The sequence below is a fragment of the Chelon labrosus genome, assembly GCF_963514085.1.
Source record: "Chelon labrosus genome assembly, chromosome: 16".
In the NCBI taxonomy this organism is placed as follows: domain Eukaryota; kingdom Metazoa; phylum Chordata; class Actinopteri; order Mugiliformes; family Mugilidae; genus Chelon; species Chelon labrosus.
Genome location: NC_140349.1, coordinates 154,053 through 225,968, shown reverse-complemented (window position 1 = coordinate 225,968; position 71,916 = coordinate 154,053). Strand labels below are relative to the sequence as shown.

Genomic DNA, 71,916 nt, shown 5'->3' with positions numbered 1-71,916 from the left:
TCTGTGTCGTAGTCCTCGGCCAGGACAGGGACTTCGCTCTCTGCTTCCAGAACTGAAGCCGGATCCAGGTCCTCTCCGGCGGCTTCGGTTTTAATGTGAGCAGCCGAAAACCCGGTGTCCGTCTCATCAGAACGGCCGGTCTGAACCAGAACCTGGTGATCCGGAGCGTCTTTTATCCAGGAGGAGTCCTGCAGAGGGTCTGACAGGAGGCAGTCCTTTAACATGCAGTCTGCGTTATGTCTGGCACAACGCCACCAGCACTTCATGTTTAATGGTGTTCAGCTGATTAATACTTTAACGTTAAGTCATCTTAAAATCTGCATTCATTCATTTAACGTTAGTAAATGTTTATGGGATGTTTCTGTTCAATCTAATGCAGAGGTTCACCAGGTAATGTGTCTTTAGTTGTCCTCAGTTTTCACAATAACACACACACACTCACACTCACACACACACACACACACACTCACACACACACACACACACACTCACACACACACACACACACACACATATTAGGGATGCACCGGCCCAGAAGTGCATTTTCAGTTTTCGGCTGAAAAACTTTTATCACTGAAACAGGATGTTGTGACGACACAAGCAGCAACCGCAGCCAGCACGGGCACGTCTGTGTGGACGTATTCCAGTATAGACAGTATTATAGAAGTATTATATAAATATTATAGAAGTATAATAGAAGTATTATATAAGTATTATAGAAGTATTATAGAAGTATTATAGAAATATTATATAAATATTATAGAAGTATCATAGAAGTATTATATAAGTATTATAGAAGTATTATAGAAGTATTATAGAAATATTATATAAATATTATAGAAGTATCATAGAAGTATTATAGAAGAATTTTAGAAATATTATATAAAGTATTATAGAAGTATTATACAGTTTAATAGAAAGACCCACTGACAGTGATGTGCATTGCAGAGGTGCAGTGCACCATTTTTTCTTAATAAAGATAAACAGATAAGCTCAGTAACATCTCAGTGGATAGAAGCTGATTTCCAGCTGAAAAAGCTTCTGCTCCATTATTATTTAATGAGTGGAGTCAAATCAAACATTTTATTTTATATTGTGCGTTGTTGGAATGTGCTAAATAAATATTTTCCTAATTTTGTAATTGAAATATTAATATTAATTTATGAAACTGCTATGCATTGATTTTAGTGAGGTTAGTTAACAGTCATGTCCATGAATGGAACTAATAATTATCATAATAATTTCGGCCTTGGCTTCTAAATTTTTGGTCTCAGCCAAGAATGTTCATTAGGGTGCATCCCTAATATATATATGTGTGTGTGTGTGTGTGTGTGTGTGTGTGTGTTGAGACATTTGTTTTGTTATTAACATTACATAAATAAAATTGAATTGAATTGAAATTGAACTAAACTAAAATAATGTAAAATAAAAAGAAAACAATTCTGCATATTATTTTTGTCTTGTAACATTTGTTCCGACCTGCCTCCCGGTTCCACTTCTCCTCCCCGGACCCGGACCCGGACCCGGACCCGGACCTCAGACGGTCCATCTGCCGCCGCTGCCGGTCGATCTGCTCCTGGTACCGGGCCACGGTTCTCCCGAACGCGCCCAGGATGTCTTCCACCGCCGCCGTCAGCCGCTCGTTGACGAACGTCCTCAGGGTCTGGATCTCCTCCAGCGGGCTGCCGTCCGGGTCCACACCGCCGAGGACCTCCGCCGCCCGGGTATGAAAGAACGGAGAGGTCGGCGACGGGGACATCAGCGGCTCAGCGGACATTTCTGGATTTAACGGAATCTTCTGTCACGTTAAACCGGTGACAGTCAAAGAAGAACCGGGAGTTTAAAGTAGTGAAACGACCCTGGAGCAAAATGTAATGACGGACACTGAAAAGTAAACAAAGCTGCTGCGGTCCGTCAGGAAAAGGCTTCCGGAGGAACCTCTGTGTGGACGTCAAAGGTTCCGGGAGAGCGACGAGTGGAGGAAGCAAAGACCGGAAATAATAACAAGTAATTAATTATAACAAATATAACAATTATATTCTGTTAAAATAAAACTCTGAACATCTGAGTCAGTGGCCACTTCATTAGGTACACTAGTCAGACCTCAGAAAAGCTGCAGAGCCAGTTTGCAGCCAACGACTCCAGCTCTGTCAACTACAACCCCCCCACTCTGTGAACGACTCACCCCCCCCCCCCCAGGCTGCTGGACCAGACGCTGTGTCTCCGTCCACCTTGAAGCCAGAACCCCCCCCCCCCCCCCCAGGCTGCTGGACCAGACGCTGTGTCTCCGTCCACCTTGAAGCCAGAACCCCCCCCCCCCCCCCAGGCTGCTGGACCAGACGCTGTGTCTCCGTCCACCTTGAAGCACTGTGCTGATCACGGATATATTTAACATCTCACTGAAGTCATGTCACGTGCCAGCTTGCTTCAAGGCCTCCACCATCATCCCAGTCCCCAGAAAGCCAAGGACCACTGGTCTCCATGACGACCGCCCTGTTGCCCTGACATCGGTTGTGATGAAGTCTTTTGAGCGCCTTGTGCTTTCTCACCTTAAGGATTTAACAGACCCATTCCTGGACCCCCTGCAGTTCGCCTACAGGTCAAACAGATCTGTGGATGACGCCGTCAACCTGTCCCTCCACCTCATCCTCCAGCACCTGGACTCCCCCAGACCATACGCCAGGGTCCTGTTTGTGGATTTCAGAGTCGTCCCGTCTCTACTACAGGACAAACTCTCCCAGCTGACCGTGCCTGACTCCATCTGCAGGTGGATCACAGACTTCCTGTCTGACAGGAGGCAGCATGTGAGGAAAACACATCTCAGACTCCCGTACCATCAGCACGGGTTCCCCTCAAGGCTGTGTCCTTTCTCCTCTGCTCTTCTCCCTGTACACCAACAGCTGCACCTCCAGTCACGAGTCTGTCAAGCTCCTGAAGTTTGTGGATGACACCACCCTCATCAGGCTCATCTCAGGTGGAGATGAGAGCGCCTACAGTTTTTAGATTGACAGCTTGGTGACTTGGTGCAGCCGCCACAACCTGGAGCTGAACGCCTCCAAGACAGTGGAGATGATCATGGACTACAGGAAGAACACAGCCCCACTCCTCCCCATCATCTTGTCTGACTCTACAGTCAACACTGTGGACTCCTTCCGTTTCCTGGGCACCATCATGTCCCAGGACCTCAAATGGGAGCTGAACATCAGCGCCCTAATTAAAAAAGCTCAGCAGAGGATGTACTTCCTGCAGCAGCTGAAGAAATTCAACCTGCCAAAGACAATGATGGTTGACTTGTCCACTGCCATCATTGAGTCCATCACCACTTGGTCTGCTGCAGCCTCTGCTGAGGACAAGACAAGAGAGACTCTCTGCAGAGAAGGTGACTGGCTGCAGTCTGACGTCTCTAGACCAGCTGGACTCTTCCAGGACTCTGAAGCAGCTGATTGTGTCTGATCCCTCTCACCCTGGACACGGACTATTTAACAGACTCTCCTCTGGCAGACGGCTGCGATCCATCAAGTCCAGAACCACTCACATGGTGAACAGTTTTTTCCCATCCACAGTGCGTCTGCTGAACAATGCCAAGTATTTTTATATATCTGAGAGCAAGTTCTATAGTTCCTATATTTTATTTTATTTTATTATATTTTATTTTATTTTATTTTATTTTATGCGTAACAACACCAAAGCAAATTCCTTGTATGTACAAACATGCTGGGGAATAAAGTATTTTCTGATTCAGTAAACAGTGAAGGAGAAAACAGGAGGAACCAGTGTTGTTCATCTTAATGTCACTGACACCAACGAAGAAGAACAACCAGACACGTTTATGTCGGACCCCAGTGTTGTTCATCTTAATGTCACTGACACCAACGAAGAAGAACAACCAGACACGTTTATGTCAGACCCCAGTGTTGTTCATCTTAATGTCACTGACACCAACGAAGAAGAACAACCAGACACGTTTATGTCGGACCCCAGGAAGAATAATGGGGAACCAAATAAACAATAACAAGAACGTCTTTAGAACCAATTAGAAACCAACAAGAAGAACCACAGACACACACACCTCATCCTCATCTTCCTCCTCAGGTCTCTCCTCATCCTCATCTTCCTCCTCAGGTCTCTCCTCATCCTCATCTTCCTCCTCAGGTCTCTCCTCATCCTCATCCTCATCTTCCTCCTCAGGTCTCTCCTCACCCTCATCTTCCTCCTCAGGTCTCTCCTCATCCTCATCCTCATCTTCCTCCTCAGGTCTCTCCTCACCCTCATCTTCCTCCTCAGGTCTCTCCTCATCCTCATCTTCCTCCTCAGGTCTCTCCTCACCCTCATCTTCCTCCTCAGGTCTCTCCTCACCCTCATCTTCCTCCTCAGGTCTCTCCTCATCCTCATCTTCCTCCTCAGGTCTCTCCTCATCCTCATCTTCCTCCTCAGGTCTCTCCTCATCCTCATCCTCATCTTCCTCCTCAGGTCTCTCCTCACCCTCATCTTCCTCCTCAGGTCTCTCCTCACCCTCATCTTCCTCCTCAGGTCTCTCCTCATCCTCATCCTCATCCTCATCTTCCTCCTCAGGTCTCTCCTCATCCTCATCTTCCTCCTCAGGTCTCTCCTCATCCTCATCTTCCTCCTCAGGTCTCTCCTCACCCTCATCTCCCTCCTCATCCTCATCCTCATCTTCCTCCTCAGGTCTCTCCTCATCCTCATCTTCCTCCTCAGGTCTCTCCTCATCCTCATCTTCCTCCTCAGGTCTCTCCTCACCCTCATCTTCCTCCTCAGGTCTCTCCTCACCCTCATCTTCCTCCTCAGGTCTCTCCTCATCCTCATCCTCATCTTCCTCCTCAGGTCTCTCCTCACCCTCATCTTCCTCCTCAGGTCTCTCCTCACCCTCATCTTCCTCCTCAGGTCTCTCCTCATCCTCACCCTCATCTTCCTCCTCAGGTCTCTCCTCATCCTCATCTTCCTCCTCAGGTCTCTCCTCATCCTCATCCTCATCTTCCTCCTCAGGTCTCTCCTCACCCTCATCTTCCTCCTCAGGTCTCTCCTCATCCTCATCTTCCTCCTCAGGTCTCTCCCCACCCTCATCTTCCTCCTCAGGTCTCTCCTCATCCTCATCTTCCTCCTCAGGTCTCTCCTCATCCTCATCCTCATCTTCCTCCTCAGGTCTCTCCTCATCCTCATCTTCCTCCTCAGGTCTCTCCTCACTCTCATCTTCCTCCTCATCCTCACCCTCATCTTCCTCCTCAGGTCTCTCCCCACCCTCATCTTCCTCCTCAGGTCTCTCCTCATCCTCATCTTCCTCCTCAGGTCTCTCCTCATCCTCATCCTCATCTTCCTCCTCAGGTCTCTCCTCATCCTCATCCTCATCTTCCTCCTCAGGTCTCTCCTCATCCTCATCCTCATCTTCCTCCTCAGGTCTCTCCTCATCCTCATCTTCCTCCTCAGGTCTCTCCTCATCCTCCTCTTCCTCCTCAGGTCTCTCCTCATCCTCATCTTCCTCCTCAGGTCTCTCCTCATCCTCATCCTCATCTTCCTCCTCAGGTCTCTCCTCATCCTCATCCTCATCTTCCTCCTCAGGTCTCTCCTCACCCTCATCTTCCTCCTCAGGTCTCTCCCCACCCTCATCTTCCTCCTCAGGTCTCTCCTCATCCTCATCTTCCTCCTCAGGTCTCTCCTCATCCTCCTCTTCCTCCTCAGGTCTCTCCCCACCCTCATCTTTCTCCTCAGGTCTCTCCCCACCCTCATCTTCCTCCTCAGGTCTCTCCTCATCCTCATCCTCCTCTTCCTCCTCAGGTCTCTCCTCATCCTCCTCTTCCTCCTAACTAACATCACTGTGAGATGATCTTTCATTAGATCGTGTTTAACTTATCATTTATAACTAACGCTGACTCTGTTGCCTGGTAACAGTGTGAGCGCTGACACGCGTCCACCAGCAGGGGGCGCCCTGGGCCCATAAACCAGGATCTGAACGAGTCCCAGCATCAGACATGAGCTGAGCGGTGTCAGTTAAACTCCAGGAAATGATTCATCCTCATACAAACGCTGCTCTGGGACCTGGGTGTGTGTTTCTATAGGCTTCTGTGTGTGTGTGTTAGTCACGGAGGGGGCGGGCCTGGGGCCGGGCCTGGGCCGGGGGGTGTTCACCTTGTCTGGGTGTGTCCCTGTATAAGCAGCAGGTACTGGCGCTTTTCTATTTCTGCTGGGAAGACTTGAAGCGTCCGGGATGGATCTGATCTCCGTGAAGTCGTTGGTGTTTGTTCTCTGTTTGACGGGTGAGAAGTAGCGACAGCAGATTAATAATCTGAAGCTTTAAGCCTGCAGCCTCCTACCTGCCTGCAGCCTCCTACCTGCCTCATTCTGACTCATTCTGTCTTGTCTCCTCAGGATGGTGCTCGGCTCAGGACATCCTGCCGGACGGTCCCGTGGACGCAGTCGTGGGGACAAACGTGACCCTGAAGACTCTGCTGGAGGGCCTGAAGGATGATACGATCATCGTGTGGAACTACAGCGACGGGAAGGAAGGGAGTACTAACGTGATCACCCTGAAACCCCCGGCGGTGACGGTAGGCAGTGATTACACCGGAAGAGCTTCAGTGGCCAAGAGCACCGGAGACCTGACCCTGGGACCCCTGAAGGTGCAGGACGGAGGAGATTACAGCATCACTGTTATTACAGATCGGACTCAGACTGCTGAGATCAAGCTCCGGGTCCTGGGTGAGTCATGTGTCCTGGTCACACCTCTGTTTGTAACTAGATCATTTTAGATAACATCGGACAGGTTCAGTTTTTAGTTTTCATTCTAATCACGGTTTAAATTGTGTGTGAATCGTATTTTATCTCTGGATCAGAAGCTCCTAGAGATCCAGAAACCAACTCAGATCAGGTTCTCTCAGCAGTGCCTTGTGATATGACAGTGGAGCAGTAAATCCTGGCTCCTGTCACATCTCTGCATCATCTATCGTGCTGGTTCTTTTTAGGATTTAATACTTTGATTCAAATGACTTTATAAATGACTTTATAAACTACATGAATGAAACTACATCTGATGTTTTCCAGAAGTTATAACATTAGAACAGTTTATAAAGTCATTCCAGTCAGTCTGCTTCCTGACTCAACATCATTTAGATTAGAACCACTTCACTGGTGTACCTAATGAAGTGGCCAGTGAGTGTATAAGTCTGCAGATGTCTCCAGATCAAGCTGAATATATTCAGTCTGACTGGTGTCCTCTACATCTGTATTTATCAGGGCGGCTGTCGGGGAACTATTCACTCTCATTCATACTCAGCACCAGCAACAGTAGAAACCACACACCCAGCAAACAGCGTAGGACGCTTGGCTGCAGTAGATCATTAACGTCCCCTCAGGGCCGTCGGCTTTACACATGAAAAGTTACTGTTGTGTGAGGTGAGTGGAGTCAGAACTGGTTGCCACTCCTTCATATTGTTCCCACAGCGTCGGCTCAGAGCTGCAGCTCCAGGATTATCCAGAACGAGTCCAGCAGGTCGAGCGCTCGCTGCTTTCAAATGTGGATTTCAGATTACGATTGAAATGACGGTTGGTCACTGGCCTCTCATTGGAAAGAGGATTTGATCAGCAAAGCTCCTGGAAACATCCACCCACACGCGCCCTCATCCACCCAAATCCAAATCTGAAACTAACCCTTGTTTGACTGAACCAGATTATTACTGGAAACACAACATTCTCTGATTATCAGGCTGCAGCGTTATGGGAGCTGTGTATGTAGAGAAACTGATGAGCCACCACCACCACTAACACCACCACTAACACCACCACCAACACCACCACCAACACCACCACCAACACCACCAACCATTAGGGAGTTTATGGCAGCGCTGGATGACCAGAACAACAACAACAACAAACACTGAACGCTGGTTTAACAGAAGAGAATCAGACGATAGTGAATATTAAAAGACCAGGACATGACTTTTAAATGAAGGAGATTTGTTGATGAAGCTGGAACATCTTTACAAACATCCATTTAATAACCTTAAACCTTAAACAGATCGTTGTGATTAATGGTAGCTTAGTGTTGACTAGATCACTGGCAGCCTCGGTCACCACTAGAGCAACATCAGCTATACTGTATATACATATATATACATATGTATATATATACATATATATATATATATATGTATAGGCCTATATATATGTATATATTATTATTTTTTTTTTTAGTCTGAAAATAAATTCAGAAACTGGATGTAGAAACAAGGACCAGTCTTTAGAAACAAGGACCAGTCTTCATCTTGTCCCTTCAGAGGAAGACTGACTTCCTGGTGCTTTGTCTGGGGCCCCGGGGCCACTACATTTCTAGTGTCATCTGATGGGTTGTTATAGAGGTCACAGGTCAAACTATCTGTTCCTCATGCTGACTCCATGGTTCTCTGTGCAGAGCCGGTGTCTGACGTCGTCATCAAGCCGGACCCCCTGGAAGTCGTTGAACACAACACCACCGTCATCCTCACATGCACCGCTAAGGGCTCCGTCAGCAAGTTCACCTGGACCAACGGCACGGCAGACATCGTGGACGACGGCAAACGAGTGACAAAGAAAGACGTCAGTTTATTTTAGATTTAGAATTTTACATTTTTAGAAAGGTTTCTGTCATTATTCTCATTGGTTCTCTTTTCTTCTCTCAGGAGGTGACGTCCAGCACGCTGACCATCAGGAACGTCCTCCGGTGGGATCTAATGGGTCCCATCTACTGCTCAGCCATTAATGCACTGGAGACGAAGAAGAGCGGCCCCTTCAACCTCACCGTCTTCTGTGAGTAACCCCTCCCTAACTAAACACCAGCTGGGAACAGAAACACAATGCTAGCTTCAAGCTGCTGCAGGAGATCAGGAGTAGCTAATGTGCAATGAACCAGTCCTCCTGCAGAGACTGAAGCCTGAAGACATCTACACAGACCTGAGGACACGACTGACTCAGCTCAGGTCCAACAAAGTCCAACTGTCAGTCAACTTTAGCAACGTTAGCACAAACACTGACATTAGCTGAAACAAACAAATGTTAGCTGCTACGTTAGCCTTAACAAGCTCATGTTAGCTGATATGTTAGCCTAACATCATAAAGATAACGAATTTAACTCCACGGTTCTCAGATGACGTGTATGACTACTGTTACTCTTCCATTCATCACAACATTAAGCCCCACCCACATGATCTGATTGGTCCGACAGATCTTTGCTGGAGCAGAATCAGTTCTTAACGGACAGACTCCAACGCTAATCATTTTTAAATAAATCAGAAAACATCAAACATGTTTATACCAGTATAAAGACGTATATGAGTATACGTCCCCCTGGTGTCTGGCTGCAGTATAAGTCATAAGCTCCACCCCCTCCATGTTAGTGGGCGGGACTTGGGCCAAACTAAAACACTAGAATACACATAGAATACACGTCTACAATGTGTTTCAAGGATGTTTTCAGTCATTTTAGGTAGTTAATATAATGTTGATGAATGTTCAAGAGTCACATGTTTGGATAAGTTTTGTTTTAGTTATTTGACGCTATAGAAACAGGATGTGACATCATGGCGACCACCAGCTGCCATGACATCTGCTCCGTAAAGCGTCCTGTGGGAGAATGAGAGTTGTAAAAATTTTCCAGAGTATAATCCATCGTCTCCTTGTAACAGGTGGAGGTAGAGCAGAGCGTAGTATTAATGAAACTAAAACATGAGTGAGTCTGGAGGAAGTGTGGGCGGGGCATCAATATCACGGCTCCACGTGGCTCCGCCCTCAGACCGTACTGATCAGACTCTGGATCCAAACTCACAAGATGGCGCCGCCCGTATCCCCGGGAACATAGAGTCAGTTTGACCAATGAGAGGAAGAGGAGACATGGTGTCCATATTTATATACAGACTATGGTTCAGACAGGAAGAAATAATGAACTTTAAATTATTTCAACAGCCTGTGAATAAACTAATGTAAGAGTTTCTGAATGATTCCAGGTCTGTTGGACGTGACTCCTGGTCCAGTGAAAATAAGTGGTGTGTCTCCGTAGCCTCGGCCTCGTTGTAGCCTCATGACCTTTCAGAGAGCGGTGTTTGCGAGGCGTATGCTCTCAAAGCTCAAACCACACTGTGTACACAGTGGTGTTGCTTCCACTCCTTCCTCATGACTAACCTGAAAGGCAGTGAAACCACACCGACCGCAGTTAACCCTGTTATTAATTAATCACAGCCTCCGCTCAGGAGGGCTTACTCAACGCTAACAAACCCCGCCGCCAACAGATTCATTCAAAAGTTGATTTTATTTTTAATCAGAAGGAAAGTGTGTGTACATGTGAATGATTCAGCTGTGGGACTGATGAAAGGGAACCTGGATGGATATAGTCAGAGCTTTATAGATTAAACAATAATTAAACATTTATTAAAAGAACAACACATTATTATTATTTTATTTGCTGCACAGAAACATTATTAATGCTTTAAAGTCAGAGCAGGTGAACAAATGTAAAGAAGGAAATAAAATCCAGTTTGATGCTTGTTAATAAAACTGTAGATGACATGTAGACATGACACCGAGCGTCTCCTCCACAGACGGACCAGAGGAAGTCACCATCAGTCCTGCTAAGCCTAACGCCTTCATTGAATCTGGATCCAACTTCAGCCTGACCTGTTTGGCCCTCTCCCACCCGAACGCCACCTTCAGCTGGTACTACAACCAGACCCTGCTGGACGTCTCTGGCCCGTTCCTCTCTCTGAAAGTCATAGAGGAGCAGGGATACGGGAAACAAGCAGCTGACTACACATGCAGGGCCAACAACGCCAAAACCAAACTCGTGGTCTCTTCTCCGGCCGTCTCCTTCACTGCGATGAGTGAGTAACGGGCTGAGCTCAAACCTGTTTCTCTGCTTCCTGGAGCTGACAGACTCTGACTTTAACCTGCAGGTCTAATGACACTCCTAGCATGCTCTAGTGTAGCATTTCATATCATACATCAGTTTAGATCGAATGCTTTTAAAACCAGAATCCAACATCAATACTACATGAACCTCCACCCAACAGCACCACACACACCTTTCAGTAGCAAGCTGTGTTAAAGGATGAAGGATTAAATCCACATCAGTGCATTAAGAAGTGTTTTTTAGACCCTGAATTTAAAACAATTCTAATTTAACAGCGACCAAACTGAAATCAGCTCCACTGAAGGACACCAGGGTGAACTTGTTCAACCATTTCACTGTTCAGAATAAAGACAGCAGCAGCTAAACAGACTGAAATCTTTCCTCTCGTCTGCCTCTGAGCTATGACGACGCTTAAATGGACTCTTACTAGTCAGAGCGAGGACCCACGGATCAGTGTTTACCTGGAAATGTTGTGCAACCTGTTCTGTCTCTAGTTCTTTTCCTCTTGTTTTGGAGGAAGTTGTGTGGGCCAGACTCCTGGAGGGTTGTGACCCTGTTCAGACCAGGCCTATGGGTTAGGGCTAGGTCTAGGGGTTAGGGCTAGGGCTAGGCCTAGGGGTTAGGGCTAGGTCTAGGGGTTAGGGCTAGGCCTATGGGTTAGGGCTAGGTCTAGGGGTTAGGGCTAGGTCTAGGGGTTAGGGCTAGGCCTAGGGGTTAGGGCTAGGTCTAGGGGTTAGGGCTAGGTCTAGGGGTTAGGGCTAGGCCTATGGGTTAGGGCTAGGTCTAGGGGTTAGGGCTAGTCCTAGGGGTTAGGGCTAGGTCTAGGGGTTAGGGCTAGGAGAGTGGTTGACATTAGTGTGCCAATGGAACGCCTTCACCGAGAGAGAAACCTGTTGGGTTGGACAGTGTTTGCATAAAAGAGGAAAGAGCTCAAACATTTTTGTCTCAAGGTGTTTGTCAGGTCACAACAGCAACATGAAGTCTTCAGTATGAAGTCACTGACATTACAGTGTGTATCTGTGGGTGTGTGGGGGAGGATGAACGGGGGAGGAGGGATGAACGTTGACACTGATTCAAAGCAGAGAGAATATTTTTGTGTAAGAGTCTGGGCTGGTCACCCAGCCGTACAATCAGCACGGGACTAGACCAACATCCGTCCTCTGTCCGTCTGGAGCTTCTCAGACCTCACCCTGTCATAGCTGTTAGAATTAAAACATTTACATTTAAACTAATCTCTGTCCCGTTCACACTCTCAGAGGCCGTCTCAGGCGCCAAAATCACCGGTCCGACTTCGATCCTCATCGCCGGCAACAGCTCGGCCAACCTCAGCTGCAGTGCGACGGCCGGCGTTGTGAAGACCACGAGCTGGCGGAAGGACGGGCAGCCTCTGAACGATGGACCCCGGGTGATGTTCTCCAGCGATAAGAGCTCCGTGCTGATCAGCCCACTGCAGAAGGAGGACAACGGAAAGTACACGTGTGATCTCAGCAACCCCATCAACACCAACACGGCCGTCTACACCATGGTGGTCAACTGTGAGTTTTTGCTTTGCTAAGAGACCAGGAGCATGTGCTGGTGTCTGCAGGGTTTATGGCTTACATTACGATGCATTTATGAGTGTTGACTGGGCTCTGATTCGTTTTTATGACATTCATAAAGATTCATTGCAGGACATTAAAGGACATATTTAAATGATGAAACGTCTTTTCTCTTTGTGTTCAGACGGTCCTGACTCAGTCACGGTGGAGGGTCCTAAGGCCGTAGAGGTCACCGACACCATTAAGATCAAGTGCATGGCTGCATCCGTCCCCCCCGCCAACGTCACTTGGAAGTTTAATGACACTGTGCTCAATGTCAAATCCACGGAGTATATCAACGAGAAACCTGAGTACAAAGACTCTGGAACGTACACGTGTGAGATGCGCAACTCCGTCACCGGCAAGATGGCCACCAAGTCCCACTTCCTGTCCGTCAAAGGTGAGCTCCATGTCTGCAGCCTGGACTGTGTAGCTGTGTAGCTGAGTCAACACATTACAACAGTGTTTGTCTTACGTCACCTGACAGGTTAGAAAAAACCAGACGGTTTGGTTTCTCTGTCATTTGTTGTGTCATCTTTTATTTGCCGTGTGATTAAAAGAAGACTTGTCCAGCATTTGTGTTCTTGTTAAACCTATTGAACTAACAGCCATGCTCTTAGAAATTAGGCTGATGCTAACGTGAACTCCAGCGTCTGTTGGGTTTCAGATCCAGTCGCCTTCTGCTGTAGTATAGCATAATGCTGAATGCTCAGACATGTTCAAATTATGATTGACTCAAAGATGAGACTGAATAGCTGATCTTAAAATGACCCATACATTTTAAAACCCCTGTGCTTGTAGCTAACACAGCTTCTGGCCTTTAGTTTCTGTCTTTCAGTTTTATTTCCATGACCAACCAGCTGCAGGTTTATTTATCTCCTCATACGCATCACGCTGGAATGCAGCTTTGTTCCTGTTGATGTCTGTTCCAGATAACCTCCTGCATGTGTACATGAAGTAATTCATCAGCAGCAGAGATCTCTTTCACAGATGTCACTCACCATATTGACATCCTGTCTGTGGTTCCTGCTACCAGCCCTCTGAACTCATGTACAGATGAATACATAATGATCGTTCTGTTCTTTTTAGCTGATGGAGCGCTGGATGAAGGTCTGTCAGACGGAGCCATCGCTGGAATCGTCATCGCCGTCCTCGTTGCAGTTGGAGCCGCCATCGGGTTGTTCTTCTACTGCCGAGGCAAAGTGCCGTAAGTACTCAGCTTTTTGTTACGGGAGGAGGAAGTGGAGACAAAGATGGCCGCCGGACGGCAGCTTGTGTTGTCTGTGTTTGTCTTCAGGGTCCATTAGCTCAACCTTAGGCCTCTTCATGCTGCACAGTAGTCTGGGTCGTTATGTTTAGATTCAGGTGTTGACTAGACGGTGACTAGACGTTGACTAGACGGTGACTAGACGCTGACTAGATGTTGACTAAACGTTGACGTTGACTTGCCGTTGACTAGACGTTGACTAGATGTTGACTAGATGTTGACTAGACGGTGACTAGACGTTGACTAGACATTGACTAGACGTTGACTAGACGTTGACTAGATGTTGACTAGACGTTGACTAGACGTTGACTTGACGTTGACTAGACACTGACTAGATGTTGACTAGACGTTGACTTGATGTTGACTAGACGCTGACTAGATGTTGACTAAACGTTGACGTTGACTTGCCGTTGACTTGACGTTGACTAGACGTTGACTAGATGTTGACGTTGACTAGATGTTGACGTTGACTTGACGTTGACTTGACATTGACTAGATGTTGACCAGACATTGACTAGATGTTGACTAGATATTGACGTTGACTTGCCGTTAACTTGACGTTGACTAGACGTTGACTAGACGTTGACGTTGACTTGACGTTGACTTGAGATTGATTAGACGTTGACTAGATGTTGACTAGATGTTGACTAGATGTTGACTAGACGTTGACTGGACACTGACTAGACGTTGACTAGACGTTGACTAGATGTTGACTAGACGTTGACTAGACACTGACTAGACGTTGACTAGACGTTGACTAGATGTTGACTAGACGTTGACTAGACACTGACTAGACGTTGACTGGACACTGACTAGATGTTGACTAGATGCTGGATCTTTATCTTAAAGCTCAGCTTCTGTCTCATTAAACCAAACTGAGTCTTGACCATCAGACATCCTGTCAGTGTCTCCTAGAGACCACCCCTGAGGACGGATGGACTCAGGAGTGTCCACATACTTTGAGTCAGTGATAGAAAGGACCGGTTTGAGTCTCTGGGTGTGTTTTTGTGCTGGACGTCTGCTGACACTGAGTTTCCAGTTCTCCACAAACATTGCTGTCTAGTTGTTATGTTGTTTGTAACATAGTCGTCATTCTTTCTCTTTCTTTGTGGTCTGAATATTTCTCCCCTCCACAACCTTCTAGTAAATTCTCCTCATTCCTCTCAGGTTGACTCACTCACTGCTGTTTGCATTATTACGCCACCATTTAAAAAACACCTCCAGATAGAACAAGAAAAAATAAATTATAACAAGAGGAAAAGACAAAACCTCCACTTCATCCGTTTGTCTTGTGAAATATTCTTTCACAAGACAAACGGATGTCTCTGTCCACCAGTAATCAGCCTTGGTTTGGAAGGAGTTGGTTTAAAAGACCAAATGTCCTCATGAGTGTTTCACACCTGAGTGACGCCTTCTTCCCAAAAAGTGTCAGCGATGTAATCCTTCACCACATCCTGTCACATTTCAACACTCTGATCGGGAAGTGTAGACGCTGACGGTCGGTTAACTGAAGCCAACAGCTTCAAAGCAGCTGTGGTCTGAGGACGTTTAACCCCAAACACCTGGTCAGAGTACTTTCTGCAGTTTTAAATAAATAAACTGGTGCACAGGTACAAACAGGATCAGCTCTGAGTAGAAGTTTAATTTCAGAGACAGTTGGTGAAAACATCCTGGAGGACCGTAGATCTGAGGAAACTCAGACCATCAACACCTGATCTCACCTTTTGGAACAAGATGGAAAGACTCTCACATGTTAACGTTGTTCTTGAGATCAGATCAGAACTGATGAGAATCTGAGGTCTATTAGAGCCCCCCCTCCCCCGTTTACTTGAACTAAGTTGACAGGTCATCAGGTGTGTGTGTGTGTGGGGGGGGGGATCAAATGATCTCTCAGGGCCTCTCAGGGCCCCACGGCCTTGAACTGATTGACTTACCTGTCCCGCTGACATTTTCCCTTCATCACCATCATTGTGGCTGTCAGCAGGTGTGGGGCTGATGACTGATGTCTTTGTTCTGAGTCCTCCATGTTTAGAGCTTCAGATTTCTGTTTTGGTTTCATCAGACCACAAGGCTGGTGATCAGGAGCCTGTTCACTCATTCACAGAGGTGGACGTATGAATACGTTTTTAACAGGTGATTATTCTAGTTAACACAGTCACCACCGACAGGAAGAAGTTTCAGGAAGTGTAGTAATGACAGCTGCTAACTGGTTCCTCCCATGTGAACACATCAGGATCAGCACCACAGTAACCTGTCCATCCAGAGTCAGACTGGGAAGAACCGGGTTACTGGTTAGGACTCAACGTCTCCCAGCGTTCACAGCTTTTCAGTTTACAAACGACTGCTCAAATGATCTCACTGCACAACAGAGTCACTTAACTGAAGGTCTGGAGCTGAAACCGCTCCTCAGGTTACAACAACACACCTGCCCAGGTACAGAGGGGCACCTTTAACTTGTTTATGAATGAAGGCCTGACTTTACTCTGTGTGGTGGTGCATCATGGGAGCGTCATGGGCGACGCAGACGAAGATCTGCTCGTCTGATAAGGACACAGACGTCCTATCAGGTCCTATCAGGTCCTATCAGGTCCTTCCAGATCCCATCAGGCCCTATCAGGTCCTATCAGGTCCTTCCAGATCCCATCAGGTCCTATCAGGTCCCATCAGGTCCTTTCAGATCCCATCAGGTCCTATCAAGTCCTATCAGGTCCTATCAAGTCCTTCCAGATCCCATCAGGTCCTATCAGGTCCCATCAGGTCCTTCCAGATCCAATCAGGTCCTATCAGGTCCCATCAAGTCCTTCCAGATCCCATCAGGTCCTATCAAGTCCTTCCAGATCCCATCAGGTCCTATCAGGTTTTTGACCGATGAGTGGAAACAGCTTCTTCTTCATTTTTTATATGAATCTAATAACCACTGGAAATTCAAATCAACTCTTGTTTTTTATTTTAGTCCCAAACCTTAAATGTCAGAAAGGTTTTACATTACCCACAATGGAGCTGAGCTGCAGACGGCCAGGTGTGAGGCTTGAGGAGCATTTATTCTGACAGATATCTTGGTGGTCACATCAGTGAAACTGAATGTGCTGCTGTGGCCCATCATCAGTGAGAACAGGAAGTGAAGCTACTGCACTGTAATCAAACAGGAAGTAGAGGACATGTTGGACGTCTTTGTGTCTTCAGTTCTGCTTCCTGCTCATGTTCAACCGTCTCTGACTGTACGTCGTCATCCAGGAGATAGTCAGAGTTTCTGTCCGACTGCATTCCCTCGTTCTAAGCTGTCAATCACAGACAGGAAGACTCCGCCCCCTCAGACAGTCCTCACCTGTCCTTCATGTTCAGGTGCTCTTTGTTTTAGTTCCTATTTACAGTTTTATATGAATAATACTGGTTTAAAAATTAATTATTATTAATTAGATGAAAAACAATCAAGCGCCGATTGTTTAGAGGTTTCTGATCACATCAAATGACCTTCATCTTCATCTTCATCTTCATCAGCTGTTCCTGTTATTTCTACTTGCTCTGAAGCTTTGAAGCTCAGAAATGATTCTCTAGTAACGTGACAGAACCAGCATGGAGAGACAAATGCAAAGTTATGCAAAGTGAAACTAAAGGAACCGGTTGAGGATTTATCCAGTTAGTTTCCTAACCTGCCTGGACCGTGTAATGTATATATACGTGTATATATTCTGTATTCTACTGAAAATCAAGTTAGTTTTTATGATCTGGAACTGATCAGATTTAAACAAAGATGTTTTTTGCCATGAATATTGTATATTTAAACATTAAAAACATTTTAAGAAGGAAACTGATGAACAGATTAAAGCGGCGTCCTAAAGTTTTCAGTGACTTCAGAGTTCCTTGGTGGATTTATTTAGTGAAGTTAGAGATGTTTGCTGGTTTGTAGCTGCAGACAGTTTGTTTAGTGTCTCCTCAGACTTCACTCCTCTCTGAACACAAACTCAGAGTGTGATCGGCTCCATCTGAGGAGAAAATGAGATAAAAACAAACCTTGTCCCTGTAATTTGCTTTTTGTCTCGACTCTGTGGTTATTGTCTGATGATGAGCATATGCAGATAAAAGCTTTATGTTGAATTAATGACAGGGCGTGGATGGTGACATACGTTCAGTATGTAGCAGGAACCTCAGCCTCATGCCTGAATCTATCTGAAGATTTTATTTATGAACTGCAGCAAATGTGGAGCAAAAGGTTTTTTCTCTGTTGAGATCTTGTGTCTATCAGAGCTCCTCGATGCCATCACTCCAAAATGACGCTACGCTCAGAAAAACAAGCTGCCAGCTGGGAAAACCCGTTCACGTCACGCCCCTCGGTCATAATTACTAGCTGGATGTGAGCGGCTCATCTCCCACCCAGCGTTATTAGCTCCAGAAATGCATTCTTTGGCCGTGGAGGCGTTTCAATCCAGTCAAGCAGAACAGAAACAAACTTCTATTAGACTGTAAAGGTGGGAGAACATATGACTGAGTCTGGTGTGGTCACGTCTCTTCTCACTGAGACGTCAAAGACAGAAGGACCTTTGACCTGGCGCTAAACAAAGTCTCTACATGCTCTGGTCTTGGTCTGAGCTCTGAGGCTGCTCCTCAATCATTTGTTTTCTCGTCTGCAGGGTGAGGCCTGTGTTACAGAGAATTGCAGGAATGTCACTGTCATGTCTGCACTCGTTTTCTCCCGCTCTCGTTTGTGTCGCTGCTCTTCAGCTTCGTTTCTCTAGGGCCGTTCCCTCGTAAACTATCTATCCTGGACGGGAGCAGTCTCATAATGTTGTGGAGACGTCCTCCACTGAAGACAGAGGACAGCTTCAGTTGGTTCTCTCAGAGAAGTTCTAACAACCCATCCATGTCTCTGACCCTCTTAGAGTGAAAGCTCGGCAAAACACAATCCAACACCAAGCAGCTAAATGTAGCACGTAGCAAAAAGACGATGAGGACTAAAGCCCCTGAAGGCGCTCCACACATTATTGTTCCACTCTACGACCAGCTCTGCTCCGTGTAAACGCTCTGATTGGTTCCTTGGTTGTGTTGATGTTGAGGGAAGCAGCTTCAGGATCTCACTCAATAAGAACCACCTAGTTCCATCGTTTACAGCAGATCATCCGTCAGTCGTCAGAATTCTTCTCTAGAGAATCTTTAAGGAATCAGTGAAGAGCTTCGGAGGCTGAAAGAGGAATGAGGTTTGACAGCTTCAGTAGTCCAATCATTCCTGCTGCGATATCCAGCGGCTGAACTTTCCTCCACTGACTTATTTTCCTCTTTCACACGTCTGAACTGGGCTCTTATCAGCAGACTAGAGTTTCAGTGATACGGTTCAGATTCTGGACAGAGAGGCTGCTCTGATGTTTGCTTCTCTGAGGTCAGAGCTGAGATTAGACTGAAAGAAGAACCAGCTCCTTCTTTACCTTTCTGAGGAAATTATTTTTAAGATTTTATTCTTTATTTAAGAATGACTTTGTGTTTGCTGGCAGACATTGGTAGCATTCCTGTGATGGTCGTCAGATTAGCTTCAGGTCAGGCTCCGAGTCCACGGTCGAGCAGCTTCAGATCATTAAAGATTACAGAGAGTCAGTCTGTTATTTCCATCTGGGTCACCACACTCTGGGTGTTTCTGTCTTTTGAAGCCAAGGAAGAAACATGAAGTTAATAAAGACACCAGGAGTTAATTTTAATTCTTATCAAACATACTCAACATGACTCTTACCTCCTCTCAGCTGAACTTACCACCTTTTCTTAAACCCTGTGTTTTCTAAATGAGCTTCAGCTCCTCTAACTCCATCTGTGTAAAGCTCCAAAGATTCAGAGGTTCATGTTCCTGGTTGTTTCCTGGTGGTTGGTGCAGTTGTTCAGGATATCACTAAACATTTACTGGAGGATTTAGAGGCGTCAGAGTTTAGACCAGATTTAAAGTCAGCAGTGTGTGTGGTGAAGACCTTTCATTCTGTTTATCACCATTTTAAAACATAAACCGTGTCACTGATGATGAGGATTGTGTGAAGGTCGACCTTCCTCCACAAGCGTCTGCAGGAACTCCAGCGTAATCACTGTTGTCTGTTGTTTCCTCAGGGTCACGGAGTCTCCGTACTAAAGACGCCTCGGCTCGCTGCTGGTGAGTTTATTACGTCACACTCATTTAAAAGGAGGAGGAAACGCTTGAGTAACAGCTGCTCCACACACTCATGACATAACTTAACATAATCAGAAAAAACACAATCACCGTTTGATGACGATGTCTACACACACACACACACACACACACACACACACACACACACACACATATCTATATAGATTACATTCAGTCTCTAAAGTCATTTCTGGGTCTGAAGGTCATCCAGGTCATGATGAAGGTCAGAAACAAAGACGACTGGACTTTAAGTTATTCTTTAGTTATTCTTTCAGACCAACGTACTGATCATTTACGTTTATCCTGAGTCTCTCTGTTGGGAACTGATTCTGCTCCAACAAAGATCTGCTGGGCCAATCAGATCATGTGGGTGGGGCTTAATGTGGTGATGTACAGAAGAGTAACGGTAGTCAAACACATCATCTGATCAGTTCATCTTTATGAGGCTACTTTAGCTTGTTTAGGCTAATATATCAGCTATTAAGCTAGTAAGTGGCTAGCTTGTTTAGGCTAACTAAGTGGCTAACGTTAGCTTGTTTAGGCTACCTGATGCAGACATGTTGTATCATAATGAAATGTGAAGACTTGATACGTCGGCACTTTTAACTGTTGAGTTTCTTTTTGTTGTTGTGCTCAGATGTTTCTTTATATAACGAAGAGAAGACGATGTTTCAGACGTTGACGTCACTCGCTCCAGTTTAGTCCAGTTTAGTTTATTTCTGCTGCAGTTTGTAGAAACAGGTCAGAGCTCTGTAGCTGAAGCTAACGCTGTGGAGCCATATTTCAGGATGAGACGTCTCTATCTGACAAGGATGCCATCATCTGACTGAATATGTTGTTAAATATTTTAGTTTTAAAATGACGTCCAGAGCTGAGAGCTTTATGCACCTGAATAATTAATGAGCAGTGGATTAGATCTCCTGGTTCAGATGTTAGAGATGAGATAATGATGCATCACGAGTTCATGTCCAACAACAAGGATAATTAAATCACTTTATAAAATAGAAGAAAACAAACCGATGAAGACGAAACTTTACTCTGACTGAAGGTGGATGTTTCAGATGAACTGATGGAGAAGAAAAGTCAAAGCTTCCTGATTAATGAGCTCTGCTTTCTTCTCCCTCCAGGCCCAACCATCCCACCATTTTGTTTCCCATGATCCTCCTGTGCAGCTGGGGAGGATGGTCCAGATGGGTCCAACCGGTCCTGTCCTCCCTGTCTGTGTCTCTGTCTGTCCTCTGTCTACTGAGGACGGGGGGAACGATGGACTCTATCAGGACCGTGAGCCCTTCATCTCGTTATTTACACTTTTTGGAGCTTTGTCTTTTTTTTTTTCACCTTCACGTCAAACTCGTCCCCTGTCCTCGGATCTTTTCCACCTTCTCCTCTGTCTGTCGTCGTCCTTCAGCTTTTTTTTTCGCTTCCTTTGGGAAAATTAAGAACAGAGAAAATGGACTGAAGCTGACAGAGAGATGGCTTCGATGAGAGACTCTCTGCCTGAGAGGACATGTTGATGTCCATGTTTCTGTGGTTTGATTTGTCCCTCTGTCTGTCCCAGGCGGGTGGAGTTTCCCTGATTGGAGACACGTTGGCTGCAGAGGAGGATCATAGTCCAGTTTTGAATGATTCTCTGCTCGTTTTTATCACTTTCATCCAAATACCTCAGTTTGTCTGGTGCTCGCTGAGATTACTGCTAAGCCTTAATTAGATTTATGTAACTGAAGGAGTTGAGGAATAATTTATAACCCAGACACACAAATAAACTAGTTAATGATGAGTTAACACAAATCCTTTTTACACACTTCATTTGTTTCTTGCAGCAGCAAGAGTGGAGAGCAGAGAGTAAATAATTTAACCCTGTAGAGGGCAGTAATACGCCCTGCAGCATCCAAACCCACAAAAAGAAGAAGAAGAAGAAAACAAACCAGTAGAAACTCGTCTTTTGAACAACAAGTTCCTCCTAGAAAATCTGACAGATGTTGAAAATAATAGAACCGTGATTAATCTGCGTTAACTATGGAGACTGGGATTAATCATGATTCTATATCTTAATCTATAGAGAGACGTAAAATAAATGAACCCATACATCAGTGATACTGGAGCAATTTAAATTATTATTTAAGAACTATAGGCAGGCGTCAGTTCCTCTTTAATTTTTCCTGATTGTGTTTGTTGAAAGCTCTCGTCAGCGTCTTCTGTGGAAAATGCGTGAGAGCAGACGGGATGAGGGAACGAGGCAAGACCGAGCATGTAGGGACGAGTGAGGTGAAGGTGAAGAAGAAAGAAACGCAAAATATAAAAATCAAAAGGCGGGAAGGAGATTGTGGGCGGCGGCCTTCTCTAAGTTTAGGAGGGAATGATTTAATAACACACCTGGCCTTCAGGTGGAAATCCACTTCCTGTTTCATTTGAAATTGAGCTTCAGTCGATCCTGCGTCGTCTCTGCAGCGTTTGATGATTTGAGCTGTTGATGATGATGATCTCAGACTTCACCGTGCACTGATCTCCAGTCAGAGAAAGTATTTATTTAGTTTAGTTGGAGACAAAAGAAGCTGAATCACTGGAGCTGAAGATCATAGCTGGTCTGCAGGTCACACATTCAGTCGCTCATTAACTTTGTGTTTTTTGTCAGATTTTAAAGATGCCTTATTTCCACCTGTTTGTGTCTGACACCAAGCAGAATGTATGTACACTAGAGACGCCTTAAACACAAACTGCCCTCGCTGTAAAGAACAGACGCACAGTAAACTGCTTTGTGACATTTATTTTTGTGTTTGGATTGTGTCTGTCTGGGGTTTATTTCTGCCTGAGATGCTTTGTGTTGCTGATGTTTACAAAGACAGTCTCTCCTCCTTAAAGCTCAATTTAAATGTCCCCTCAGTGAAAATCCTCTTTAACCTGCTTTGTAAAAGTCTTAAAGTTTGTTTTTATTTTTCATTTAAAAAAAGAAATGACCAATCAAAGTCTGTGTGTGTGTCTTTAAACCATCCAATCACAGAGGAGCACTTGCATGTGTGTGCATGTCTGACACACCTGACACTTCCACACCTGACACTCCCACACCTGACACTCCCACACCTTCCACCTCTACCTCTACAAAGAAGTAAAGGAGAAACCAGTGGTTATTAGATCCATATAAACGTAGAAGAAGAAGTAGTTTCCATCAGTGATTTCAGATCTTTTCTCTTGGTCTAAACGGAGCATGGAGATGACTCTGGAACAATATTCAGATGTAGTTTTAGACTTTCTGACTCAAGGTATCTGGTCATCTGGATTAATCTCTGAATCTGGAGAAGAACCAGGTTTATTTAGAACTGAACACAATGGTCCATGGACCAGAGAGACCTGGACCAGAGAGACCTGGACCAGTGGTCACCATGGAGACTACTTCCTGGACCAGAGCGACCAGGGGCCTTTTGTACGAAGGGTGCGTGCAGACAAAAACGTTCCGTATGTTCTCGTTCAGGGAAAAGTTCAGGTGTATCAGAGGTAAATGTCCGTGAACTTGTCCGTTCCTTCACCAACGTCATGTCTGGCGTACGCTGGCTTCTACAGATGTTGATCCTCTGGAGACACTTAGAGGTGATGCTGGGAAACTGTCATCAATGTGAAAACTATTAGTCCGACCGGTCGACCCTGAGCAGAGCCATGCCAGCCGTGTGGGGCGGAGTTATCCTCATGTCAGCCAGGTATATCAAATACCCACAATGCATCTGGACAGGTCAACATTAAAGAGCCGGTTTTCTGAATGTAATCAGAGCTATGGACTGGACACACATTGATATAAAAGAACCATCACATGATGAAACATGTTCATTCATCAATGATCAGATCAGATGTGATGCTTCATTAACCAACATGGTGGGACGTGGAGGACAGCTGTCAAAGAGGACATGTCTGTCTCCACTCCAGTGGAGGACAGCTGTCAAAGAGGACATGTTTGTCTCCACTCCAGTCAGCAGCGTCTCCAGGTCTCTTTCTGTGAAGTTCTTCTTTTTTCTCGTCTTACTCATTCTTATGTTTTCATTTTCTGATCGTGCAGAGAGGGGAATCTCAGGTGGAGGGTCAATTTAAATATAATTTGCATATTTAAAAGGGGGCGTGGTCAGGGAGCGGTCGGGTACGCTCCATTGGAATGTACAAATGAAAAATGCTTCTAGATCTGAGTGTGGGTCACGTTTTAGAAGGAAATCCACGCAAGTCTTTGTACATGAGGCCCCAGGACCAGTGGTCACCATGGAGACTACTCCTGGACCATAGAGACCTGGACCAGTGGTCGCCGGGGAAAGACTACTTCCTGCTTCAGTCAGTTCTTGCTTGGTCGTAACCCTACACTGTAAATAACATATGATTCCACTGACCAGTCAAAGTTTCTGTATGAGCGTTATGTGATGATCAGGTCAGTAGGAACCAGATCTTAAGTCACATTTTTCATCATCTCCAGATCGTTTCCTCTTTATCTTCCCGTGTCTCTTTTAGTTTTGGTTTTCCAGTTCCTTTAAAGTGGAGGAACTGTGACGGCTGGTGGTCTTTATCCAACCGTGAGGACACACACAGAGCAACACCAACCAACACACTGCACAGTTCCCCATGGATGTTATATCTGACTGATAAACTCAGAGTCTATCTCCTGTAAACAAGACAGACAATCAGCTGTTGTGGATCTAATCAGACCAGATTCTTTTCTCTCTGATCAGGTGCCAGGTCCTCCTCCGTGTCTGCATCCAGTTAAATCTCTCTCTTTGGATGACCATTTAATTTTTCTATTGTTTGACAAACCACACAAAGTGAGAGCAGAGAACATTAAACGTGATCTATGGTCTATCAGCTGCTGCTAGTGTTGTTTCCTGTGGGACATCAGCTGTTCGGCCCCAACACTTGATATCAGAGTTTCTACTTCCACCTTAAAAACCTTAAATAAATGCAGCCATGAAGTCTTCCACCAGTCACATGTTTAACATTCAAATATCAGTGAACAACAAAAGCCTGAGAGACAGGTTTGCTCAGCCAATCAGGTGCAAGGGGAGGGATTATGTCTTTAAAACCAGAATGAATTCAAACGGTTGACATGAATCTAAGCATTAAACCTGTACATCTACCTTCAGGCTCCAAACCTGGGGGGGTGATAAAGCCGAATGCTATGCACACACACACACACACACACACACACACACACACACACACACACACACACACACACACACACACAGAGTCTGCGTGTGTTTGTTGAAGCAGGCAGAGGTGACAGGACTGAACACGCCTGCAGCGTTTGCTCAGGAATGTGTTACAACAATGACTGATACGTGCGGGGGGGGGGGGGGGGAGGTTACAGGAAAACAAAACCAGAAGTCAGCAACAGCTTCTTCTATTACACAACAGCTCTATGATAAAGCAACTGAGTGAGTGGATGAAGTCACTGTTCAAACATAAACGGACACGGTGATTCTCACGTCTAAAACTGTTTCACAACTAACAAACAGTCGCCCTTTGTTTTCACGCTGGACGCTGCAGCCAGAGACAAACTGGCAGAACTGGACGGTGGACATCAGTATTCATAAAATACTACAGCTACTGTCCAGGTACACAGAGGACTTGTTTGTCTTCATCACCACGTCTCCATCATAACAGCCAAGCTAGCACCAACCTCATGAACGTTAGAACTGGAAATAATTGAAACATTTTATAAAGAATTAAAGTTCTGTATAATTATGGGCGTGGCCTCTGTGATTGACAGGTGAGCGATGCTAGCTGTTAGAGGTCACTAGCTGCTAGCTGTGGTCTCTCTGCTAGTCCTCCACTGAGCTAATGACAGCCTCTCAGACTGGTGCAGCCTCTCAGGTTTCCTGTCTGTCTCTGGCTCTGCTTCGATGGTTGGATGGTCAACGTTTAGCAGATTAAACTCCCTGTCACCTCTCCACATTGTGATGTTTTCCATCAACATGTGGGACGCTGGCAGCTTCTACCCTCCCTGGAAGACATCACCGTCTCTCATGGACCAGGAACATCATATCTATATATCTATATCTATCTATATAGATAGATATAGATATATAGATATAAATATATATAAAACTAAGGTGTTGACATTAAATGTGTCCGCAGGTGAACGTCTGTTAACGTGTCCTACCCTGTCTCTCCCACACTCTCAGTCTTTCTGCTGGATGCTACATGTTGCTGCAGAGCAGAGGACGAGTGAGTCGAATGAAAGGCATTTAATGAATGAATGAACGTTTACCATCATCCTGTCACACAGAGCTGATAGTAACATTAACTATAATACTCTGGATTAGACTGAGTTTTGACCTCAGGTGACCCCTCTCACCTGGCTCTAGGAGCCTTTAAAGCTTCTTTATCTGATGTTAGCGTTAGCGTTAGCGTTAATTTGTTGATCCAGGTTCAGAAGAAATATAAAGAGGGAAAAGTGTTGGGTATAAAAGATAAATAATAAAATAAAATAAGGTACTGGCATAGATACAAAAAGCACTGAATTACTCAGATGACTGTCAGATGTAGCACAGAGTGGTGAGTCCAGTCCAGCTTGGTGTTGAGGTGAACACACAGGTACTGTAAACTGTAAACTGACCGAAAACATTTTAAGGTGGTAGAAGTCAGAAACCAAACTTCACCTGCTGCCTTTATGATATATTATTATATAAATGCATTTAAAGTTAGATACTATGAGGGAACCAGCTGATTACACGATCCATTGAAGAACTCATCTCATTTGAATGAACTGTTTCAACTCAACATTTCAAGTTAAGATCATTTTAAGGTGTTAAATGTTTGAAAACGTTTTAGAAACTACTTCAACCAATAAGAAGTTTTCAGTTTAATGAACATTTAGTAAATGAAGAGTGGAGGTTTAGCGCCAACTAGTGGTGAAGACACCTCAGCACAGTAGAAAGAGAAAGACTGAAGAAGAACACAGTATGTGTCACATGTGGGACATGTCTACTGGATCAATACGTCCCTCAGCTGATCAATGACCAGGGATGAACTGTTACCATGGAGACCACATATATGGAGGAGAAGGAAAAGAAAGGAAGTAGTGTGTCCTCCTAGGTGTCCTCCTCCTCCATGTCCTCCTCCATGTCCTCCTAGATGTCCTCCTCCTCCATGTCCTCCTCCATGTCCTCCTAGGTGTCCTCCTCCTCCTCCATGTCCTCCTCCATGTCCTCCTCCTCCATGTCCTCCTAGATGTCCTCCTCCTCCATGTCCTCCTCCATGTCCTCCTAGATGTCCTCCTCCTCCATGTCCTCCTCCATGTCCTCCTAGGTGTCCTCCTCCTCCATGTCCTCCTAGATGTCCTCCTCCTAGATGTCCTCCTCCATGTCCTCCTAGATGTCCTCCTCCATGTCCTCCTCCATGTCCTCCTAGATGTCCTCCTCCTAGATGTCCTCCTCCTAGTCCTCCTCCATGTCCTCCTAGATGTCCTCCTCCATGTCCTCCTAGGTGTCCTCCTCCTACATGTCCTCCTCCATGTCCTCCTCCTCCATGTCCTCCTAGATGTCCTCCTCCTCCATGTCCTCCTCCATGTCCTCCTAGATGTCCTCCTCCATGTCCTCCTCCTCCATGTCCTCCTCCATGTCCTCCTAGGTGTCCTCCTCCTCCACGTCCTCCTAGATGTCCTCCTCCTAGATGTCCTCCTCCATGTCCTCCTAGATGTCCTCCTCCTAGATGTCCTCCTCCATGTCCTCCTAGATGTCCTCCTCCTCCATGTCCTCCTCCATGTCCTCCTAGATGTCCTCCTCCTCCATGTCCTCCTCCATGTCCTCCTAGATGTCCTCCTCCATGTCCTCCTAGGTGTCCTCCTCCTCCATGTCCTCCTCCATGTCCTCCTAGATGTCCTCCTCCTCCATGTCCTCCTCCATGTCCTCCTAGGTGTCCTCCTCCTCCATGTCCTCCTCCATGTCCTCCTCCTCCATGTCCTCCTAGATGTCCTCCTCCTCCATGTCCTCCTCCATGTCCTCCTAGATGTCCTCCTCCTCCATGTCCTCCTCCATGTCCTCCTAGGTGTCCTCCTCCTCCATGTCCTCCTCCATGTCCTCCTAGGTGTCCTCCTCCTCCACGTCCTCCTAGATGTCCTCCTCCTAGATGTCCTCCTCCATGTCCTCCTAGATGTCCTCCTCCTAGATGTCCTCCTCCATGTCCTCCTAGATGTTCTCCTCCTAGATGTCCTCCTCCATGTCCTCCTAGATGTCCTCCTCCATGTCCTCCTAGATGTCCTCCTCCTAGATGTCCTCCTCCATGTCCTCCTCCATGTCCTCCTAGATGTCCTCCTCCTAGATGTCCTCCTCCATGTCCTCCTAGATGTCCTCCTCCTCTATGTCCTCCTCCAGTCCTGAATGTGTAGAGTCTTAGAAGATGACCAAAATGTCTCTATGTCTCCATCGTCTCCGTCCACATGGATTCCAGCTTGGTTCATCTTGTTTTCCTGCCTCACCTGAAACTCCTCACCTGATGATGATTAGTTAAGGTTACCATGGTTACCACCAGAGCTCTAGAGTCCACGGAGAGGTACTCAGCAGAGCTCAGAGCGACTTCACATTTAATGGACAGAGTGCTATTGATCTTCCCGTCTTCCTTCCAGGAAGCTGAATCAGCACATCTGTCTGATGGCTTCCTGTGTCTGAGTGTTTGTTTGCTTCTAAACATCATCAGGATGGAATAAAAAAATCAATCACACTTTAATCAGAACGTAGGAATCAGCTGAATCTAAACCTCTACAGGCTCCAACGAACCAGACGCACAAACAAAACTAAAGGAGAAGAAGAAGAAGAGAAATGAATGTGTTCAACGTGCAGGAGGTCAGATCATCAACAAAGAGACAAAACAATTTGTCCAGGAGGACAAGGAGTGAAGAGGAGGATCAGAACCTGGAGCTGAGGGAGTCTGGACGTCTCCTGGAGGAATCTGATGAGTCAAACGTTTCTGTGTCAAGGCTGAATCTGAAGCTGATTAGATTCACTGTCAGGATTCCTTCACCCAGCTGAGAGCTTCACCTAGTCCGGCCTCCTCCCTGCTCCAGGAAACATTAAGACTTCTAGTTTAAATGCAGTGATGGGAATAATGCTGTTAAACTAAACGGCGTTACTAACGGCGTTATTTTTTTCAGTAATCTAATTAATTACTATTTCCTCTGTTACATTGCTGTTACAGTTAGTGACAGTTAAATGTGGTGCGTTACTTGCGCTGTCAGCCAACCACAAGAGCTGTGTGTGTGTGTGTGTGGGGGGGGGGTGATGATGATTGGCTAAGGTAAGGTTTCATGGTAAACCAATCAGAGGCAGAGCAGTGTTCAGTTGGGTGGATGTTGTTTCCAGCAGCATCACCCAGTGATCAGAGACAGACTGCAGCAGCATTCAGACACTACTTTAACCTGACTGAGGTAAAAGACAAGAACGAACACGTGACGTGAACATCACACTCAGAAAACATTCTAATTCTTAAACGTATTTGAAACACACACATATATATATATATATTCAAAGTAATGCGATAGTTACTTTCCCTGGTAACTAGTTACTTTTATAGTGGTGTAATTCAGTTACTAACTCAGTTACTTTTTGGGAGAAGTAACTAATAACTATAACTAATTACTTTTTTAAAGTAACGTGCCCATCACTGTTTAAAGGTGACATAGAATGATTGAACGGGGTATTTATCCTTGATCTGTGATGTGACATGCAGACAACAAAATTTTGGTTGGGTCTGTAATGCCTTAGAAGCTTCCTAAAAACCTCTCTCAGAAAGCTATATTAGGGTGGGGGATTTTAAACGCGTGGTTTTGCACCTATTTGGCGCCCCTTCGGGCTTAACTGGCAACCTCATTATGAAATGCAAGCACTTGACGCTGATTGGCTGCATTTGCTGCCACTCAAAAGAATGTAAACTTCGCTATAGAGAGCCGAAGTCCCGCCCCTCTACTTACCGAAGGGAGTTTTGGTCGGTTCTGTACGCGCCAGCATGCGGGACTTGTAGTTCGTTTAATTACGTATTTTCCATAGCGTTTTACTGAACTATCTTGCGACAAACTGTGACATTCTTGACATGTAAAATCATTTTTTATTCTGAAAAACAACATATGTATAATCCAAGGCACAAGTCGATCGGGACCAGAAAATAATTTATCTTTCGCCATAGACTGCCGTTCACAAACGAAGTAGCAGTCTGTGGTTGAATGTAGTTGGAATCCGATTATAAATGAACAGCAGCCACGCATCTCGTGCATTTCTTTCGGCGGGAATGTAATGGAAAGTTTGCACACCGATTGCACAGCCTGGAAGAGCACACCTCGGAACGCGACTCGCCATTTCGCCTTGAACTCCGCAAGCACTGCTGCAATGTACTTCCCGTTGGAGGCGAGAGGGCGGATGTATGCAAATTATTTTGAAGGGGAGGGAATTGAATGAGAGTGGGGGGGGCAGTGAGATGCATTTTACGTAATATGTATCCGTTGTTCAGATTGGGCCATTTTCTGGCTGACATTTCTAAAGGAGGAATTTCTATGAAACGGAGATGTTCAGAATGTCTAGCACTTTTCGTATGTTCGTGAATGCGGGCAGACTACCGTTATTCAACTAAGACAAGGTAAAAACGTTTCTTCATTCTCTGTCACCTTTAAATGTTAAACTCATTCTCTGGGTGAATATTATGGTATGTTTGATGAAAATCAAATCATCTTTAAGCTGAACAACGACTGAACTGATTGACTTCCAGCTCATAATGAAACCCAACTAGAAACCAGAGGACCTGTGACATTTAATCTAAATATTTCTATTTGTGTTTCTAGAAGAGTTATCCTACGTTTGACTTGATCATATTTAATTTCTTGAAAACAGACGTAGACTTAATTCCTGTATTTTCTTTGTCTCTGATCTTTGTTTAGCTGCTTTCAGATCAACTCGTGTCCACAGAGTTGAAGAGGAGACCAACTGTCCACACCTCAAGGCTTTTAGTCTGAGTTCTTGTCTGTCTCGTGAAGCGTCTTCAGGTTCTGTCCAAGTCCTGTTCAAATACCTGGATGTGTTCTGGCCCCGCCCCTTTCATGGAGGACATCCTCCAGAGTCTGAACCAGAGAACCAAACCAGTACAAACAAACTACCAACTATGAAAGTCCAGAGCTTGTGAACTTGGTGTTAATTAACGTCAACCGATTAGTTTAAATGATTAAATGGTTGGAGGACACTCCAGATGGGACATGGGGACAATAATAAAACATTATGAAGTGATGGAGGTGAGCAACCAGATTAGACGTCCTAATTTGCTTTTCATTTTATAACAATGTTCCCAGAGCCTCTTATTTACATTCCTACACTTAGTTAGCTGCTCGTTAGCATGCTAACTGTTAGCCTTGGTAGCTTTTGTGGCAGTTAGCACTTAAATGCCACAAGCTCATGAGTTCATTTGTTGGTGTGGTGTTACCTTGACACACCCACTAACACTGAACGCTATAGCTACCTGTGCTAACTTAGCTACCTGTGCTAACTTAGCTGCCTGTGCTAACTTAGCTGCCTGTGCTAATTTAGCTACCTGTGCTAACTTAGCTGCCTGTGCTAACTTAGCTGTTGGCAACATGTTCAGTTCAATTCAATTTTATTTATATAGCGTCAATAACAATACAAATCGTCTCAAGACGCTTTACCAAACCCGGCCTGAAACCTCCAGAGCAGCCCGAAGACGACTGATGACATTAAACACTTCTGTTTTTAGACTCTACCTGTGGACCAGCGTTAATGCTATGATGGGAAGCAGCTGCCGGCCTTTGTTAGATGAACAAGTCAGGAAACTAAACCTCTATCATGTCATCATCTTTCAAAGAAGGAAACGGAAGAAGAGGAGGAGGAGGAGGAATGTCTCCAAAGCTTTGAGTGGATGAATTAGATTCCTGTATTTTTTGTCCTATGATTTCACTTCCTCATTTCTGACTCTGTTTGATTCTCTTACATTTAATTTTTAATTTTTAATTTTTTTTTTTGGATTAAAATACTTAAATCGATGAATGATCAGTGTTGCTGATTGACATATTTCTGGTGAAGGTCCTGTCCTGTCCTGTCCTGTCCTGTCCAGTCCTGTCCTGTCCTGTCCTGTCCTGTCCAGTCCTGTCCTGTCCTGTCCTGTCCTGGTCCTCTTTCCTCCTGTCCAGTGATTCATATCACTTCTCTGGTCTCAGCTGATTCATTCGTTCACAGACGTCAGATGTGTCAATGTTCAGTAAATCTGATCACAGACGTCATCAGAAATAAAAATGGTTTAAATGTTCTGAGCAGAGGTAGAATCAACAGTGATTTTATTTTAGATATCAGAATGAAGTTATTAATGCAGCTCAGCTTCATGTGTTCACACACACGTTTTATATTCAGGCGCCTCCCTCTAACATCTGACACACAATTTAAAAAGAAAATATTTTATCAGGTTTTTCATTTGAGGAAATAAATGACGTCTACTGGATCAAAACGACTCTGAGCTGATCAATGACCAGAGATGAACGGTAACCATGGCGACCACATAACTACATGAGTCCAGAACATCAGTGAGGGACATCATATCTACTGGAAATAGAACAGGAGAAGAAGAAGTAGTAGCAGCAGTATCTCCTCCATGTCCTCCTCCATGTCCTCCTCTAGTCCTGAATGTCTATGGTCTTAGAAGACGACCAAGATGTCGTCTTCTAAGACCATTTGTTTCTGGTTGTTTTTCTATTTATTAGTAGATGATTAGTAGATGTCACCTCTCACCTCTACTCCTCTACTCCTCACCCATCAGGAGTTTTCATTCTGATTTCAGATCTGATGACTCTTCTTCATCCAGTAACTCAGTCTAACTATAGTAATGTACTGAAACCTCAGAGTTCCTCAGAGCTGATTCATCAGGGTTCCGATTTCTGTCAGTCCTGACGCTGATGATGATTTAACTGGAATCATGTCATTGACGAGGTTCATATCTCTCTTCCTTACGTCAGCCTTCACTCAGCGATTCCTCCAGTTGTATTTGAGGATTAGATAAATAACCTGCGTACAGTTTTATCAGCTCCTTGTTGTTCTTCATGAAGATTATTTACAGAAATAAAGATTAGTGGAGGGAAGCCTCTCCTCAGATTTGACCTCAGCTGTAAAATAAAACTCTGTTTTCTGTTCTGTCCCAACTATCAGAGCAGATATCAGTGACTATCAATGACTGACATAAAAACATGTCTGCTTCTTAAACATAACTCTTTAGTCTAGTTTAGTTTTTTTATCCAAAGGAAATGAGTCAAACTGAAACTAATAATAATAATAATAGAACATATTCTTGTGTCATTAAACTGATTTCAATATTTTTTTCTCTTCTTTTGACTGGGTGAACATCTCTTGGTCTGCTCTGCCCCCTGCTGGCTGCGCGGTGCTTCTACAACCCAGAATGATTCTGATTAAAACTAATAATTCAAATAAATCCGTCAGAATAATCCATTTAACTGATGTTGTTGAGATTCACTTCAGTTTCAACAACATTTCTGTCAATGACTCGTTGTTATTTAGTCTTTAGTTCAAGTTGAAGATTTAAAAACAAACAAAATGCAGTGTCTCTCTTTGGCCTATAGGTGGAGACAAATACACATGAATGATTCTTCACGTGGAAACGTTTGGTTGAACACAATGAAGTGTTCTTATTCATTCATTCATTCATTTACCTGTAGAATTAGAAAAAAAAATACAAAATGGAACCAGATCATGTAAAGATATAAATAATATAAATAATATTCAGTTCTCCTCATAAAATATTATGATTACTACTCAGCTGATAGGAACCCCACCGCCATCCAGAAGACCTGGACTCACCTGGACTCACCTGGACTCACCTGCACTCTCCTATGGAACTTCTTTCCAGGATCTTTGGGGCCTGACACTGAGGAATAAACCAAGACCAGCTGCACAGACCTCTGGGTTGACTGACTGTAGTTTTTAGTTTTTTATTTCAAACATGTGTCGATATACTGAACATCAGAGGGCGACACCCACCATCAATATCAAGAATAATAGTAATGAGAACAAATAACATCGACTGTGGTCTCTGCCGATGGGACCAGGACCGATGTGGTCTCTGCAGATGGGACCAGGACCGATGTGGTCTCTGCCGATGCGACCAGGACCAATGTGGTCTCTGCCGATGGGACCAGGACCGATGTGGTCTCTGCCGATGGGACCAGGACCGATGTGGTCTCTGCAGATGGGACCAGGACCGATGTGGTCTCTGCCGATGGGACCAGGACCGATGTGGTCTCTGCAGATGGGACCAGGACCGATGTGGCCTCTGCCGATGGGACCAGGACCGATGTGGTCTCTGCAGATGGGACCAGGACCAATGTGGTCTCTGCTGGTACAAATCCCAAAGAGGAGGAGAAGGAAAACAAAGCCAGACCCAAACCTGGACCCTTTTCTCTGAACAACAACCCTCAGAGACGGACTGGAAACCAAACTTTGGATGGGATTTGTTGGTGAATGGACGGACACAAATTAAGACTCCAGGTTTCAGATAAAGACAAAAGAAAACAAGAAAAAAGTAAAGAGAAGAAGAAACCCCAACAGGAAGTACAATAACATATGAATTCTTTTAGGTTTACAGATGAATGTGAGTCTGTGTCTGAGCTCCACTGACTTTTACTAGAACTGGTTTTACACTCACCTACACAAACAGAACTGTACTGAGGTAGTTCTTGGCCTTTTAGGAACTGCATGAAGATTATTTGATGGGTCAGGAGACCAGGAACTTCACCTGCTCCTCAACAAGAGGAACTGGTTCAGCCACAGAGAGTCGCAGCTCTGAACTTCCAAAAGGTCTGAAAACTTTTTGGCCCACTGAGGAAGTGTTTTTAAACCAGAATCAGCGAATGTTTAGTTTGTTTATTTGGAGAAAATCAGGATGAAGCCACAGAAACATTTTAGACTAATTTAAATCAGCTGATGGAAAAGCATCTGATGTTTGTAGTTTTAAATTTAAACAACTATTATAAATCTGGTGCTTTCATCGTCCCAGTTATAGATCCTGTTCGGTTCCTCGGGTCCAGACCTGGCCAGGTTCTAGGAACTTTGGGGGAGAACTGATTTTATCTTTAAATGACTTGTACTTTGAAAAGTAAAGAAGCGGATGCTTATGAACTCTTCTATGAGAAAGGAAAGCAGAAATAGTTTTAGTTTTTGTTAGCATAGCTTAGCAGTTAGCCTGACTCTTATTTTTGCATCTGATTACTGTCTTTAGTTTTTTTGAGAATTAAACTCAATGATCACAGTCACTGTGGTCGTACATTTCCAGACTGACTTATTTTAGGAAACACATAAAATCTGTTTAAAGAACCAAAGGTAAAAGAAACAAACAAACAAAAAAAGGTTTTAAAGTAGATTCACAGTGAAAGACATGTTCCTAGCTGTTTAGTTCAGATCTCTGACATCTTCTCACGCATTTTCCTTTTCTGCATGAACTACGAGGATGAGAACTACCTCAGCACAGCGCCACACTCTTTGTGGTCAGCAGGAGTTCAGATCTACTTCCTCCGTGGATCTGTAGCCAGGCATCTGTCGCCTGGTTCAATGATGAAACTGAGTCTGACGCCACTGAGTCTCATTCGACCACCTCAGCCGCTGTAATCTGTCCTCAGTCCTTCAGAGTGGTCTAATCTGCCCACCCCCGTGTAAAGGCTATTGGTATGATCCACGGAGCTAGAGGTGCTTCCTTTGAGTGAAAATGGTTTCTCCCATCCACCAGTTTGGACTGGTCCTAGTGAGAGGTTGGGGTTCCTTTGTGTCCATGACCTTTGACCCCTCTGCGTTCCTTCTGCTCAGTCGTGACCCCCTAGTAAGTCTGTGGGTGGGTGCGTGGGGGTCTTGGTGGGGGGCAGCGGCCTGGGCGGAGGCCCCGGTTTGTTTGTGGCCCTCCGGGGGCTCGCTGAGCCCCCGTCACTGTCGGCTCTGTCTGTCGGGATAGGAGGAGGCGGCGGTGGGAGGCGAGGCAGCGACATGGAGCCGTGGTGGTAGTGGAGGGGGTGGGGGTGGTGATGGTGGTGGTGGTGGCGGTGGTGGTGATGGTGACCCAGCGCCGCCCCTGAGGGAGGGACCCTGGAGCAGGAGGAGGCGGAGGAGGATGAGGAAGGGGGAGGCGGCGGGGGAGGTGTAAGCGTGGCTGGCCGTAGACTCTGGATCCGCCGACACTCCTGGCAGATCCGAACGTGGCTGCAGCTCTGCAGGAAGCTGCGTGGCGGGGGGGGCGGGGCCACCACGGCTGATGGAGGAGGAGGCGGGGGAGGAGGGCTGGTGGTGGCATTGGCACCTAACGGGTCCTCCAGGAGCCTTTGTGGCCCCGGGCCCAGATCAGGGCCTCCTCCCAGCCCTGCCAGACCCCCCAACAACGGCCCACCACCGCCGCCACCGCCGCTGTACAGTTTGCCGTTGCTAAGGCGCATCTCTCGGACCAGGCGGATGGGGCGGGGCCCGGCCAGTGCCAGGCGGGATGGGTGACGCAGAACTCCGCCCCCGGCGCTGCTCAGGGGGCGACGGCGGCGAGATCGGGAACTCTTCTTACAAGAGACGGCGTTTCTAAATTCGGTCAGCATCTCCTGACAAACGGAAACCTGAGACAGACGAGAAGACGCTCAGAGACATTTAACCTGTGATCAGTCTGATTTCATTTGTTCAAAGATTCTTCTCTTCTGATGGTACGGACATGAAAAACCTCTGAATCAAACATAAATGGAAATGTGTTTATCTCTGTGTGTTAATGTTGGAGTGTAACAGCAGAAATAAATAAATGACAGATAAGTGAAGATCAAATGAAAGTCAGACTGTTCAAAGGACGAAGGGATGAGACTGGAATAATAAATGTTTCAGTGTTTCAGTTGATTTCCTGCTTGAACAAAAACATTTCAGTCAACAGCTCAACGCCTTCGTTAGAATTTAAAACATACCAATGATAGAGAAGCAGGATCACTTCAGACATTTGTTTGTGCATCTTTAGGTGTCTCAAGATTACTTTAAAACCACAAACTGGAAAAACAGAACAGTTATTAGATTTAGATTTTTAAATAGAAGCCTTTCTTTTCTTGTGTGATCTAAACTTATTCTCAGTCTTCATGTGATTTGTTGTCCTTGACTGAAGCAGGAAGTAGTCTCCACGGTGACCACTGGTCCAGGTCTCTCTGGTCCAGGAAGTAGTCTCCACGGTGACCCCTGGTCCAGGTCTCTCTGGTCCAGGAAGTAGTCTCCACGGTGACCACTGGTCCAGGTCTCTCTGGTCCATGGATCATTGTGTTCAGCTCTAAATAAACCCGGTTCTTCTTCAGATTCAGAGACAAATCCAGATGACCAGATACCTTGAGTCAGAAAGTCCCTCATCATGACATTGTTCCAGAGTCATGTCCATGCTCCGTTTAGAACAAGAGAAAAGATTTGAAATCACTGACTGATGGAAACTACTTCTTCTTCTTCATGAATCTAATAACCTCTGGTTTCTTCTCTATCTGGTTTCTGGTTTCACACATTACAGGTCCAGAGGGACATTTACTGGTTACCAACATTTTAAATTTAAAATCAAATAAGATTTGATTTGTTTAGTTTTTATTTTTGTGTCTAAAACCAAAGCTGAAATGGACGGACCCAGCAGGATATCAAGCTCTGAGAGTGAACAACTAAAAAACAATCCTGAAAGAATGAATGAATGAATGAATGAATGAATGACATCATCACTGTTCATCATCACTCACAGCTGGATGACCTACTGAGGTGTGGTTGAGGCCGGGGGGGCAGGTGGAGAAGTAGGTGACAGGAGGAGGAGGAGGAGGAGGAGGATGAAGGTTTACCTCGTCCGTCTCCGCAGTGCGACGCGTCGACCAAACAAACTCCATGATGGCCACGAAGACGGCGATGATGAGGCCACAGATCAGGACCACGAAGATCCCACCGATGTTCTCCATGCCGAGGCCTGAAACACAACAAGGAGCAGAGAGGAGGAGGAGCATCAGCGTCACCTCCTCTTCTACCTTCTCAGATTGGATTATCAATCCATTTGACCTCACTTCCTGTTTTATTTTGAAAATGTCTCACACAAACTTCAGACTTGTGTACTTGTATCTTAGACTTGAGACGGTGGATAGTGAAGACCAGACTGGAGGACGTAGGACGTTCATTCTGGAAATCTGGAAACAGCAGCGTTGACTCAACCTTCACCTGACCTTCACCTGACCCTGACTCAACCTTCACCTTCACATTCCACATGTACGCTTTAGTCAGATATGTGTATCTATGACAGATGTATGTTTATCTTGCTGTTCTCTTCTCTCTTTGCTGTTCTCTTCTCTCTTTCTTCTGTCTGTACCCGGCTGGCCTTAGGCAGATGGGTTCCTCTATATGAGCTGGTTCTGGTTCTGGTTCTGGTTCTGCTCAAGGTTTCTTCCTGTTAAAAGGGAGTTTTTCCTGCTCTGGGGGTTTCAGGCTGGGTTTTTGTAAAGCGTCTTGAGACGATTTGTATTGTTATTGAATTAATAAATAAAATTGAATTGAATTGAATTGAATTCACTTGACCCTGACTCAACCTTCACCTGACCTTCACCTGACTCAACCTTCACCTGACCTTCACCTGACCCTGACTCAATGTTGCCCGTGCATTGACTGATTTAAGTTATGGAGTCTCTGTTGGTCTCAGCAGGACATGGAGGACGTGTCCAGATAATAAATAACAGACGGATCATTCTGCTGGGATAAAGGACAGCAAACAGCTGATCGATGCGCAGACTTTATGAAACCATGAAAACAAACTGAGTCGTTAAAGAGAAACAGGAGAGAAATAACAACCAGAGAGTGTGGGTCAAAAAATCAGTCATTAAATAAGGAAAAGAAGACGTGGAGTGTTGAAGATGATGAAGACCTCATCAGGGCAGGGACATAAAGGAAGAACTACTGGTTATTTTCAGTCTGTTTACAAAACACTTATATGTGAAACTGGTTGTTCATCACTCTGAAGCCTGAACTAATTAATAATTAACAGTAGTTGGTTTATATCACATTAGTTTTATATCTATATAAATCAATACTGGATGCATCAGGCAGTCATGGAAACTGAATGACGACATTTTCTTTTTATTTTATAAGTATGTCTGTGAAGGTTCTCAGTCATCCAGGTCATGGTATATCCAACAAAGGTTAAAAAAAAAAAGGCAACTGAACTCTAGAAGTCCAGTTGCCTTTTTTTAAAAATTTTTTTTTTGAACCTTTGTTGGATATTTTATTTTAGAACAAAACACAGAATAAGTAAAGTTCATCGTATGTGGAACATTTTAAATATTTCTGTTGGAGTGAAAAACTAACGTCGGTGTCTCTGAATTAAATATTTGATGATATGATATGTTATTGATGATATCAATAAAAACAAACTGAAAGTCCATGAAGGTGGCCATTTTGGAAAATGGCTGTCAGAAGGTAGTGACTGCAGAGCCTGACAAATCCACCAGGGGGCAGATGACAGGTTTTTAGGGGGAAGTATTGATCGGTTATTGAAGCAAATTTGCACTCTACAAATGCAGCTTTGAGAATTATTTATTTAGAAACGTCTAAAGCAGGGGTGCCCACACTTTTTCTAGCACTGTCTCTTTAAGAAAGACGGTAGTGTTGAGTTGTTGTTGAAGTTGTGCGTGGCTGTGGATGTGTGCTGCTGAACTGAGGGCATGTTGCAAATATAAAGTAAAAATAAATAAAGATGAACGTTTGTCTTGCTGTTTGTTTTGGAGTTGCAACAGAAACATTTCAGGATGTTTTAGTGAGTTAGGGTTATGAATAAAGACCCCCCCCCCACACACCTTTGGCTCGGTGGTCCTCCTCCTTGGGACACTGTCCTCCCTCCCACCAGCGTCTCTTCAGGATCTCCAGACGGTTGCTCTCCTGCATCTGTAAGATCCCCAGAGTGATCTCGTCTCTGAACGGAGAGCCTGAGGAGGAGGAAGAGGAAGAGGAGGAGGAGGAGGAGGAGGAAGAGGAGGAGGAAGAGGAGGAGGAAGAGGAGGAGGATTAAATTTAAAGTAGAATAAATTCCACTGACTTTGTCTCTGAGGATTTATTCAGTGATTAATGTGTCTCCTCCACATGATGTCTCCTTGAAGACATATGACTTGTGTGGAAAGTGTCCAGAAGACAGAGATACCCAGAGGTACCCCCCACTCCCCTCCACTCCCCCCCAGCTCACCCAGAGGCACCCCTCCACTCCCCCCCCCCCCCCGCCCCCACAGCTCACCCAGAGGCATGCCGATGCCGTATCCCTTGGTGTCCAGCAGCCCTCCTATCTGGGTCAGGTTACAGTTGAGGCTGCGGTAGTACTCGTTCATGGTGCTCTCCATCAGGAAGGCGTACTTGGAGTTGAGGACGCGGGCGATGCCTTCCTCTGTGCTCTTCACGAACACGCTGGGCTGCTTGGAGTTCATGTAGTTCCACATCCGCTGGTATGTCTGGTACCTTGAGTTCTGGAAAGAACCATCATTAGTCCAGACTGACGGCAGGTTACAGGATTTAAAATCAGTCTGTAAAAGTTCAAATTCGTCTCGTCTCGTCTTCTTCCGCTTATCCGGGTCCGGGTCGCGGGGGCAGCAGGTTCAGCAGGGAAGCCCAGACAGCCCTCTCCCCAGCCACTTCAGCCAGCTCCTCCGGAGGAACCCCCAGGCGTTCCCAGGCCAGACGAGAGATATAATCCCTCCATCGTGTCCTGGGTCGGCCTCGAGGTCTCCTACCGGTGGGACATGCCCGAAACACGTCTCCCGGGAGGCGTCCGGGAGGCATCCTTACCAGATTCCCTAACCACCTCAACTGACTCCTCTCGAATCGCTCTACTCTGAGCTCCTCCCGTATGTCCGAGCTCCTTACCCTATCTCTAAGGCTGAGCCTGGCCACCCTACGAAGGAAACTCATTTCGGCCGCTTGTATTCGCGATCTTGTTCGTTCGGTCCTTACCCAAAGTTGATGACCATAGGTGAGGACTGGGACGTAGATCAAAGTTCAAATTTACTTCTTTCTAATGAATAAAGTAATGAATAACTGGAAGCTTCGTTTACAGAGCATCTTAAAGGTTTTAACGTCTTTTCTTTATAAAAATATCTCAGAACATCAGTGATGTTGAGGTTAGCACTGATGTCTCTCAGCCACCAGAAGGTTCTGGGTTCTAATCCATGGCCTGACTGGGGCCTTTCTGTGTGGAATTTGCATGTTCTCTCCATGGTTCCTAAAATATTTAAGCAGCTCTATAAACACATTTATGTTTTACTTTTGGTCGTAGTTTCATTATTTAGTTTCACAAATATGTAGAGAACAAGTTCTTCAGGTTTATATTCAAATGATAATCTTAATTTAATATAATTCAGTTTAAAGACATTTCATCACCCGTGAAGCAGCCTCTGTTCTCAGCCGAGGGTCAGGGGATAAGTGTTAAAGGTCAGGGGTTAAGGGTCAGGGACGTGCCAAAGGAGACCTCACCATGAAGAAGGTCATGGTGGACCCCCCATGGATGGTGCCGTACTGGATGTTGGTCTGGTCAGCCAGGTCGTCCGGGGACTCGATGGGCGCCTCCATCCTCTGGACGGTGAGGAACGCCGCCAGGTTGGCCGTGTAGGACGAGATGATGATGAGGGTAAACGCCCACCTGAAGAAGAAGAGGAAGAAGAGCTTTGACTTTCATTGACCCTCAGCATTAGGCCATCTCTTCAGAGCTGAGATCCTTTATGATGGAGGCCACTGCAGGAGACGTCAGGACTTTTAGGTAATAACCGTCAACGTGAACGGTAGCAGGAGAGAGATGGATCTAATAAAATAACACCAGCTGCAGGTCTGAGCTTCATCAGGAAACGTCTCAACGAGGTGTTGATCAGTGAGTCTGGAGCCATCTCCTCGTCACATCTCAAACTGATCCAGCTCAAAGTCCAGTGACTTTAGATCAATGTCCTGAAACGTAAAACCACTTTAGCATCTGATCACCTTCAGCTAATGTTCCTGACACAGGTGATGGAGAGAGGCACTTCATCACATTTTAATCCTTCCCATCCATCCACCCCGACCTCCTCCCTCTGCTCAGTATATACCCACCCAGTTGTTTTAAGGTGGACAGTAGAAATGTAACAGTTGTTTTAAGGTGGACAGCAGATATGTGAGTGAAACATACGAACCAGACTCCACTGACACAGCGGGTGGACAAGGCCCGAGGCATGATCTCTGAGCCCTGCTGCATGAAGCCTCCCACCGGGAACCACAGACTGTTCCCCAGTGTGTACTGGTTCTCCAGGATGTCCCGCCGCTCCCGCAGGCATGGGTGAGGGTTGTACCACTCGTAAGGACTCAGCCTGAAACCAAACACACGGACATCTGTTTGTTTTATCTATCTAGCTATCCATCTATCCATCTATCTATCTATCTATCTATCTATCTATCCTTCCATGTGATGAAGCCTAACTTAGAGTCTCCATCCTGAGAGTCAGCCAGTGTCTCAGAGAGATGGAGGCAGGTGTGTTACCTGGCAGCGAGGAAGAGGATGCAGCTGACAGCCAGGTAAGCCAGCAGCATGAAGAGCCAGACGGCCGGAGAGAAGGGGTCCAGGAAGGAGAAGTAGCCTGGTTTACGACCCTGAAAATAATGACACAGTCAGATATGTAAACGTGTCTTTCTCTCATTCAGATGAAGCTGGACCATTGAGATACTGTCACTTCTGGATGAATTAACGCTGAGTGAGGTGGACTTTGGTTTCCTGCCTCTGTCCAGTAAATAAAATGTCTCTAATAAAACTAGAATGAAACCAGTTGTGTTTCTGGACAAACTTCACCTTCTTACAAGGAAACATGAAGTGGTGAAACCTCCAGGTCCAGTTTACATTTCTGTCAGCCCTGACTTCGACGTCTGTGGTGAAGGAATCTAGCTTGAAGTTAGTTGGTCTGGTCTCAACATGTTAGCACATACGTTTGTGCTAATCTTCCCAGCTAATGGTAGCTCATCCTTGCTTCCCAGCCTCCAAGCTAATGGTAGCTCATTCTAGCTTCCTAGCCTCCAAGCTGACGGTAGCTCATCCTAGCTTCCTAGCCTCCAAGCTGACGGTAGCTCATCCTCGCTTCCTAGCCTCCAAGCTAACAGTAGCTCATCTTCCTCACATGAACTGCTTGCTTCAGGTCCTTCCACAACATCTCTTTTGGATTAAGGTCAGGACTTTGACTTGAAGGAGGAATACATTCTGCCACTTCAGACATTATTTATTCTCACTCAGACATTTATTTCATATAAATGCACAGACGTATTTTAAACTGAAGCCCTTTTGTTGTCTCATGTTGTCAGTTTGTTGCAAACTCTCCAGACCCTCCCACACACTGTTACTGTAACTAGTAAACATGAGATTTCTCCAGCAATAGAAGCGGAGTATGCAGAGACAAACTGCAGAGTTGCTGCTTTTTGGTTGTCAGGTAACTCTTGGCATCGGATCATAATGAAATCCAGATGTTAGACTCTGATTCTGAGAAGAACTGAGTCTGGCGTGACCAGAAACACAACACCTAAGTTAGAGAGTCCTATGTGGAATAAAATGTGTTTCAGAATAAGAGCATAGACAGGTTAAACATCAATCAGACACCTCCTGGCAAAAAGGAGAGAGAATGGTGAAAAGGTGAAGGAGAGTTTACCAGGTGAACCCGGTACAGGATGCTGATCCCCAGGGTCATGAAGGGTTTGGAGAAATCGATCACCTTTTCCCTCTCTGAGGTGATGGTGAAGCCGGCAACTGCTAGGTCTGCTTTCTACAGAGAGAGGAAGGAGTTTAGTTCTGTGGTTGGATGGTTTCTGTGCTTCAGCTACTTCAGGTTAAAGTTCTAAACATCTGTCTGGTGTTGTGGAGGTATTTGAACATCTCTGCACCTGGAAACCGTCCGCTGTGTGTAGAAACACTAAAGACATAAATACAGGAAACATGCAAGGACTGAGACATGAGAATAAAAGTCACTTTAATAAACTAAAGTCTGTAGAGATACAGTAAGGCTCATTATTGGTAGTTTCACGTCTGAATGTGGAATCAACCGGAGATAATCGGTTTAAGGTTGGAGTGGACCCCAGACTCCTCTCTGCTCCTTAATTAACACTTAATTGATTAAAGAGTGCACACTTGTTAAAACCTATTTCTCCCACTTTCATCAGACTCCCGGCTTCATGGTGAGTCACGAGTCACGTCTGCAAAGACAGCGAGAGCCCGACAAAGTGGAGAGTGTGTGTGTTCTGGTGTTTATGAAGCTGTGGGGACAAAAGTCTGGCGGATTACAAGTCCTGTGAGGACATTTCCTCAGAGATGACAGACGACAGGACGACGAGAGGAAAATGAAATAAATGAAATGAAATAAAAAGAACAAGTGTGAGGAAACCTGCTGGCTGTTTGTGTGTACGTGTGTGTGTGTGTGTGTATAATTAGTAAGAAAAAAGGCAGATGATTTGACGTTTAATGACTTCCTATTTCTGACACACACACACATTAGCGGTCCATGCAGACGTTGAAGGATCCTTATTGGTTCTGTTGTGATTTTTCTTCTTCGGTTTTTTCTTTTTCCCTAAAAGTGTCTGCTCAAGACAAACTGTAAGGTTGAAAGCCATCAAACCTGGTAACTTGGTAGAAGTCCTATCATGTCACTTTGCCAAGGTGTCAATACACATGCCTGCAGCTAGGTGGCGCTATAATAAGCCACTTTATATTTTGGCTCATATCTCGAGAACCCTGTGACCTAGAAACAAAATTCTTTCTCCCTCTGATTCCTTATATGGTCCTGGTTCTAATGGACTAGGCCACGCCCATTTCCGTCCGCCATTTTGAAAAAATTGCACCTCAAAGCGAAACCAACTCCTCCTAGCCTGTTCATCCAATTCTCACCAAACTTGGCATGTACCATTTATGGACAAAGATAATGAAAAGTTCTCTAAAGAACTTTATCAGGGTTATTGATTACAACGTTAATGGATAATTAATTTTTATGGCGTGGAACAGTATAACTCCAAAGCTAATATTTTGTGAAGTATATACACAAACTTAATCAAACTTCATATCATTGATAATAATATGAATCTGTACAAGCACCCCAACTTTTGTGACTCTTGTCTCTAGGGGGCGCTACAAAAGCAACATTTCAATATCTCAAAAACTGCAATAGTTAACTTCATGAAATTTGGCATACACAATCTGTAACATATTGTGTAGACGCCCATCAAGTTGTGTGACATTACGTCTACAGGGGGCACATAAACATTTCATATGACTGTAAGGCCTATAACATTTGAAGTATTCACACAATCCTGATGAAACTTAGCGACCGTCATTATAATATGCTTCAGACATATCATGCCAAGTCATGAAATTCGGGCTGTAGGGGTCGCTACAACCACTACATGTTTATATCTCACAAACCACAACGGTCACCTGCTTGAAATTTGACAATAATAATGTGTTGATGACTCCTTACAAGCCCACCAAGTTTGATGCAATACGGTCTATAGGGGGCGCTACTGGTGACTTGTGCCTGTGCGTCCCGCTCAGGGACGACTTCGCCACAGCATGGATTCAGTCATGTCCTCACTTTGCGGAATTGTCTCAGAATTTCCCTAAATTGTTTCTAAGAATAATCTTTGCTTCTAAAGTGGCTTCACATTTGAACATGATAATCACGGAGAGCAGAAACAAAGCTCCTCGCTTACTCTCAAACGTCCAATGAAAGAAGCCCTTATCGTCTCCACTTTGTCTCTGCTCTGCTTTAATTAGAACGAGACTCTCTCCCTCCAGATGTCCTCGGTGTCTCTTCTCAGGGACCAGTGTCTTTCCAGCACTCGTATAACTGGATGACTCTTGTGTTGCCGTCTCTGTCGGTGGATCTAAGCCCACGTCTGGTGCCCCTCACCCCCGCCTGTTGCCATAACAACCAATGCAGAAATCATTGGAGGATGTGTGTGTGTGTGTGTGTGTGTGCAGTAAAACAATGAATGAAATGTCTGTGTTAATCAGCGAGGTCTAAATGTTCATCTTTGAAGGCCACTGGTGGAGCCTCTAGAGGAACTACATGACTTTCTGTTTTATTTTACTGTGCACCTATTGGACCTCTCTGTCAGTCGTACCAAGTCATTGATTATCATCCTCTACACCTACATATATCACATGGTCTCTCCTCTGTTAACATTAAAGCTGCTAAATATTTCAGACACTTTCTTATTTTACAGGATCATGAATTGAGATGTTTGTTCTTGATGTTGTCAAGGATACCACTGGCTTCTTTTCTTCACAGTATGAATAAAATAATAAACCATTTTTTAACCCTCGTGCTACCTTTGGGGTCTCTGGGACCCCAAGTGAATGGACAGACAGAGAGAGATCATGCAAGAGGGTAGCACGAGGGATAAAGGCAGTCATTATTACAAATTAACTTGACTGTAGAAGATATTTCAGTAAAGACAGAAATGTGCAAAGTCTTCCCAGCCAGATTTAAAGACTGAATCTATTCTGTTCATCTCTAATCTACACAGACCTCTGGGGACTTTAGGATGTTGCTGCCATCCCCACTCACCCTGTTGATCAGCTCTCCCACCATCCCCGTCCAGCTGCCGTTGGGCTCTGGCGCTCCGTACAGCCCATCGTCCACCAGTTTGATTTTGAAGGAGAACTTCAAGATGTCCGCCAGCTCCCGCAGCATGTCCACACAGAAGCCCTCGTACTGGTCGTTGCCCTGGAAGTCCTGGTAGTTGGACCTTCGCATCACATACGGGTTTTCCTGTCAGATTTGAAGAGACAACACTTGTTGAGTGAAGGAACAACAGGGAAAATTCATGCCACGTCACTGACACAGTTTACAGGTTTTTACCAGTATCGTAGTGATGATTAGCGTCTTGTTAGCCAGGGTCTCTGAAGCATCAAGGTCCAGGGAAGTCGAGTTCATGGCCAGTGTGTTGTTAGAGTACCAAGTGCCAATCTGAGGAAGAGGATGAGGATAAAGGAGAAAGGTTGAGATGAAGGGATGGAAGGTTTACAGTTCATCAGCTTGCCCTTGCCAAGCTACTAGCATCACCTGTATAGCATCTTCACTTCAGTCATGATGAAATACGTCGGTTCACAGAATGAACTTCTCGCTGCTTGGTCGTCACCTCAGTCCTGTTGACTTTAGTTTAATACAGCTCACCCTGCCTCCTTTATAGTGAATGTCAATGCTCAACTCTACGACACCACAGACAATCTTAGAGTCAGTCATTCACTCCAGAACAAGTTAATGAAGGGATGTAGATGCTAAGTGATTTTCTTGTTCAGACTCCTGAGCAGAGACCAGTTTAGTTCCAGGAGTCCGTCCATCTGTTGACCTTTTAAAGGCTTCCTAAAGATAAAACTTTGTAGAATAGATCAGAATAAGGATAATTCATGGGCTCTGAAAAGTTTCTGACTTGATCCTAACATGAACCTCAAGGCCTTCAGGTTCTTCAGAGATGACACATTTGAAGAAGCAGTTCCTGCCTTTGTTCAGAGTCCTAAATGATTTTATCTTCCTCAGTCCAAACTTGTCTCAGAAAAGCTGGAGGCAGACGATGGAGAAGTAAAACAGAGAAAGATCAGAGGGAAAGTGAGAGAAGGCCACCGGACACATTAGAATCATTAAAGTGTGTTATGAAAAGAAGAAGAAGAAGAAGAAACATGAATAATGTTTCCTGCAGAATCGATGCTGGGATCAATGAGGGAGGATCTGGCTCCTCCTGCCTCATTCACAGGGTTAAATGAGGCCATAAATACAAACATTAAACATCAGCTAACCTGAAACCAACCTCATCACATCTCCTGAACCCCTGACCTTAGCTGACCTCTGTAAACTCCGCCTCTACAATCAAGTCCACACTTCAGCATATGTCTTCGCATCTTTAGTTTTTCTCTCCTAAAAACACAGAGGACCATCTCTTCTTCTTCTTCTTCTTCTCTGTGAGTTTCTGTCATTTAAAAGCCTCTCATTTCCTGTTTTCTGGTCAAGGCTGCCAGTCAGCTCAAACACAAGCTGCTGGTTAGCTTAGCTTAGCTTAGTGAAAAGACTGGTAGAAACAGCTGACCTGGCATCATGCAGAGCTAACCGGGCTCCCTGATTACCACTCTTTGTTCAGTCCATTCATAACTGAATGTTGTGGCTTTGTGGAGGACAGGACTGATGAAGATCATGATGAAGATGAAATACACCTTGTGGCCATTAGATTCGATCAGTTATCACTCCAGTTCCTACTGTCACCAGTCAGCTGGGGAGCCCCTAAAAACATTAGGATTCATTCTATTTCCATTTTATTAGAATCCGTCCTGAGGATGAAGCCAGTGAAAACGTCCTGGCCGAGGGCTCGTCCTCTAGGGAGTATTAACTCAGTAGTTATATGTCATTATAGTTGTGGGCTGTCAACAACTGATAAACGTTGGTTGTTTCAGTGGGGTTATTTGTGTCCTGGGTCTCTGTGAATCTTGTGGGAATTACTGCCACCACTTTACTTTTCACAGGACACTTAACCTCCGGCCAACGAGCTGATTTGACCCTGAGGTGACCTTTATTGATGTGGGACCTTTTAACGTTAGTCTGAGGCCATAAACCAGGACACATGCACACAATCTGTCTGCATGGATTTAGAGGACAGACCAGTGAAAGACTGTGGACACGCTGCCAGTGGACACAGCATGACTGTCAACCTGAACTCTCTCTGAGCTTCCTGCCCAATGGTTCTGTCTTTAGATCTAGAATTAAAAGCTTCAGTTTGAATAATGAATACCAACATTATTTCAAGCCCTCTGGCTGTCTGACCTCTGACCTCTTTATGGCCTGCAGGATGTTTTTCCAGGATCTTCAGGGTGTAATTGGTCCTCTGTCCTTTGCTGTTGAATTCAATGTGACCCGTCAGACCATCGTACTCCACCTGATAAGAGAAAGACCAGTAAATGTCGCTAGCTGTTAGGCCTCCAGTGATGACCAAGGTGGATGTAGTTCGGTTGAACCAAGAGCTTCATGTCTCAGGTTCTACTCAGTTACAACATTTCTTCTGCTGCTGGTGCTTTCTTCTTATCCTCGTATCGTTTCAGACACCCGGACATTTTTCAGGTTTGAGTTCAGATAGTAAAGTGACCCTGAGCACTTTGAAAGGTGCCCACATATAAAATTATCATATCAGTTATAATTATTATTATTTGCCTCCTCACTAACAGACCTCCAATGTTTCAGTGAACTGACGTCTCCTCCTTTAATTTAAAGTTTAACAATGAAGCTGTAAATATCTTTCTACTCTTGAGGCTGACAGGAATGGAACGAACCAATCAGATCACTTGTTGTTAGTAAAGGAGACTTCATTCAAGATTTCATTGAATGGTCTAAAGCGTGTTTTTTATTGAGCACATGACAAGAAACAATTTACCCCACACTCTGGGGTCGGATTGTTCTGTGGCCCTGGGTCAAATGTTCAGAGTAGGAGGGCAACGAGATGTCTGTGTCACTGACTAATGTCCACAAATGTTTACCATGCGTAGGTAGTTCATGAGGCTGGTCCCATGCTGCCAGATCAGCGGCGAGCTGCAGCTCAGCGGCTTCACTCCGATCTCCTGACTCCGGTTCAGCTCCCGCACAGCGCTCACCACCACGTGAACGGCGTCAAACATCAGGGCTGAGGACAGCTGGACACATGAAGACACATCAGAGATTAGGGCTGAGGACAGCTGGACACATGAAGACACATTAAACATCAGGAGAAAGACGTGGCTTTAAAATGGATGAACTGCAGTTGTCCCTTTAAATCAGTGGTTCCCAACCTTTTCACAGCCCGTACCCCTTCAGACATTTGACCTCCAGCCATGTACCCCCTACTCTCACGCACTTGTAGCAGCTAGAAAAAGAAATGTCTGAGAGCCTGACTGGTGGTAGCAGTTGAGGTCTCTGGAAGAGCAATCTATCCGTTTTAGCCATTTATCCATTTTTGGCGGTTAGCCAGGTGACCTAGTTTACCTCAGACTGATGACTTGACATCTCAGATGACAGAAAGTTATCAGAATTGTTGACGACATAATTTAAAGACCCAATCAAGAACAAGATTTGCTTGTTTCTGGGGGGAAAATAACTGTAGCGAGTATAGCTATAACATCAGGAGATTTGCACTGACCACCAATCACAGACATTTCAGGGAATCAGCGTCTTTCTTATTTAGGTGACCTAGCGCTAGCTACATTAGCAGAAAACTGATACATAGCTTCAAAGCCAGTTATCCTACAATTCAGCTATTAACATACTTGACTCACATGAAAAACAGTCTTTTGATTTTTCATTTAGGTGGAGAATCAGAAAATGAGAAAATAGTGCTGCTTGATTATGGCAAAAATCATAATCACGATTATTAAAGATGATTATTCATTGATTTGGGAACAAGCATCATTGAACTGTTAACTCTGGTATTTCTTTTAATAAGAACTGAAACATACAAATAAATAAGAGAAAAATATATTAATAAAGTTAATTAAAAAATATGTACAAATAAAAAATAAACACTATCTCAGACTTTGGCAGGGCCAGCGTGGTGAATTTTTTTTTCAACAATTTATTTTTAATACAAGATTCGCAAGCAACAGTACCTCGACCAATGAGGTGAGCGGGATTTCCGCTGTCAGCTCATTGGTCACAGAGCAGGAGACGGCCTGGGAATAAATTTACCTTAAATGTTCATATAAATCGCCTGGTTATTCCTTAAATCCATTGACATTTTACACAGTATTTTTTATTTTCACGGTAATACGGGACAAAGTGCGTCCCGTGACCGCTCAATACGGGACACGTAGTTTTGTTTGTAAATACGGAACGATTCCGTTTTTCAATGGACGGTTGAATGAATGAATGAATGAAACCTTTATTGATCCCGGTTGGCAGCCTCAGTAACGTGACATATCTTTCACAATATCTTCGTTTGTTCCGAGTCAGACTCCTCGAAACCGAAGTGTTTCCACGCCACAGAATTCTCTTTACCCTTTTCCCGACCAAAGGCTGCCTTTCTGACATCTTCTATCGTCTTCTTCTACACTTCTTTTTTTCCCGGCGGGGGCGGAGCGGAGCGCACAAGTGGAGATGGAAGGGTTCGCTGCATTTACCACACAAGACACGGCGTGCGGCAGAATGATCGTTTTATTACGATTATCTTATTTTCATGACCGAGGGAAGCCGAAATCGAAATCGAAATCGAAATTCAATGAATCGCCCAGCCCTATGAGAAAACAACCCGGTATCGGTTTTTCCAGTTTCAAAATATAATCAGGCTGAGTTCAGAATCAACTCTTTCGCGTACCCCCTACGTCACTCTGGGACTCATGGGACGTCCTGCACTGATTATGGAATGGTCTCTACTATTATCTTCATTATTGTTCTCTTTATTAGTGTGACTGAAGGAACAGACTCCGTTCATTAAGGAGGACAGACGGAGAGACATCAGATAGATGTCTCAACACACCGTGATCTCCTCATGGTTCCAGAGAGAAAGACACAAATAAAACAGTTTCTGCTTCACTAATGTTCACTAACTTATTTCCTTTCTTTCTTTTTACTGCTGCTCAACATTCATTCATTCATTCATCTTTTGTGACCTCTTGTCCATTTAAGGCTTGTGGAGAAAGTCATGGAGAGATCCATTATGACTAGATCTCTCCATGACTTTAGTGGTCCTTTGACTTTGTATTTATAACTATCGCACTGGAGTTTAATTCTGGTCACTTATTTATTTATTTGTTGTCTCTCTGTCGAAAATGTTGTGGGTTTATTACTCATTCATCCATTCATTCATTTTCTGTAGCTGCTTGTCCTGCGAAGGGTGGTGGGTCTGCTGGAGCCTATCCCAGCTGTCATTGGTCTAGAGGGGGGGTCCACCCTGGACAGGTCTCCAGTCTATCCCAGCTGTCATTGGTCTAGAGGTGGGGTCCGCCCTGGACAGGTCTCCAGTCTATCCTAGCTGTCACTGGTCTAGAGGGGGGGTCCGCCCTGGACAGGTCTCCAGTCTATCCCAGCTGTCATTGGTCTAGAGGGGGGGTCCGCCCTGGACAGGTCTCCAGTCTATCCCAGCTGTCATTGGTCTAGAGGGGGGGGGTCCGCCCTGGACAGGTCTCCAGTCTATCCCAGCTGTCATTGGTCTAGAGGGGGGGGTCCGCCCTGGACAGGTCTCCAGTCTATCCCAGCTGTCATTGGTCTAGAGGGGGGGTCCATCCTGGACAGGTCTCCAGTCTATCACAGGGCTAACACAGAGAGACACTCACACCTACGGCCAATTTAGAATCACCAATGAACCTAACCAGCATGTCTTTGGACGGTGGGAGGAAGCTGGAGAACCTGGAGAGAACCCACGCAGACACATTGAGAACATGCAGACTACACACAGAAAGGAACCAGTCGGCCTGGATTAGAACCCAGAACCTTCCTGCTCAACATGTTTCCGTGATTTAATAACTGGAATCAGTCTTATTGTCTGTTATCTAACAAATGAATGTTATGATGTCTTATTATCATGGGAGAAGCTGATTAAGTGAGATGCTGCACTGAGAAGATGAGGTGTTTCTGAGTTGAGCTTCCTTCCCTCAGACTGGTCTTTGTCTCAGTGTCTCACCGCGGGTCCTGGGTAGGCGCTGAGGCTGCAGCCTTCTCTCCAGGACAGGTTGAGGCTCCTGATGAACTCCAGGTAGAAGGAATGGCTGCGGTTCAGCATGGAGAAGCCCACGATGTTGGACTGATCGTCCACCACGTCGTCCAGCCGGAGCAGAGGGAAATCCTGAAGACAGAGTCACAGACAGACAGAAGGAAGTGACACATTCAGTTTGTTCTCGGTAATCTACGTCAGTAGTTTGTTTAAAATGCAGAGACGGTTTCAGATCACAGCATGAAGAAAATCCTAAATGACCGTGGGATGAAAGAAAAGCTAAAGAAAGGAGAGGATGGAAGCAAACGAAGGGCTTGATTGGGCTTTTCTTTTTCAAGCAGCATAACGTCAAATTCAATTTTTAGATTCAGAACAGAGCGGCAGAGAGAGAGAGAGAGAGAAAATTAAGGTTTAAAAAAGATGGACATCAAACGCTGCATTTCAAAGGACTTCAAAAAGTCCGTGAAGGTGCGTCGGTGTGATGCTGATGAAGAGGAAATCTGTGGCACAACTCATTGGAGCAATGCAACAGAGGATGATGATGAAGCTGCTCAGACTACTTTTGGGTCTCGGTTTGGATTGAACCGCCAGGATTCCACTGTTCAGGATGGTTTGGTTTATTCTGCTTTGTTCTGGTTTGGTTGGGGACGGTTAGACTGACCTGACCAGTGAAGCAGAGGCTGTTCACGTGGTTTGTAGAGAAGTGTTTTAGTTCAGATCTTTTCTGGCCAGCTGTTTAGCACCAATGCTAATCTGAGTGTGAGGTTAACACTATTTCTCCTCAATTCACCAAACAATGTCCCAGCTCGTAAGGAAACTGCTGGATGCCAAATCAAATCAGTCTTAGTCAGACGGCCATGCTGAGACAAAGAGCCTGGCTGGACACGATGGATGTTCATTTAAAAGAAGACGACCAGGAGAAAGTCCGTCTGTTGCAGTGTGCTTTAAAGAGCAGTAAGTAAGATATTCAGCGTTCTACATCTGCAGGGGTTTGATAAGGATACTGATCAATACCACACGCTGATTACTTTACCCACACTCTGGAGAGTTCTGCCATTTGAATCCCTACTAGAAGTCATTCTGGGACGCTGACCTCCCTCCACCAACAGTTTAACCCACTGACACAACTCTCATCATTGTCTCTGTCAGAACATCAAGCAATGCTTCGCTGAGCCATGATTTAATGATCCATGCCTGGACCAGAGACACCTGAACCAGTGGTCACCATGGAGACGACTTCCTGGGCCAGACACCTGAACCAGTGGTCACCATGGAGACGACTTCCTGGACCAGACACCTGAACCAGTGGTCACCATGGAGACGACTTCCTGCTTCAGTCAAGGACAATAAATCAGATTAACTATAATTAATATTAGATGACACAATTAAATTAAAGTTTCTTCTTTTCTGGTTTTCAAAGCAAACTTGAAATACCAGAAAATGAAAAAAGTTTCTTTTCATTAAAGTTCCCTTTTTAGTTTTCTCACCCTGTCACAGAAACAGTTTTATTAAGAACGTTTTTTGTATGAGAATGAAATCAAATTGTGTTCAGTGAGGGTCAAAGCAACTATCAGATTGGCTTCATTTCAGCTAATCAACAAACACATACCATCTGGACTTCATTCTATTCATTCCTGTTTCGATTTTGATTCTGATTCTGAAACTCCAGTCTGATCTATTATGACTAGATCTCTCCATGACTTTAATGGTCCTTTGACTTTGCATTTATAACCATCACACTGGAGTTTAATTCTGGTCATTTATTTATTTATTTGTTGTCTCTCTGTCATACATTTTGTGGGTTTATTACTCATTCATCCATTCATTCATTTTCTGTAAGTGCTTGTCCTGTGAAGGTTCATGGGGGTCTGGAGCCTATCCCAGCTGTCATTGGTCTAGAGGGGGGGTCCACCCTGGACAGGTCTCCAGTCTATCACAGGGCTAACACCTAGAGACACTCACACCTACGGCCAATTTAGAATCACCAATGAACCTAACCAGCATGTCTTTGGACGGTGGGAGGAAGCTGGAGAACCTGGAGAGAACCCACGCGGACACAGGGAGAACATGCAAACTACACACAGAAAGGAACCAGTCGGCCTGGATTAGAACCCAGAACCTTCTGGCTGTGAGGCATCAGTGCTGACCACCACAACACCGTGCCACCCTGATTATTAACCAGTATTTGGTAAAAAAAAAAATAATTTAAATGGCCATGTGTAACTGAAAGTAGAATCCGGTCTACGGGGTATTACATATCGACCCAATGAGACAAACATTGTTCCAACAAACAGGAGGGTTTCTATTGTAATGGCATTTCTGAGAGGTAATAATAAAACAACTCTCTCCATGTCTGCCAGCTGGTACACTTCCACTGAAACCTCTGCTGTTCATTCTTCCTCAGAGTTATTTAGTTTTAAGGGAACAATGTACATTCACTAATTTATTCTGATTTCATTTTACCTGGTTGGCTTGTCTTTGCCTTTGGTTAGAAATTAGAGAGCAGTCAAACACAACTTGCACTATGTATAATGACAATAAAATTCATTCATTCATTCATTCATTCATTCACTCATTCAACCAAGAGAATGACACAGGGGCAAGAATCTTTTCAAAATAAAACAGCCTGAAGTCTGAAGCAGAGGTAAAGGTCAAAGGAGGTCACAGAGTATGTGGAGAAATCATTTTCCTCTTGGTCTGTTTGGGGGGAAGAGAGTGACGGATTGGTCCTTGGTTCTTAACAGCTCCGTTAAAACTGTCACGCAGCGGCGACATTTAAAGTCAAGGAGATTGAGACGGGTTATTATCCAGGAAAGACTCTTCCTACAAGGACACGACACCCAACAGTGAAATTATAATGATGACAAACGTACCAGCATGAATCTTTGATGAGAAGGGGAGAGTCGGAGAGGGGAGTTACGGGTAAAGGGGAGATATATGAAGGCAGGGGGTGAGGTGAAAGAGAACCTGGAGAGTTCAGGACGTTTGGAAAAGGAAACAAAAGAGAGGAAAATACAGGTAGATGGGAGAAGGTTATTTCAAAATAAAACAGGAACCTAAAGAAACTTTTTAATTTAAAGAGAAAGGGAAGGATGTAGGGGAGAGAATTAGTTTGGGGAAGGATTTAAATTAAAAGGGAATAAAAAGAAAAGATGAACTTTGAAAAGAGAAGGAAAATGTGATGCTCAAAAAAAGAGATAAAATGACAAGTAAACAAATGTAAAGTAGGATTAAAATAAAGGAAGAGAATGAAATCTGGAAAATAAAATAAAAGAAATGGATTGGTAGACAGGGAAGTACTACAGGGTTAGGGGAGTGATCATCTAAAGATGTAAAATATGGCATCATCAGCGTAAAACTTTACTACAATATGATAATAGGAATGTTCAGGGTGAATAACAGTGGGCCCAACGCTGATACCTGGGGAACCCCTTCAACTATGATCAACAAAACAATGAAAGGAAAACAGCTAAGGACAGAAGTGAAAAAAGTCAAAGGAACTGAAAGACATAAAAGTGAAATAGGGAGGAAGAAAGGAAAACAAACAAAAGGAAAAGAAAGGAAAGGAAAGAACCGTCTCCTTTATGGAATGAGAAAAGAAAAGAAGTGGATTTTAATAAATGAATATGTCTGAGGAGGAGGTTGAGCGTTGAAGTTCTTACCACTTACCATAGTGGTGAGGATGTACTTGTAGAAGGCTGACGTCATCCCCAGCTCGTTCGCCTGCAGGTCACCACCAAAGAAGAAGAAGAAGAAGAAGAAGAATAGAAAAAGAGTGCAATGAGACAGGAAGTACACGTCTGAAGTCCCAGATAATTTAGACAAGCATGGTGGTTATAGAACTACACAAGCTGCCAGAGATGGAAAAGTTTAAGGTGGAAATAACAGAAAAGAAAAGCTGAGTATTTTTAGGTCCAGACATGTTGGTTTAATCTAAATCTGACTAAAACATTTCAGCCGATTCCTGAGTTCTGATTGTCAGGACGTTAGGACGTAGAGGCATGAAAAGCTTTTTACTATGAACACACTGGAGAGAGAACAGATCTGTCAGAGAGTCGCTTGGTTCGGTTTGTTTGACATTTTTCATCATGATGTCGAATCTATAATCTGACATGTTGACAGTGAACAGCCTGCAGACGGCTGGGGTCTCTTCAGCTAGTCTAAACTTCTCAGGCCAACAGCTGGTGGATTAGATGCTACAGCTGGTGTCTGATGATCTACAAACACCAACGAGGAAGAAACACTAAAAACAACGAGTCAGTGTTCTACTAATCTCATGATTTGATAGTTAACTCAAATTAATCAGACTTTTCCATCTGTCTGTTTTAAATGTGCCTGGAATGTGCCATGACCGGTGGTTAGAGGCTGCGTATCTTCTCATTTGATAGATTCACATATTTAATCATGATTAATCTCATGACTTCCACAGCTGACTCAGATCAATCATGTTTGTTTTAAAAGAACCTGGAAGGGTAAGTTTTCGAGTTTGTATTATTCATCTCAACATCTCAGCTGCATGTTTAGTTCATGACTCAGTTCACATCCTCAGTAAATACAGACGATTCAGTTCTTGTAGAGAGAACCATCTTTTAGGACTTTGAAGATGAACTGTTGATTTGAAAAGTGCTATACAAATAAAGATTATTATTATTTCTATTATGTTTGACAGCACTAGTTTAAATAGATCAACCTACAGCCTCTTTTCAAACTTCAAGCGCTACCCAGTAAGATTTTATCCAGCATTTTAGGAAAGTATGATAATTTGTTTCTGGACCAGTAGTTTTAGTCTAAATCTAAGTTAAATTATTATTATTATTGTTTTTATCCTCTGGCTGTGATGAATGTGTTCCTCGACATGAAGGACTGTAGCGTGGATGTCTGATCAGTGTCCTCTGTCCTCAAACATTTTGTGAAGGAACTTGTTCTGGAGTCAACATCAGCAGCTGCTGAGAGAAGGTCTGACCTTCCTGAGGATGTGGTAGGAGATGGAGGCGTTGGCGTCGATGATGATGGTGGCCACTTTATCGTCTCTGATCTCCTTTAGCAAGGGGGTGGGGTCCAGGGAGTCATCCAGCATCCTCACTGACAGCGTCTCCCTGGAGATGACGAAGCGGCGGACCAGCTCCTCCAATCGCAACAGACCTAAATGGCGGGAAAGAAAAGTTTGTGACAACCCTACAAAGGTTCAGTTGCAGTGAGTAGCAACAAAGTCATTCATCAAAAGTAGGTGTAGGGTTAGGGGTAGGTTCAGGACTATTGAGATCATGCTGGTCTCTGAGTTCGGCTGGTTTTCTTGTAAAAATGATTCCTCTGACTCCAGAAATTGATGGGACACAGAGTCATTAGAGAGACAAATAGCTGCTGCTGCATTGAAAACTTCCAGGCCTGAAAAGAGGCCGTAAACAGACTGGGATAAAGGTGATTATGCTGAAAGTCCATTAATTCTGCTCCCACAAGTCCATACAGACAAGAATGGATTTACTTCTCTTGATGCTGTTTGTGGTTTACTTTCTGCATTAGATTCAATAATTCACAGGAAACACAGCGTGCACACGTTGCATGTAATGTATTACATGACCGCAGTGGAAAACACTGCAGTCTAACAATTCCACTATATGAATGTCCATGTTCACGGAGAAACAGCTGAAAGATCCAGATGTGAACACAAGATTCAAGCTGTCATGATGTTCACTACTCAGATTAAATGGGTCTCATTATTAAAATATTTCCGAGGCTGCTAGACTTGCATCATCTTGGCTTTAACATTTACAACCGGTCACCCTTCGTCTCATTACCTCGTCCGTCCCTGACAGAAGACGACTAATAGCTGCCATAAAGTGTTCATCATGGTCAACGACACCGACCACGACAACAGCATGGGCCTTTAACGGGTCGAGGCTAGAGCTAGAGACGGAGAGATGCTTTATACAGCGAGCCAGACGTGTGGAGATGGATAGAGGAAGGAATGAAAGGCAGAGGAGGAGATTCAGAACAGACTGGAAGAGAAGCAAGAGGAGTTTTCTCTTGTCTCTTAATGAGATTCAGTTCCAGGCTTTAGATTCATTAGATTAAAACATTTAATCTCCATTAAAACACATGTGTTAACGTGCATTAACACACATTAATCACACTTTTTAATATCATATAATATTTGTTTGAAATGTACCTGGGCTGAAAAACTATTTGATGAGGTCATGTCGTCTACTGGATCATTTATTTCTATCTGCCAATAGATTAAAACACATGACTTCTATAGTTAACTCAAAATAATCACACTTCTCTTTTTTATTCATTTAACACCACTGATGTGAAGCTACAAACTGAAGCCTGACCCTGACCCTGACCCTGACCCTGACCCTGAACCTGAACCTGAAACTGAACCTGAGCCAGACCTTGTCCCTAACCCTGACCCTTGCTTCTGTGCAGTGTACGACAAATCAAAGTTGGTTTGAACCCAATTGTTTAGCTCCTTCAGCAGTGAAGCATCAACAAATCAAAGGCATCCAGAGTCTGTTGGGGAAAATAGGCAACGAGGAAGTTTCCTACTGTCATTGCTGTAGTTTTAAGTTTGTCAGTCCTAAGGGCCCCTAGTGCATGTGATGATACCAGAGGAAACCTTCAGAGGACTGATAGGGTGCAGGCCTCTGAAGGTTGGAGTTGATGTGGTACCGACAGAACAGTTTGTTGTCATCAGCGTATACCTCACATTGAAGCATCTTCATCAAAGTCACCTGAAGTCACAGATGACTCACTCACTCACTCACTCACTCACTCACTCAGTCCAGGACCAACAGTCATCCAGACATCCTCAGACTCACATTCTGCTTTGGCACAGATGAGGCTGGCCGTGGGGTAGCCGAAGGAATGCAGGATGGATCCGATGGCCAGGCTCAGGTCCTCATTGCTCGGGTAGAGCGTGACCGAGGCGAAGCGGAGGTACGGCAGCTTGGGGGTTTCCTCCGGACCAATCTTCACATGAGGGATCTGTGGGAAGAGGGAAGAGGGAGGATTAGAGCCGAGGAAATGATGGTGAATGATTTATACTTGGTGTATTTGTACACAGTGGTACTGCTCCAGAAATGAAAAGAGGAGATGGCTGAGGACAGAGCTAGAGAGTGGTGCAAAGAAAAATAAAAGAACGAAATGAAAAGGAAGGAAATGAAAGAAGAAAGCGGGAGACAGTACGATGACATCTAGAATCATCAAACCATGAAGGCTTCACAGAGAGCTCAGATAACAGAAATGAAAACTTTAATCAGAGTCTGACGCCGATAATCCAGTCTTTGAAAACAGAGCAAAGCCTGAGATCACCAGAGATACTAGAAGAGATTCACAACAAAACTCCTGTGACTGACAGCGTCTCTGTTTCAGCTGAGAGACGAGGAGGAGTCGGTTCAGAGGACCAATGTCCTGAGTGATCAGAGGGTTAAACGGTAAACTGTAATTAGCTCTGCTGGGCTTCACTCTGATCCTCAAGCTTATCTCAAAGCCAAGCTGAGAATCCAATAATATCAGAGGAGTCACAGAGGAGTCACAGAGGAGGAGGAGGAGGAGGAAGAGGAGGAAGAGGAGGAGGAGGAAGAGGATGTAGATTCATAAAGACAAGTTAAACCCTCGAAAATCAATTCATCAGCTGCAGCCTGAGAATCAAACTGAAACACACGATCATGAACATCTGGGAGAATTATAATAATAATAATTTAGGTAGCTGGAAGGTTACCTTTCTTTCTTCAACATCTTAACAACATAAGAGCGTTGTGGTTTGTTCAGACTTGTTCAGGATTATGTTTAACGGACGTCGCTGACGTGAAGCTACAGACTAATGTCTGATCCTTGATGCTGTTTCTCTTCAGCGTGTGATTGGTCAGCTCTGGGCCAGTTGTGACTCACCTCCTTTTCTCCACAAATGTGACTGATGGTGGACCCGGAGGCGGGGCTGGAGGCGGGGCCAATCACAGAGACCACGCCCTTCGGCAGGATCTGACACACTGAGAAGAAACAGGAACATTAAGTTGAGTGAAGCTGGACATGATGTTTGTTCTCTGCCACAGACACACAGGCTTTAATAGGACTGTTAGCTTAGCATCTTTAGCAGGGTTACTAGTGTGGATCTGCAGAAGGATGCTCGTAACAAAGAAAACATAAAAACAAACTCATTCATGGTTTTAATGCTCCATAAAGATGTCATCCATCCCTAAAGGCAGAAATCAAACTGGTGGCAAGCTGTGTGGTTCTGATCTGTGTGGTTCTGATCTGTAGATCCATGTGGTTCTGATCTGTGTGGTTCTGATCTGTGTGGTTCTGATCTGTAGATCTGTGTGGTTCTGATCTGTGTGGTTCTGATCCGTGCGGTTCTGATCTCTGTGGTTCTGATCTGTAGATCTGTGTGGTTCTGATCCATGTGGTTCTGATCTGTGTGGTTCTGATCTGTAGATCTGTGTGGCTCTGATCTGTGTGGTTCTGATCTGTGTGGTTCTGATCTGTGTGGTTCTGATCTGTAGATCTGTGTGGTTCTGATCTGTAGATCTGTGTGGCTCTGATCTGTGTGGTTCTGATCTGTGTGGTTCTGATCTGTAGATCTGTGTGGTTCTGATCTGTGTGGTTCTGATCTGTAGATCCATGTGGTTCTGATCTGTGTGGTTCTGATCTGTGTGGTTCTGATCTGTAGATCTGTGTGGTTCTGATCTGTGTGGTTCTGATTTGTAGATCTGTGTGGTTCTGGTCTGTGTGGTTCTGATTTGTAGATCCATGTGGTTCTGATCTGTGTGGTTCTGATCTGTAGATCCATGTGGTTCTGATCTGTGTGTTTCTGATCTGTGTGGTTCTGGTCTGTGTGGTTCTGATTTGTAGATCCATGTGGTTCTGATCTGTAGATCCATGTGGTTCTGGTCTGTGTGGTTCTGATCCGGTCTGGATGTGTGTGTTGTGCTGGTGGCGGTTCATAATCAATGTTTTTTTTTGCCTCCATCTTTCTGTCCCTTCTGGCAACTCCTCACCTGATGTTGATTTATTAGATGATTGGTAAAGGTTACCATGTGGTAACCATGGTAACCTCTACATGTAATGTTTAAATGAAACCATATTAATATTAAAACGTGTGCTGAATAGAAGGTGGGACCACGCTCCAGTTTTGCTGCAGATTAAAGGCTCTTTCTGCTGCTGATTTAACTTCATCTGTTTACTGATGTGCTGAACCTCTGCACATGTAAAGAGCAGCTTTATTATTTGCACCTGTTTCTCTACTGAACGGCCTCGTTAAATAAAGGCTCCTGCTTTATTGCTCTGCCCGGCCTCCTCACACAGAAAGCTAAGAGCAGATTAGCTTCAAATGTCTGGAAGGACAGATTAGCAACATGAGGACTCACTGGTGTCTGTGGTGTCGTACTGGGAGTCCTTCTGCAGCTCGTAGACGTCCACCTCCACCCTGGCCTGGGAGGAGTCCTCCATCAGACTGTTGATGTTCTCCCTCGCCAGAGCCAGCGCCAGACGCTCGCCACGGCCGCACAATGACTGGTCGTCCAAAATGGCCGCTGGAGGGAGTGGGAGGAAGAGGAGAGGAAATGAAGCATGGTGACCCCAGATGACCCCATGGAGGTCACTGGACCCAGATCTAAACAGAACAGCTTTTCTCAGAAGGAAACACAAAGAGGAATATGAATAAGATGATGAGGAGGTGTGAGGATGTTACTGTGTAGCTCTATGGAGGATGAAGTCAATCTATTGCTTCAACACGACGGTCAGGAGTTCATGAATCCACCACTCTGAGCTCTCGTCATTTAATTGGGCGCCAGCAGTGGCAGCTCAAAGCATCTTCAGGATGTGATGTGTAAATATATATTGATTCATGTACACATCCAGCAGCAGCAGCAGCAGCAGCAGCAGCAGCAGCAGCAAGACAGCGAGAGGCCTGTACTGTACCACCTGCCATGTTTATCTGTGCTGAGCCCTCCCTGCTGACTCATCTGCTCTGCATACTGAGCACGCTCAGTAGACAGCAGATAGAAATGCACAACAGTGAGATCAGGTAGTTTATTATGTGGGAAGTGTTTCCCTTTGTCACTGAAGCAGGTAAATATTGTCTGTTGCTGAATCCTGATCTGAATCCAGATGAGCTCAGAGGTGTTTTGTCTTCTTCACACACAGACGATGAATAAAAGGAAGAGTCTGAGCTCCGGACTTGATCCTGAACCATGACATGATTTAACTTATCCCTCCTCATTCTCTAGTTTTAGTGGCCGTTGAGCTGCAAAGACACAACGAGACTAAGAATCAAAGTGAAAGTGCTGCTGAGATCCAGTAACAAGCTGCTGCTGGAGTTTGTTCTGGGTTTGATTTGTGTTTCTTTAATAATTAAAACCTCCCGGGGCCAACGAGGAGGCGATTTATCGCGTTCTTCCTCAAAAAAGGCTGTTACAGGGTTTTTGTAGTTTAGGGGAACACAAAGAGGGGCAGGTGGTTCATTTCCACTTATCTGATGTTCTGTCAATCTTCCTGGAGGAGCTGAACCTCTGAAATGTCTTCCCTTTGGACAACAACCGGCCCTGCAGACTGTTTTACACCTTGAAAGATGAGATGATCGGTATCTCAGCTGGTTAGCTTAGCATAGTGATTCAAAAAGCTAGTCTGGTAACAGAGAGCAGACGGCCAGGCTGCTGTTGGATTTCTTTCAGTATGAAGAAGGTCTTAATTGAGATTCCTTAAACACGGTGCATGAGGTCCTGAGGTCCAGTCTCAGAAAACAAGAAAATAAATCAATCAAGACCAATAAAAACTGAACTACGCAGAGTAGAAATATTCAGACATTAAACATGGAACAGAGTCATGAACAGCCTCTAGAAAGCCTTCGTCCTGAGGGGCCCCTCTGGAGCTAACAGTGCATGTGGAGGGAGGTGGGAAGATTTTTCCTAGATGCGATCAGAGCTTTTCCTCTGAGTGACTTCACCAGTCGCTGTAAAGACTGAGACTGAACTAAATCTGTGTCCACCTCCACCTGGAGACGATGGCTGGATGGTTCATCTGGAAGCTGCGGTTCAACAACGAGTCCTTTCAAAGGCAAACAAGATGCCTCTGACTGTAAACTTGAGTTAGCTCATGTTTTTACAGTGTAGAATGATTTATCTTCTTCCCTGATGAAACAAACTTCAGTTTGGATGTTGTGACGTGGCTCCCTGTTCTTCAGGACACAGTGAAAAGCCTCAACAATCATTAGATGAAGGTTGGTTCATGTTCCTCTGAGGATCAACACCCTCAGCTCCAGCTAATTAGCAAATGTTGGACATGGTGAACGTGTTAGCATGCTGGTATTAGCATTAGGCTCACAGAGCTTCACTAGGATTGCGTTATTACATACTAACTGTGTAAACTGACACGTTTAGTCAAACTATGACAAATGTTCTTTGAGTTCATTTTAAAGGATAAATCCTACAGCGGTCCTGCAGTGACAAACTACCTCTTACACAGCAGCTCCTCTGTAGTTTAGAGATATTTAATGATGAACATGAGCTAATGATTCCTTCAGAATGACTGATCGCACCAACACAAATAATTCATGGCCGTTTTTAGCAGCAGCTGTAGGACACCATGCTGCTGAATTGTTAAAATCTTTTGCTGCAGTATTCATGTTTTCCTGACTTGATTTTTAATTCTGCTGCTGGACAAATGATATGATCTCTGGATCTGATCTCTGGATCTGATCTCTGGATCTAAAATGCAGTTTTCAATCCATGCAGAGGGTGGATACAATAACAGGAACAGCCATGCAGCCTAATGAAATCCAGTGTGGAAGCTCAATGAGCATCATGTGGTACACGATGAAACACATTTATGCCAGACTAACACAAAATGCTCCAGAATATTAATGTATGGAGGACAACAGAACTGATCTCACCTGATCTCACCTGGTCTCACCTGTCCATCTCTAAGTCCCTGTGTCTCCACCTGGTCTTAATATAAATGTGTCTCCACATGCGTCCCCAGCCAGCACTTGAGATCTGATCTCAGTTTGTGTGTCTGTAAATCAGCAGCGCCATCATGTGGTCAGTAGAATATTGTACCAGCTGCTGTCTCTAATGGATCTCTACCTACCGCTGGATCAGAACCATCAACAGCTGCTGGTTGACTTGGAGACATGATCCAGATGTTGGAACAAGATGGAAAGACTCTCACATGTTAACATCTGATTTATCTCCTGTTTAACCTGGACACTAGAGACCAGATCAGTGTTCACATCTGGACCTGTTTAACCTGGACTCTAGAGACCAGATCAGTGTTCACATCTGGACCTGTTTAACCTGGACACTAGAGACCAGATCAGTGTTCACACCTGGACCTGTTTAACCTGGACACTAGAGACCAGATCAGTGTTCACACCTGGACCTGTTTAACCTGGACTCTAGAGACCAGATCAGTGTTCACACCTGGACCTGTTTAACCTGGACTCTAGAGACCAGATCAGTGTTCACACCTGGACCCGTTTAACCTGGACTCTAGAGACCTGAGGTCTCATGTACGAAGGGTGCGTGCCCACAAAAACGTTCTGTACGTTCTTGTTCACGGAAAAGTTCAGATGTATCAAGAGTGAAATGACCGTGAACTTGTACGTGCCTCACGCCAACGTCATGGCTGGCATACTCTGGCTTCTACAGATTGTAGCATCATCTGGTCGGCTGCTGTAGAGATCACAGATCAAAGTGCAGGTGGATGATGGTCAGTAGCCGAGTGATCAGAGCAGTGAAATTAAAGCTGTCTGTGCAGAACAAAGAACTGAAGATCATCTGTAAACAGACGCCAACAGCAGCAGCAGTCTGATCAGGAAACCGTCAAAATAAAAGACATGGATATCCACTAAAGCAGTTTTGATTTGACCCAAGAACAAATCGATGAATGCCACAAAACGTCTTCGACTGTGTGCACAAAGAGTTTTAGATCAAATCCATGTGCTGTCAGATTTAACTCTTTATTTAAGGGTGAGTGTGTTTGTGTGCAGCAGCCGGCTGGGTTTAATGGAAGAGAGAAAGGTGATCCATTACACATCAGCAGGACACCCGGTTGCCATGGCAGCATGCATGCAAGTGCCTGTCCAAGTCCCACGAGATAAAAGCAACAGGAATTTGAACTGGAGGCCATCGACGCTGAGAGATGAAACCGAGCTTAACTTTTAAAGCGAAGTCTCTGGTTAGAGTTGATCTTCCTGGTCTGTCACTGATAGCAGAAGTGCTTCCTGATCCAGTTACTTCACAAACGATTCAACCTGGAAACGCAGAGCGAGCAGCGACAGGCAAACAGAGGGACTCGTAAAAAGACAAGAAAGGAAGGAGGAATCCAGATGAAGAAGCAGAGAATCAAGAGGAATGAGAGCAGCAGGAGGATTCATCCGCTGTGACTGAAGGATTCTGGGGAAATAATGACCATCACTATCAGAGGACACACATCCAGAAGAGTTCACACTCAAACATCATCTTCTTTCATTCCTCCAGTCCAAGTCATCTTTTAATAAAAGGACAAACAACAAGTCGTCGGTGTTCTGAAAGTCTTTTAAATTCAACTCGCAGCTCTTATATATATATATATTTATTCTCACTGAAGACATCAAAACTATGAATGAACACATATGGAATTATGTAGTACACAAACAAGTCTGAAATAACTAAATATGATTCATATCATATCAGAGTCCTCAAAGTAGCCACCCTTTGCTTTGTTGACAGCGCTGCAAAATCTTGGACTTTTCTCAATGAGCTTCATGATGTAGTCACCTGAAATGGTTTTCACTTCACAGGTGTGCCTTGTCAGGGTTACTTTGTGGAATTTCTTGCCTTCTTAATGGGGTTGGGACCATCAGTCAGGTTGGTACAGCCCTATTTGACAAAAAAAACAAACAAACATCAAGCGCTATGATGAAACTGACTGACATGAGGACCGCCCCAGGAAAGGAAGACCAAGAGTCACCTCTGATGTTGAGGATAAGTTCATCTGAGTCACCAGCCTCAGAAATAACAAGTTAACAGCACCTCAGATTAGAGCCCAGATCAATGTCACAGAGTTCTAGTAGCAGACACATCTCTACATCAACTGTTCAGAGGATACTGCACCAATCAGGCCTTTATGGTCAAACAGCTGCTAGAAAACTACCACTAAGGAAAAGCAACAAGCAGAAGAGATTTGTTTGGGCCAAGAAACACAAGGAATGGACATTAGACCAGTGGAAATCTGTGCTTTGGTCTGATGAGTCCAAATTCGAGATCATTGGTTCCAACCACTGTGTCTTTGTGCGACGCAGAAAAGGTGAATGGATGGTCTCTACATGCATGGTTCCAACTGAAGCATGGAGGAGGAGGTGTGATGGTGTGTGTGTGTGTGTGTGTGGGGGGATTTATTCAAAATCGAAGGCACACTGAACCAGCATGGCTACCACAGCATCCTGCAGTGACATGCTATCCCATCCGGTTTGTGTTTAGTTGGACCATCATTTATTTTTCAACAGGACAATGTCCCCAAACACACTTCCAGGCTGTGTGAGGGCTATTTGACCAAGAAGGAGAGTGATGGAGTGCTGCACCAGATGACCTGGCCTCCACAGTCCCCTGACCTAAACCCAGTCCAGATGGTTTAAGATGAGATGGACCGCAGAGTGAAGGCAAAGGGCCAACAAGTGCTCAGCATCTCTGGGAACTCCTTCAAGACTGTTGGAAAACCATTTCAGGTGACGACCTTATGAAGCTCATCCAGAGAATGTCAACAGTGTCCAAAGCAGTAATCAAAGCAAAGGGTAGCTGCTCTGAGGACTCTGAGGAGAAAATATGAATCATATTTAGGGTTATTTCACACTTTTTTGTTTACTACATAATTCCAATTAACCCTAACCCTAAAGAATCTATTAACATTAAATAAATGAATGTAAAGCATTAGTATTAGTAAAGTACTGATGATCTATCAGATATGATGTGTTTGGTGTTAGATGGTAAGAAATGAGGAGCAACACCACCAGTCTGTAAATAGTCTGGGCCTCAACCTCAAATCTCCGTCACAAGTATAAGAATTCTTGCTAACGACCTCTGGAGGTTTTTGAAGGACCAGTTTCCTCCTGACTGACATTCACTCACCCATCCTGACGGCAGAAAGGGTGTTGGCCTGGTTGAAGGAGCGCGGCGCCATGGTCAGCAGCAGGACAGTGACGTATATCGACAGCAGCAGTGCTGGCAGAGCCGGCATCTTCCACTGCTCCTCATGGAGAATGGTCTGCTGGCTGCCTGTACCGCCACCTGCAGGATGGGAATAAGATAATGTGTCACATAATATTCACCGCAAAGCAAAATGCATGAGGGATATACAACTTAAACGGATCGACCAATAGAAGTGGAACATTTAAACCTGGTTAACCTGTCAAGCCTCAAAGAAACCCACACATGAGCACTGAACAGTTTAGTTCTGTTGTTGATCTGGACTGGATTTAATCTATGACTGACAATAATTCTATGAATTACATTTGGTCTTTATCTGTTCTTATCATGTTCACAGATGTCTGTGTTCATCTAAAACCTGCAGAGGAAGAAGAATTCTCCTGGTAGATAAAAAAACAATTAGTCTACAAACACACAACATCAGCATGACTCACAACACAGACATTATTAGCTGCAGCTTTTCAGAGCAGTGACTTTTGTCAGTATTTATTTTATATTTGCCTCATTTCAATGTGGAAGAAGAAAACTGGGCAACAAGAGCCTGGTCAGTGTAAGTTTAATGAAAGGCGACTGTCTTTTTGCCTGACAGATCAAGTTTAAGAGCTGGAGGGAAAAAGACCAAGACTTAGTTGAAATGAAGATGAGAAAGTCAACGTTTTAGAGAAAAGATTGAGTCCAACTCATCAGATCGTCCCAACACACGGAGAGACAGAGAGTGAGCGTGATGGAACAAACCAGATCTCTTCAAACCAGATTAAAGCCATCGATTCTTTGCAACAGTGTTTGTGTTTAACTCAGAGAATCAACGCAGTGATTATGGAGCCAATCCCACCATGCACTGGTTCACATTCTCATCTCAATGTGGACAGTTATTTTCCTCTTCCTCCGCTTCCTCCTCACAACACGTTCTTGATTTGTTTAACCCCCCCACTGCACTAAATGTTTATCGCCACCCTGCCAATGAGGCGTCCCACATGAATTCAGATGAGATCCACAAATGGAATTTAAATTGGCTGGAGTCTGGCTCTCGAGTTCTAGAGCCAGAGATGAGGAGTGAAAGACAGGCCTGGATGTTTCCACTGATCAGATACCAGCTGATTGAGGTCTGTTGTGTTGATGAGAGGATTTTCTCTGAGCGTGAACGTGTGAACCGACTTTTGGCAGACAGCAGCTTTGATGACACAAAGAACTGAGTCACCAAGCTGTGACTAAATGATTGGATTTCCTTCAAAACTGCGTCACACTTGATTGTGTTTCTAGTGCAGGACTGTCTCTGTTTACACCTGCTCCTAACATGGTAAAAATATTTAATAGTAATATATATTTTTTTTCTCTCTGTGGTAAACTAATAGTGCAGGTTGTTTATATTGGAGCTGTTGTTAAGCTGTTGGTATGTGCATATGTGTTGATGTTAAGGCCAGGTTGTAAGACTAATACTGCCTGTAAGCCTATGTGTATCAGCTGGTTAATGTAACACAGTTATGATAGAGAGTATGATGGCAGACATTTGTAATTTAAAAAGAAAGAAAAAAGAACCAGGTTCAGGTGAGAGAGTAGCTGCACAGAGTGGGAGAGAGGAGAGGATGGAGAGGAAGAGCCAGGTGAGAAAGTTGATAGTTAACGTTAGTCAGACCATATACTTATAATGCCATAGGATAGAATGATGTTGTCTCATATCCTCCTGACTACCAGCAGTTCAAATCTGTCCTCTGTGGAGGATATTTGTAAACCTGAATATCTCCCACCCACTGCATTCTACTGAATTAACTCCCTGTGCTTTCTACAGAGGACATTTAGGGCTTTTCAATGATACCAGATGTGACAGGGTGGGGCTTTACCTTTCTCTTTCTCATTAAGGACAATGTCAGTTATATCTTAAAAATCTAAACTTTAAAAAAATAAAAAAATAAATAAAATAAAATAAATGTTTTTAGTATTCTAATTCCCTTACAAAGATTGGAGATGATTTATTTCCTGGTTGTCAGGAGGTTAGGCAGTGTTGCCTTTAATGACCTTCATATCTTTAAGTTTGTTTTGCACTTTTTATTGTTCCTACCTCATTTTCTTATTTAAATGCGATCTTTATTTTTTAAACCAAATGATAGCTTTGTGACACAGTAGTTTGACATTAAAGGAAGATGTGTTCTCTCATTTACTGTAGTCTTTCCAGTCTTTGGTGGGGGGTGCTCAGCACCCCTAAAGCTCTGGCCCTAGACTCTTGGGAAGTTTTCTGAGTAGTCTCTGTCCTGGAAAACATCAGTAAACCAAACGTCACCTCAAAAGCCATTTTACATGGGATTCAGTCCTTCAGCTTCTTATCCCATTAAACCTCTGACAGACTCACCTGCAGTAAGGAGATGGAAAACAAGGCGTCAAGAGAAGAGCATGAAGATGAACCCGTCTAAATGCTGTTCTCTTGACGGAGGGCCGGAATCAACAAAGAGAAAAAGAGAAGAGAGAATCTGAGAGACAGAGAATTGGGCAGAAGGAGACAAGGCGGTGAGCTGATACAGGAAATGAGAAATGTCTGCAGGCACAAATAAACTATGATAATGATTAATTAGGGTCCTTCCTGCAGCAAGTGCTATCATGTCAGTTACCAACGGCCCACTGATGCAAACTGCCACCGCAGTTCACTGCAGCAGCTCCGAGGCTAATCACAGCCACAACTCTACTAGCTTCCTTCAGCCTCGTCTCATCTCACATCGGAGGCCTTCAGCCGACACACTCACAGTGAGCGCAGCCGAGCAGGAGGAGGCTTTAAAGTCCCGCTTCATCAGCTTTACAAGTGGAGACGGCGGTGGAGACGACGCCAACCACAGGCCAAACAAATGTTCCAGAGGACGTATGAGCCGAAGAAGAGAGAAGAATCACCAGCTAATCAGGACTCCAGTCTGGAATAAATACTCAAAATAACAAAAGCTACAAACGTCATTATGTTCAGCATCTCACTGCCTACACCACAGCAACGCTTCCAAGACAGGAGGAGTCAAATGAACACACCTGTCCTCCACCTTAAAGCCTCATTTTATGGAAGATAAAGTCAGCTTTTTCACATTTTATCTGAGCAGCCAAACATTGTTATGTAGAGAAAGGTTTATCTTCAACAGATGAGGATGATCCCATTTTAAGATTGCTAACAACATTCTTCATGAAATTAAAGCTAGGAGACTAGGAAGAGCTACTGTTAGCTGGGAGGCTAGGAAGAGCTACTGTTAGCTGGGGGGCTAGGAAGAGCTACTGTTAGCTGGGGGGCTAACCTTTAAATTGATTCAAACCCTGACACAAACCCTTCTGCACAGCTAACCAACTGTTAGCTCAGTTTATTCAGCAACTAAAAGGAAAATACGTTGTGCAAACAACATTTATCTGTTACTAGGAAACGTAATCAGCGTTACGTTTGCTGTTGTACATAAAAGTATGGTCGATGTGCTGGACTGTCCTGATGTGAAACATGAGCTATCCTCCACCTCAGAGGCAATAAAAGAGGAAAAAAGAGGATCTGTGCTCTGAATAAAGCACTTTGTCTGTCGGGTAATGGTCTTTAATACTCACCTAAATATAGGATATTAGCTGTCTCTCCCCTCGGGGGATAAGGAGATTTTGTTTTGGCGTAATGACGAGCCAAGTGTTGCTGACTCAAACCAGTGTAATGACATGGTAATCCTCTCATTTAGCCGCTGACACACCACACATTTATGCCTCTGAAAACAACGGGGGGGGGGGGGGGGGGGGTGCTTGATTTCTGCACATACAACATATCACAAACCACGCTGGAGCAGCAGCAGCAGAAGAAGAGGACAAATGTCTTCCATTGAGTCAGCTGTGATACTAACGACGAGGGTTGCTGATAACTGAAAACTGCAGGAGGCCATGAAGACTGGACTGGTTGAGGAGACCTCTGTCTCTACCTGGCCAGCTTTTGGTGTGTCCCGTAACCGGTGTCAGTACTATGGGCGCTAGATTCTTTGTCTTCACGTTCCACATAATAGAGTCACCAATTACCAGAATCAGTTTGTCAGCGGGTGTGTCGATAAGTGGGGAAATCGGTTTGACATGTGAAGGGGTTGGTGGTGATCCATTGGCCGGTAGGACTACGCTTCCGTATCCTCACCCTGCCGCCCTGGAACCTCTCGTCAGTTGTAATAATCCAATGTCAATCGATTATATTTCTCCAAACTCAATCGACAGAGTTCTGCTGATGATATTCAGGAT

The 71,916-nt window shown here is 44.7% G+C and overlaps 3 protein-coding genes across 6 annotated transcripts in view; 1 reads left to right on the top strand and 2 right to left on the bottom strand.

Moving 5' to 3' along the window:
• LOC311501722 (uncharacterized protein) overlaps nt 1-1,889 on the bottom strand; it is a 3,234-nt gene extending 1,345 nt beyond the window's left edge. Inside the window, exons 1-2 of the mRNA XM_084563701.1 lie at nt 1,480-1,889; nt 1-199 (exon numbers count right to left, since the gene is read on the bottom strand). The exon at nt 1-199 is cut by the window's left edge and continues 1,345 nt beyond it. Coding sequence (XP_084419827.1) covers nt 1-199; nt 1,480-1,777 — 497 coding nt within the window. The 5' untranslated portion in view covers nt 1,778-1,889. The remainder of the gene's footprint in view (nt 200-1,479) is intronic.
• Nucleotides 1,890-6,135: 4,246 nt separating this feature from the next.
• LOC311501581 (cell adhesion molecule CEACAM5-like) lies at nt 6,136-22,867 on the top strand. The gene is made up of 10 exons (XM_084563483.1): nt 6,136-6,269; nt 6,382-6,711; nt 8,420-8,583; nt 8,667-8,793; nt 10,578-10,856; nt 12,142-12,420; nt 12,608-12,862; nt 13,552-13,669; nt 19,808-19,850; nt 20,996-22,867. Exons 1-9 carry the CDS (start codon nt 6,221-6,223, stop codon nt 19,827-19,829), a joined length of 1,623 nt encoding a protein of 540 aa, XP_084419609.1. The 5' UTR covers nt 6,136-6,220; the 3' UTR covers nt 19,830-19,850; nt 20,996-22,867.
• Nucleotides 22,868-35,679: 12,812 nt separating this feature from the next.
• LOC311501475 (glutamate receptor ionotropic, kainate 5-like) lies at nt 35,680-68,160 on the bottom strand (the record flags this gene model as incomplete). Of its 4 annotated transcripts, none has more annotated exons than XM_084563317.1 (19): nt 67,624-68,160; nt 61,888-62,052; nt 60,413-60,510; nt 59,341-59,506; nt 57,486-57,664; nt 56,192-56,245; nt 52,493-52,654; nt 49,383-49,535; nt 48,683-48,787; nt 46,726-46,833; nt 46,432-46,635; nt 43,525-43,638; nt 42,375-42,484; nt 42,031-42,204; nt 41,345-41,510; nt 40,116-40,341; nt 39,685-39,813; nt 37,597-37,814; nt 35,680-36,468 (listed from the first exon to the last, which is right to left on the bottom strand). In XM_084563317.1, the coding sequence occupies exons 1-19, from the start codon at nt 67,730-67,732 to the stop codon at nt 35,680-35,682; spliced, it is 3,429 nt and encodes a 1,142-aa protein (XP_084419443.1). In that variant the 5' UTR covers nt 67,733-68,160. The 4 variants fall into 4 exon arrangements, with proteins under 4 accessions (XP_084419443.1, XP_084419444.1, XP_084419445.1 ...); XM_084563318.1 differs by having other exon boundaries at nt 37,612-37,814; XM_084563319.1 differs by having other exon boundaries at nt 37,657-37,814.
• Between the last annotated feature and the right edge of the window lie 3,756 nt (nt 68,161-71,916).

Coding starts and splice junctions, on each gene's coding strand:
- LOC311501581 (XM_084563483.1), top strand. CDS start 6,221: ATGGATCTGATCTCCGTGAAGTCGTTGGTGTTTGTTCTCTGTTTGACG. Junction 8,584..8,666: donor AACGAGTGACAAAGAAAGAC/GTCAGTTTATTT, acceptor TTCTTCTCTCAG/GAGGTGACGTCCAGCACGCT. Junction 13,670..19,807: donor TACTGCCGAGGCAAAGTGCC/GTAAGTACTCAG, acceptor TTGTTTCCTCAG/GGTCACGGAGTCTCCGTACT.